The sequence below is a fragment of the Taudactylus pleione genome, unplaced genomic scaffold (genome assembly GCF_031769625.1).
Source record: "Taudactylus pleione unplaced genomic scaffold, aTauple2 ptg000296l, whole genome shotgun sequence".
Classification (NCBI taxonomy): domain Eukaryota; kingdom Metazoa; phylum Chordata; class Amphibia; order Anura; family Myobatrachidae; genus Taudactylus; species Taudactylus pleione.
The window spans coordinates 10545598-10617686 of NW_028284698.1; the positions used below are offsets into that span (position 1 = coordinate 10545598).

General features: G+C 44.9%; 1 protein-coding gene across 1 annotated transcript; it reads left to right on the forward strand.

Annotated features, from left to right (window-relative positions):
• Nucleotides 1-9463: 9463 nt before the first annotated feature.
• Nucleotides 9464-42269, forward strand: LOC148511711 (protein kinase C delta type-like). The gene is made up of 8 exons (XM_088482917.1): nt 9464-9495; nt 23249-23422; nt 28161-28252; nt 33608-33670; nt 37271-37409; nt 38784-38927; nt 39358-39486; nt 42059-42269. Exons 2-8 carry the CDS (start codon nt 23300-23302, stop codon nt 42218-42220), a joined length of 852 nt encoding a protein of 283 aa, XP_088339043.1. The 5' UTR covers nt 9464-9495; nt 23249-23299; the 3' UTR covers nt 42221-42269.
• Nucleotides 42270-72089: the final 29820 nt, after the last annotated feature.

The following is a 72089-nucleotide window of genomic DNA, read 5'->3' on the forward strand; positions in this document are numbered from 1 at the left end:
CGCTAACTTTTCACACACTACATTTTCGCAGCCTTCACATGCGAATTCCACTTATCGCATTTTGCGCAGTTGAATTCCAAAAGTGCAAAGCGTCATTCTGCCTCTACCCCCCAAAAAATCCTAATAAAAGTATTTGGGGTTCTTAAATTGTGTCAAATGGCTGTTTTATACATATAAAACTTATTTTTGTCTAATTAGTCATTAAGAGGTGTGTCCTAGTGGTCCCCATAATTTTAGCTAAAAATAGGGGTTTTGCACAACTTTTACTACTCAGGAGGTTGTGAAACACTTTTTGCTGCAAATGATATGGAGAATTCACACCTGTAATAAGTCATGGCTAATAGGATTGCGCGATAAGTACGAATCTGCATGATAAGCCGCTTTTTAGCCAAAAAGTATCTTTTTGTGGCTAATTGAATTCCTACCTAAGCTATAAGAATTACCTACTGTGCTTACCTGCTATTTAGGGGCATATTTATAATGGGTGCAGGGTGTGCGGTGTACACGGGCCTCTGGGTCCAATGGGGCCTACACTGCACACCCTGACCCTATATTATACTTACCACTCCAGAGTCCCACATCGGCGCCGGTGTCAGTGCTGCAAAAACCGCATGGAAATTGGTCAATGTGGCTATTATCCCGGCGTTTTGAGCATGTGCAATATGAAAAACACCAGGATAATGGCTGCCGCGCCATTTTCCTGGTGACCTACGCATTCGCTGTAGACTCTGGGTAGAGACTAGTGCCCAGAGTCAACCGCTACAACGCTGCGCTCAGTGCGCTGCCGTCTGCCGGAGAGAGAGGAGGGGGCCCCAGATGGGGACTGCACATGGGCCCCTCCTCTCTTGAAACGCCCCTGCTGCTATATAACATTATTTATACTGACACCTGGTTGTTTATTCTTCCAATAACTAGTTGCTATTGTTATAAATAAAAACAAATAAACATCTTTTCATATGTTCTTAATATAGTTACATTTTAATCTGAAAAGTCTACATTGATATAATTACTTTCATGCCATAAATTAGGAAACCCCCAAGTTATCCAGTGGTCATTTCACCCATGCCTCACAATGGATGTTACATGCACATAGACACATCCAGTATATACCATATACAGAACAGTGATATGGGCAGGTAACTGCCACATGTTGTTTTTGAGGCATGCGGCTGCCGCCAGGACAGCTGAGCTGTTTACTTTTAAACCAGTGGTGAAACAGTGACAGTTGGACGTCAGCTGTGGATGCAGAGATGGAGAAGGCTGCCATGAAGAGAAGAATGGTTTCCAACTCATCTGATGAGGAAGATGTGAAGGGAACCATCATGAGGAGGAATAAGAAGAGATGGAGAAAGTTATCTAGCTCAGAGGAGGAGAGGAGTGGGGCTCGAGAGGCGATGAAGAGACGGATTGTTTTCAGCTCCTCTGATGAGGAAGATGTGAAGGGATCTATCATGAGGAAGACTAAGAAGAGATGGAGAAAGTTACCATCTAGTTCAGAGGAGGAGAGGAGCGGGGCTGGAGAAGCCAGAAAGAGGAAGATGGTTTCCAGCTCATCTGATGAGGAAAAGCAGAAGGGATCCATCAAGAGAAATGATAAGAAGAGATGGAGAAAGTTACCATCTAGCTCGGACGAGAAGAGTGAGAGCGGAGCTGAGAGGAAGATGAGCAACGTACTTGACGCAGATGCAGAGAGAAGAAGTAAGGGAAACTCACACATACAAACTATTTTCATATAAACACTGTGAATGTCTTTTGGTTGCTGTACCACATTAGAGAAGTGCTGAGGCCTCTATATCATCTACTAATATTTAAAAATACATTTATTAGAATTTATTTGTAATATGCTAAATTACCTGCATCAAAATCTAAATTACTGTTATTTGCCTTGCTGGTCAATCTGAGAATGTTTATAAATCCCAGTATTTAATGATTCTGAGTTGGGAGTAAAGCAAAACAAAAAAAGCAAATATCTTTGTATCTGGAACAAACCATGTTGCAATGCAAGGGGTGCAAATACATTAGTATATTTGTATGCATGCAGGGTAAATACTGGCTTGTATTGCATGTAGCCCACAAAGCTTTATAATTACATTGCAATTTAGATTTGAGTGTGTACACGCCCATGCACATTTAAATCTATGCACATTTAAATCTGCCCAACATGCAGTGCAGCATGGTTTTACCAAGGTGCACAGTTACTTGCTTTGCTCCCAACTCAGGATCTGCTCCTGTATCTTCTCCACAAGTATCGCTAATATGTAATACAATGACTGTGCTATCTGTCTGTGCCATGGAGCTGCTCTTTTGAATAGGGATGGCCATAAACCATCGATGGTTCTCTGCCATCGATGGACTACTGGTGGCCAATGTTTTTGTTTTTTTTTAATTTTACAGAACGGAGTTCAGCCTAGTTCCCCGGCGGCCGCTAAGCGCCGCCCCCATTTTTGATTGGCCCGTGGCTCGGCATCTCCCAGCAGCAATGGCCATCAAAGGGGTGCAAACCATCAATGGTTCACTAAAGGTGTGCCATCAATGGTAACTACTGATGGGCCCTACTTTTGAAATGTAAATGAGCCCCAAAGCAGTTAGTAAGATCTACTTGTTGATGAAAACACACTGATACTTCTCAGAAAATGCATGTAGCCATAGTTATCATTGTGTCTTATAACCAATGCAGGGAAATTACACTAATGATCCTGTTTGATGTATAAATCTCATATATGTAGTATGTATATATATATATATATACATATATATATATATACTGATATATATATATATAGCTACAATCCGGCACTCGTGAGATCCGCAGATAAATACACCGGGTGCCCGCCACAGTAAGCCTCACAGCTGAGACAACCTGAACATATTCACCACACAGGCGGCACTCCAGAGAAGAAAACACACTGTAACTCTGTTTAAACTGTAACGTTTCAGCACCTGATGGCTTGACAAAAGCACTATTAAAGGTGGTGAAACGTCGCCTGTGTGGAGAATATATATATATATACATATATATATATATATATATATATATACACAGTATATCCTTTAGAATGTAAGCTCTCACGAGCAGGGCCCTCTTCCCTCACGTGCTTCTCCTCCCCCTACTTATAGTATCATTTACTCCTAACTCCCCACAACGGCATCTAACACCTGGTTGCTCATGTCCTGCTCAGGGGCTGGCTGGCGACTTTTAGCCTCGGGGGCAAATGCATGCAGACGGCCCTGGCAGAGGAGTAGCATGTAGCCAGGGTGCCCAGAGCATGTACGTGCTACGGCATCCCCCCCTCAAGTGTTCCAGGGAGGAGGCAGGTCCATATGGGATTAATGTAAAGTAAAAATAAAAGATTAGGTGCAGCCCTCTGTAGTGGTGCCCATATGCAGTGCCCCCTGTGCCCCAGGAGAGGACCCCCTTATGCAGGCCTCCAGTAGTGCCCCCAATAGTGATCCCCCCCTATGCAGTGCCCCTTATACAGTGCCCCCAGTAGTGATCCCCCCTGTGCAGTGCCCCTTGTGCCCCCAGTAGTAAGCCCCTTATATGGAGCCCCCAGTAGTGGTCCCCCCTGTGCAGTGCCCCTTGTGCCTCCAGTAGTAAGCCCCTTATATAGTGCCCCCAGTAGTGGTACCCCCTAAGCAGTGCCCCCAGTAGCAGTCCACTCCCCATGCAATGCCCCCCAATAGTGGTAACTCTTATGCAGTGCCCCTTAAATAGTGGCCCCAGTGTAGTCTCCCCCCTATGCAGTACCCACAGTATTGCCCTTTATATAGAGTCCCCAGCAGTGGTCCCCCGATGCAGTGCCCCTCAGTGGCAGTCCCCTCCCCCCTATGCAGTGCCCCTAGTAGTAGTTCCCCCCTTGTAGTGCCCCATTAGTAGTCCCCCACCCTTGTAGTGCCCCCAGTAGTGATCTCCCCCTTCTAGTGCCGCCAGTAGTAGTCCCCCACCTTGTAGTGCCCCCAGTAGTGCCCCCCCAGGTAGACACAGGTAATAAAAAAAAAAAACCTGAATCCCCGCTCCCGCCGCCACCATCCGCTCCTCCGTCTGTCCTCCCAGGCTGGCCCGCTCTGCATTATGGGAGAGACGTCATGACGTCTCTCCCATTACCCACTGCAGGAGCCGGAAGATGGAGCGGCTTCGGCAGTGGGCGCAGCAGCAGTCAGTGAGAGTCTGACAGACTCTCATTGGCTGCCGCTCAAAACAAACACACAGCTGCCGGCGCTGGCGGCTGTGTGTTTGTTAGTCACTGTGTAGCACTGATCGAACTCCATCCAGTTAGCACTACACGTGCGGTGCAGGCAGCTGTGTCACAGACTGCCTGCGGCCCACATGGCGCTGCGGCCTGGGCGGCACATGGCACCCTGCCCCCCCGGCCCTGCCCGCCACTGGTCCTGTTGCTTGTGTTATGCAGCTATGTTTATAAACCATGTCCTTGTCCTGCATTGTTTTGTATTACTATTAACTGTTTTTCTTGTGTGCTCATTTATGTATTGTGTAAGGCGCTGCGGAACCTTTGTGGCACCATATAAATAAAGGATAATAATAATATATACTGTATATATAAATCCCAGAATAAAAGGCACTCGGAGACAACAAAGAGTCATAATCCAATGTATTGAGTCAAACGTTTTCAGGGTCTTGGCCCCTGTCATACACACCTGAATCAGGGCTGGCCAATTTTTTTCTTTAGAACGGCCTCCTGGCCGCTCGCATAGCTGTGGGTGACCACCCACAGCTATAGCGAGTGGCCAGGAAGATGGTTGCGATGGTCAAGACCATCGCGACCATCGGCTTGCGATGAGACCCTTGTGGTAGGGTCTCGTTACCGCAAGCCCCAGAGAGATTTCAGCTCTTAACAGAGCCGAAATCTCTCCCACTGACATCACTCGTGATGTCAGCGGGCTCGCCCCCAAACGGAGCCGTTCACATGGGAACGCCTCCGTTTGGGAAGCCACTCCCCCGGCCTGCCCACCAAAGGGGGCGTGCTGTCACTCAACATCGACAGAACGCCCCCTTTGGTACGAGACCCAGAGCGACGGATTGCGGGTCTCGCGCATGCGCACGACTGAGCCGGCTCCATCGTGCGCATGCGCACTGGGCCATCATCGACCCGGTTGCGAGCGCTCAGCACTTGCGACCGGATCTGAATCAGGCCCTGAGACCCTGAAAACGTTAGACTCAATAAATTGGATTGTAACTCTTTGTTGTCTCCGAGTGCCATTCATTCTAGTATTTGGATTGGATTGCCGCACTGTGGTTGCTGATTTTTTGATGAGTGCCGGCAGACTGTGTTAGATATATATATTTTGTGCAAACTTTTCATCTGGAACAACATAGAATAAAAAAATCTTACCTAATATAACAGTGTAATACCCTTCCACCGTGATTGTACACTGCTTCCTCGTGTCCGGACTGCAACTGCTGACGTCATCACTCGCGCAGTGTCCCAGCGGGTCTGCCGGCAGACACCAGATCTGAGGTTGCCAGGCAACGCTGACCAAGCAGAAAACTGTGACAAAAAGCAACAAACACATGAATCATCAAGGAAACATATAAAAAAAGAGACAATTGCCAGAAATGTAAGATAAGTGCTAAATATAATGCAACCAATGAAAATAGAACTGCATCAAATAATCACAACTATGAGAATTAATGTGAAGCTATGACACATAATAACTGGACAAGGAGGGTCCATCAGTCACTAAAGCAGTAAAGAGTTATGACAATCAAGGCTCTGTAATAGAAGTAGCAGGCCACGCCGCTACAAAAAGCAATTCAATGACAGACTTTCCCTCAGACCGAAAGGTCTGACCGTATTGAGGTCATGTATCCAGCGGCTTCTGCCTGCAGTAGTCTCCTAGCGCGATCACCTCCCTTGATATCAGGAGGAATATGGTCAATCAACTTGTATTTTAGTGAAGATAAGTCATGTCCAAATTCCCTGAAATGTCTCACCATGGACTGTTCGGTGGCTCTGCCTTCTAATGCCAAGCAGATGGCACTCCTATGGAGCGCCATTCTTTCCTTGAATTGCCTAATGGTTTTGCCTATTAGTACAAACCACATAGGCATTTGATGTAATAGATCACGTACTGGCTACTACATGTCAGTCTATGACTGATCCACAATCTCTTGCCCGTATGTGGCTGGCAGAAGCTGTCCCCATCTCCAAATAACTGCACGTAGTGCAACCCAGACATTTGTAGTTGCCCAATTTCTTTCTTAAGAAATTAGTAGGTCTTTTTTTGCCCATGGAAGTCACATCCGTACGGACCACCATGTCACGAATGTTCCTACCACGTTTATGGCATGACTAAAAATAATCAATGGCCTATTGTGAGAAACAGTATAGGTGCCTACACACTTGGAGATAATTTACCCAATCAGGCCGATTCCGTGGTATACAATCGGGAAACTGGCTGCCAAATCACGACAGCCGGCTTCCCGACTGTCATATCCCGGCGAGGGTGAAATGCCGGGCGTTTAGATGTAGACGCCTGACATTTCTCCGATGCCAGGAGACCGGCGCCTGGCATCCTGATCGAAGGGATGCAGGCACCGAGAGCGGACAGCTGCGGGGGGGGGGAGGGTTAGGTTTAGGGCACCCGGGGGGGACTTTGTGTTAGGCACACCCCCGGGACGGTTAGGGTTAGGCTAGGGGGAGGGAGGATTATGCACCCCCCCGGGGGACTTAGGTTTAGGCAGCGGGAAGCAGCCGGCAGTATTTCATACAGATTCCGATGCATCGGAACGACAAATCGTGTAAAATATGCTCAAATCGTGAGTCCCCGCTCACAATCACGATGTGATGCGTGTCCCCGCTGGTCGCACATTGCATCGTCAGATTTGCCGTGCTGTAGGGCAGATCTGACACTCTGGAACACGATGCACTGAAAAAAAGAAAGGATGCACGATGTATCTTTTGTACATACACCAAATCGTATGCCAAATCGTGAGCAGGACTGCCGGGGAACTGCTAGGGGAGTTTTAAGGGAAATCGTACACATCGTCGGATCGGCATCACATCGCCAAGTGTGTAGGCACCTTATGGGTATGGCCAGTGCTGTGTGGGAGTGTCATGATGAGAGGAGGGATAATAGAGGCAGCAGGAAGCCACAAACTTATATAGTGTAAGCAACAGGGTCCCCAGCAGCACAGAGTAAATCAGGAAATGAGTGATGTGTTAGTAAACAGGTCCGAACTCTTTAACTTTATTTTTTTTTTTAAAGTTGCTCCTTGTGAGACATAAAGGCTGCTTTTAGCCATTGCTAGGTTATGTATGTTACTGCTTCGGGCCAGCACTGTCATTTTTGTTTGCGAAAGTAAAATTCCTCTATTTTATTGTTGGGAACAATCTCAGGTCGAGTGGACGTATTCCATTTCACTTGTAAATACAGGAAACGTTCTTATTTACATGTACTAAACATTAGAAATAAATTTAGATCCTCTCACATTGATTTAGTAAAGACAGTTCTCAGCATTAAGTCATTTTATATTTATTATCTTTTCATTGCGCTTTACATTTCAGAATTCGGAATGACAAGTTTATACAAAACATAGATCTAAAATCTTATTTATTTAAGTTATCACTGCAAATACAGTATACTGTATCACTCATATAGTATATGGCAGTAGTACATGTTTATAAACATACCTGATATTTACTTGATGGTTGAAGTGCCTGGCTCTGGCACAGCTCGGGCATACTTCCCTACTGTCCTACATTCGGCGGGACAGTCCCGGTTTTCAGTGACTGTCCCACAGTCCCACTCCGACTTCCTCATTACACTGTAAAACAAATTAATACTTTTAATTTGTTTCCTTTCTAAAAATAGTCATACATTAGTAATTTGAGGTCAAGAAAAACTAAAATGATTTCAGAATGTTTTTACTAGCTCTATTTTTTGAGCTACACTACTTGCACTATACTGTATGTACATTAGTAATATAGTCATAGTGAAAAGCTATTTTAAAATAATCTGATATTTTCTTGATAGAAAATTAATAACAGTTGTTTCAATTCAATCAATCACAAATAAGAACACAAAACGAAACAAACATACAGCATACGAAACAAACATACAGCATAGGAAAGTACTATCTAATATAGTGGCCTATTCATGGGGGTGCTTTCTCTTTGCTTGTCGCTTGTACTCCTCTTCTGGGGCATCTCTTGTCACTGTCCAACAATAGTGATTCACCTACCCTGATATCTTTGTTCCATTGCTGAAATGTCTTGGTGGAATCGCTCACTATGCTTGTCACTCAGTGCACCACAGTTATCTTGTGTGTGTAATCCAGTGAATCGCATATATTTGAATAGGGGAGGGGACAAATAACTGATTCATTTAACTGGGTCATTAAGCCCCGCCCCCTCTGAGCAGAACGCAGATTGCTGGTAAGATTGTTGTAGGCATTCCTGTATTTCACAAAGGGGAATCTTTAAACAATATAAAGAGTTTTGATATGTATGCATTTATTACTGTATGTGTATATTATTACTATGAGGCATATTCAATTGGATGCGAGGTTTAGCGAGGTAAAAAACCTTGCGCCCAATTTTGGAATACCGCGGGTATGCTCTCTCCCGATACCTGCAGTATCCAATTAAAGAAAAGTCATTGCTGGGTTTTCAGCTCTGAAAACTCTGTGCCGTGGTGGTCTCCATGGCTCCTGGTGGCCTCCCCTCTGTCTTCTCACTGGGGAGGGGGCTGCTGGGAGGCTCCAGGGGCTAGTGGAAGGGGCAAGGGCTGCTGGGAGATGTAGTTCTCCCAGCGCCCATTTTTGGGGGGCCACACGGACACTGGGACACACACACATATACCGGGGTCACACACACTCACTCATACACACTCACACTGACATACTCACCGCTGCTGCAGTAGTCCGGGAGCTGACGCTGGATGAAGAAGACAGCACTTCGGAAGGTGAGTAATTACTGACTAATTAAGCTAATTAGAAACTTCCAATTGCTTAATTAGTCCACAGGGGGAATCCGCTGGGGTGCCAGAGCAAGTTCCACTGATTCTTCCTAAAATTATCGATTTTAGGAAAAAATCACACTTGCTCGGGAGGTGCGAGAACTAAAATCTCCCAGCGAGTACAAATAGAAATAATCTGCACCTACTGTATTTGAATAGCAAAAAACCCGCACCTGCAGGAAAATCCTTGTAGGTGCGTTTTTTTGCTATTCTCGCACCCAATTGAATATGCCCCTATGAATAGTATTAATTAATATTATTACTGCACTTGGCACTCAGTAGGTAGTAGGATACAGGAATAGAAATCTTCATGTCACTTGGATGCCCAGGTCTTTATGTGATTTTTTGCTATAATAAACCCCTCAGTTAATGATCTATAATATATGGTAGATGTTGACATGTTCTTTTATGTCTCCATTAGGAACCAGCAGTGCTCAGTCATCCTGCCATAGAGCCTCTGAAACCATCCAGAGAGTTACATTTTACCACCAGTTAGGCCAGGGTAGTTTTGGAAAGGTAAGCAATGAAGTTCCAATAGTCACAGGGGAGTTACTGTATGTCTGAGTTTGGATGCTATTAGAAATGAGCAAAGCTGCAGCACAATTCCATTCAATCTGTCAGTTTTGATTTTGCATACACATTCCATGTAATGATATTCTACAGGTCACGCATGCGCACAAGCTCCCCGACGTCTGGCGGAAGGAGCTGGACAGGGGTGGAGGGATCCAAAAGGATCCCTCTTCGCAAACCAGACCTAATTCCTATAGGGAATTGGCGGGTTGCGATGCCGGAGCATTCGCCATCTGAAAAAAGGTGAATGATCCCGCAGTCAAGCTCCAAATATATAATATTTTCGGAGCTTGATTAATTCTGTCCCTGTACTAGTGTATGGGGACAGCGGGCCATTCCGTGAGAGGAAGGTAAGTAGGAGATATCTGCAATATCTCCTGCTTAACCTGCTTGATGAATGGCCTGATAACTTAATTTTTACAATTGCAGATAAAAATGTGCATTCTCACCTGCTTTTGTGAAAATTAAGTGATGATGACTAGGCCACTTAATATTTTCCCTGATTTTAAAGAATTGATTCACCTGATCCTAAAGAAATAAATCTTCCCTGTGACTAATAATTAGGTTTTACCGCCACTGAAGAAAAAAATGCTGCTCCCATTATATATAGTTATCTAACATCTTTATTCTTTCTTGGTCTGATCAAATTCAGGGGAGGGTGGTAATCCATAGGGGAAGGAATAAAAACACATGGGGGCAAATTCAATTAGTCACGGGTTGAGTCGCGCGATCTGTTTCCACTGGTAAAGTGGTCGCAGTTATTTAATTACAAACCCACGAGCAGCAATGAAGTTAATGCTTATTTATGTTTGCGCCCCCCAGAGGTGTGAGCAGGAATGAGCATCATTTGTGGTGTCTGGGCTGCTCTTGGTTCTGTAATTGAATAGCTCTGGGTACTATACCTGGGGAGCAGACCACTAATGGAATGAATGGTTCTACTCTATGGAGCACCCGACTACAGGGGCTTAGCTATAGTGGGTGCATGGGGTGCTAATTCTATGGGGTCTGGAGGCTTAGGGGGCCAGCCACCCCTGCACCCAGCTAATATTGGCCTCAGTGCTGAACAGTGCAGTAAGAACAGCTGACACAGTATTGAATACAGATATGGACAGTCTATAATATACTCACCATCAGGGCCGGCAACAGAAATCATGGGGCCCGGGACACACATTTTTTTAGGGGACCCCATCCCAGGATGCCTGGCAGGTACAGGCTAGCCACCTGAGAGTGTGCCTTACCTAAATGTAGTTTCTCTGGGGAACCTCTGAGCCACAGTGTCCCTCCATGCCCCACACTTACCTATTTCTATGTCTACCTGCCGCAGAATCTCTGCTTGGGTGTCTTCTCTTTGGGTCAGCTCCACTCCTCAGCTCCCCATGTGCTGGATCCTCTCTTTCCTCTCGGTGCTGGCTTCTCTCCGCCGGCTACTTGATTCTCGATGTACTTAACCTAAGCAGCATGGGGACTGGTATTAGCTCCTTTGCATAAGCATATTATATACAGTCAGGTCCATAAATATTGGGACATTGACAGAATTTTCCGATTTTGGCCTCTATTCACCACCACAATGGTTTTGAAATGAAACAAACAAGATGTGCTTTAACTGCAGACTTTCAGATTTAATTTGAGGGTAATTACATCCAAATCGGGTGAACGGTGTAGGAATTACAACAGTTTCAATATGTGCCTCCCACTTTTAAAGGGGCCAAAAGTAATGGGACTATCAACTCAAAAGCTATTTCATGGACAGGTGTGGGCTATTCCCTCATTATTTCATTATCAATTAAGCAGGTAAAAGGTCTGGAGTTGATTCTAGGTGTGACATTTGCATTTGGAATCAGTTGCTGTCAACTCTCAATATGAGATCCAAAGAGCTGTCACTATCAGTGAAGCAAGCCATCATTAGGCTGAAAAATCAAAACAAACCCATCAGAGAGATAGCAAAAACATTAGGTGTGGCCAAATCAACTGTTTGGAACATTCTTAAAAAGAAAGAACGCACCGGAGAGCTCAGCAACACCAAAAGACCCGGAAGACCACGGAAAACATCAGTGGTGGATGACCCCTTCACAACAGTTGGCCAAATAAAGAACACTCTCCACGAGGTAGATGTATATGTGTCAAAGTCAAGAATCAAGAGAAGACATCACAAGAGTGAATATAGAAGGTTCACCACAAGATGTAAACAATTGGTGAGCCACAAAAACAAGAAGACCAGATTAGAGTTTGCCAAACAACATCTAAAAAAGCCATTACAGTTCTGGAACAACATCCTATGGACAGATGAGACAAAGATCAACTTGTACCAGAGTGATGGGAAGAGAAGAGAAGGAAAGGAACTGCTCATGATCCTAAATATACCACCTCATCAGTGAAGCATGGTGGTGGTAGTGTCATGGCGTGGGCATGTATGGCTGCCAATGGAACTGGTTCCCTTGTATTTATTGATGATGTGACTGCTGACAAAAGCAGCAGAATGAATTCTGAAGTGTTTTGGGAAATATTATATGCTCATATTCAGTCAAATGCTTCAGAACTCATTGGACGGCGCTTCACAGTGCAGATGGACAATGACCCGAAGCATACTGCAAAAGCAACCAAAGAGTTTTTTAAGGCTAGAAAGTGGAATGTTATGCAATGGCCAAGTCAATCCCCTGACCTGAATCCGATTGAGCATGCATTTCACTTGATGAAGACATAACTGAAGGGAAAATGCCACAAGAACAAGCAGGAACTGAATACATTTGCAGCAGAGGCCTGGCAGAGCATCACCAGGGATGAAACCCAGCGTCTGGTGATGTCTATGCGTTCAAGCTATAATTGCCTGCAAAGGATTTGCAACAAAGTATTAAAAAGTGAAAGTTAGATTTAGGATTGTTTAGTTTGTCCCTTACTTTTGGCCCCTTAAAAAGTGGGAGGCACATATAGAAACCGTTGTAATTCCTACACCGTTCACCTGATTTGGATGTAATTACCCTCAAATTAAATCTGAAAGTCTGCAGTTAAATCACATCTTGTTTGTTTCATTTCAAAATCATTGTGGTGGCGAATAGAGACCAAAATATGAAAATTCTGTCAATGTCCCAATATTTATGGACCTGACTGTATATATATATATATATATATATATATATATTACACATAAGCTCCCCATCCCAGACTGTGCTTCCATATACTAATGTGCTCCCCCATCTAACACTATAATCTCTCATAGCTCATCCCTCAATGTGCTCCCCTATCCCCATCCCACACCGTCTTCACATCCCACACTGTGCTCTCCTATCCCACACTGTGCTCTCCTATCCCCCACCCCACACTGTGCTCTCCTATCCCCCACTGTACTCTCCCATTTCCCGCTCCAAACTGTGCTCTCCTATCCCCCACTGTGCACTCCCATTCCCCGCCCCACACAGTGCTCTCCTATCCCCCACTGTGCTCTCCCATTCCCCACCCCACACTATACTCTCCCATTCCCCAAGCCCACACTGTGCTCTCCTGAGCCCCTCTATGCTCTCCCATTCCCCGCCCCACACTGTGCTTTCCTATCCCCCACGGTGCTCTCCCACCCCACTGTGCTCTCCCTATCGGAAGTGGATAGATTCCAGTATTTGTACTTTGATGTCATCAGTTACTGTCCAACGTCATTCCTTGCTATCTACGTGGACATAGGGGGGAATATAAACCTGTGGCGAGCGAAGTGAGCCACCGTACCCGAAGTGTGGTGCTATCCCATCCTACACTGTGCTCTCCCATCCCCCCTCTCACACTGTGCTCTCCCATCCCCCCTCTCACACTGTGCTCTCCCATCCCCCCTCTCACACTGTGCTCTCCCATCCCCCACTATGCTTCCCAACCCTATCCCACGTTTTGTGTTCTCCCCTCCCCCTAGGCTGCACTTACCTGCTGGAGCTTCCTGTCTATCTTCTGCAGTGCTGAGTCCAGACTGCTGCTGCTGCTGTGTGGGACTGGAGACAGTGTAGAGGCAGAGCACTGGGGTGGGGGCTGCCTAATAACTGCTTCTTTCTCTCAGCCAGTGATCTGAGGAGACAGTTCAGCTTACATCAGACTCCTCAGATCACTGGCTGGTAGATACAAGCAGTCATTAGGCAGCAGCCCCGTCCCCAGCCCCAGCTTGGCCAGCAGTGAGTGACTCAGGCCGGGCCGGTCCTGCTGCAAATGTGTATGTAGTATGCGGCCGGCAGCAGGTAATTAGGAAGATGGCACCGTTCCCCCCCTGGCCCTGCTCAGTGCTCACCACTGGATTTGCTGCTGCACTGATCAGCACAGCCTGCACCCTGCTGATCACTGCAGCAGAACAGGCAGCGGTACACTTCGGGGCCCCCTAGGACCTCGGGGCCCTGTACACCAGTACCCCTGGACCCTCCCTGTTGCCAGGCCTACTCACCATGAGGGATACAGTCAGTATCCCGGTGGGCGCGATGCCGACACTGATATTACCACCTCCGCCTTCCTGTCATTTATCACAATCCCAGTGATGACAAGGTAAGTAGCGGGGTGGGGGGGAGGGTTAGGCACTAAGGTGGGAGGGTTAGGGTGCGGGGAGGAAGGGATTAGGTTCAGTTACTAGGGGGGGAGGTTAGGGTTAGGCACCAAAGAGGGAGGGTTAGGGTAGCGAGTGTCTGTATGCTAGCCCTGTCTGGATGCCGGTGTCAGGATTCTGACAGCCGGGATCCCGACTGACGGCATCCCATGCCGATTCCCACCATGATACTAGTATAATCAATACTTTATATTGTATACATTAGCTCATATAAGATATGAAGAACACTAAGCAAGGCGCTAATCCATCAATAGAATAATTACATACTTTATAGCTGCAAACACCTGTGAGCCTGTGAGCTCACAAAAAGGCTAGAAACTTGTTACTACAAAATATATAGAAATTATGTTACGCTAATTACATCCCATTAATTAAACCATACATACACTGGGCATAGCAAAAATATATAGAGATCAAGATGCCAATTAAAAAAAATAAATCATTTATATCAAATAAAATAAATCACAATAAATGACTACAAATAAAAGACACTGTATATAATACTCACTAAATCATACCATACACCATGGTGGATCATACTTTGCCGATATATGAAAAGTGATTAAATGCCACTATATTTAATAGCTTGTCTTAAATGTCCACAAAGGAACCATCAACAAATTTATTGAAGCAGTCGGTCCAATAAATATCTCACCAGAACAGATCCTAAAAGGTGAGTATATTATGTTCCCTCACTTTCAGACCTCCAGGTCTATAGCGGTGTTAGCCATATCACTCTGCGGCATTGCCATGGATATACACCCAGCATCAATGTTATTGTTCACGCTTGGCTGAAATAGGAGCTCTGAGGGCAGTAACTGTAACAGCCCCACAAATCGCTATAAGGAGCGCATCCAGCGTTTCTGGCAAACCACCGCTTTGATGCAATTATTTGCCCCGGCAGCAATATAAGAATCGGCTATTGATGATCGCTCCTCAGGTAAGTATCCGAGAATTTGGCGTTTCACTTCTGTATTGGAGGCTTTATCAAAGAGCATATTTGTAGTAATTTATTGTGATTTATTTTAATTGATATAAATGATTTGTTAATTATTTTAATTGGTACTACAATGAGGCATACAACTGCCTCTGAGAGGGGTGGCAGTCGGGAAGCCGACAGTCCAAATGCCGACCGTTGGCATCCCGACTGTCTAATCCCGACAGGGGTCTAATGACAAGCGCAGAAATCCCGACGCCTGTCAATTTACCTACGCCGGGAGCCCGACGCCCAGCATGCCGATCGAAGGTAAGCTGGACAGCAGGCACGGACAGCCACGGGGGGAGAGGGTTAGGTTAGCGGCTCCCGGGAGGATTTAGGGTTAGGCACCCCCCTGGGAGGATTAGGCTAGGGGAAGGGGGAGTTAGGGTCAGGCACCGCCAGGGGGAGGTTAGGGTTAGACACCCCCCTAGAAGACTTAGGTTTAGGCTGCAGGGAAGGAAGGGTTAGATTTAGGCATTTATAGGGGGGGTTAGGGTTAGGCACCCCTAAGGGAGGGTTAGCTTGGCAAATAGAGAAAATACTTATCTGTCGGGATCTTCACTGCCGGTCTTCTGCTGTTGGGATTAGAACCGCCAGATATGCGTCCAACGGTATTCCATACCGATTAGTCTGAGAGATGTAAGACCAAAGGCTGTCAATTTAAGCCTAAGGGACATTAAACCACGAGTGTTTTGAGTGTTGACAGTTTAATAACGTGTTGGATATTGCTCCTTTAAGTTTAGCTGGTCTTATGCAGCCAATGAATGTTTCATGGGGAGTGGGCTAAGAGTATATAATGGGGTGATGTATGTAAATCTGCCACTTTGTTAGTTATTTTTCCAGGACAGGGAAGTATAATGTGATGTATAAATCTCCTTTGCTTTTCTTTCTCCTGTTCTCTCCCCTCCTGCTATTCTTTTATTCTCTTCCCCTATACTTTCATTCTATTCCCTTATTCTTTCATGCTTTCCCTCAATCTTCTATCCCACTGTTGACTCCTTCCTGGTCTCTCTCTCTCTCCTTCCCAATGTCCCCCATCGCTTCTCTGTGTCACTGCCCGCTGTATGTGGGGCTAACACAGCGGCCTCCCGTGCTGCCCATCACTCTCCTTCCTCTCCCCTGCAGGCCGCCGCTCTTATCGCGGAAAGGGCCTGAGGCAAGTAGGGCAGGGCCGCAGCTATGGCCGCGGCTGTCAGCCTTGCCCTTTTATATTTGCTGTACGGAGGCGGCCGGCGGTATCCGCCGCCTCCAATCGTGCCTCCACGTGGTGCTCGGCGTGGCCGTGCGCCTTAGCACAGCTGAGGCCGGAAGCTGTGCAGTGCCCGACTGTGCAGTGAGACGGAGCGCGGCTCAGCATGTTGCCGCTGGCTCCGTCTCTATAGTTTTTAACCAGCGGCAGGTAGTGGTGGCTGCCCCGCTGATTGATTCAATGAGCAGCCTGCGGGCCTGCGATTAGGGCCGCGATGGGGGCGTGGCTTTGCCCCGAGTGCGGCCGCCATTTTAATACTGGGGGGCTGCTGCTGCCTGCTCTAGGTGTGGCAGGATGCCCTCCCAGGTAACCAGTGTGCCCTATTAGTGCCCCATATAGTAAGGGGCCATACAAATTAGGATCCCCTTAGTAGTGTTACCTATTAACTAACTGGCAAAACTTCAGTCCCTGTTGATCTTTTAACATATGTCACTAGGAGATCTGGAAAACATGCAATGAATATAGTGGTGCAGCATGTAGTAAATAAATTGCAAAGCCAGTAATGAATAATGTGGTGCGCCGACTAGGAGATCTGAAAAACATGTAATGAATGTAGTGATGCAGCAAGTAGTAAATAACTTGGAAAGACAGTAATGAATATAGTTGTGCACCGACAGGGTGATCTGGAAAACATTAACTGTCCGGGGTGCAATGATATAGCCCATCTATAGGATTAATTATTAATACTGAATAATCAATAATCAATAATAATCAATAATCAAGTACAAAAAGAGACCAATCTGTACGTCTATGTCCAGGGCAGTGCACGGTTTCTTTTTCTGCCCTCCACCAGATTCCCCAACTTGCTCAGTTGATCGGTAATGGAGCCCGCATATAAAATAAAAGGATTCAGCTCAGACCGGATGGCTCTACTTTTACATATAATTACTGTGTCTGCTTGTACTGGTTGTATAGGCCAGAATTATTTAATTCCGTACATTCATATGTCTGTTATAGCTGGTTTTCAGTGCTGATTATGCCCGCTTACTGGTAACATGTGAAAAATCAGGCATTTGAAAGTCCATCTGTAGAAATTCCGCGTTTGCTTCTGAGCCCTGTCCCCTTTACAGACAAGGGCTGTTAGGTTTGTCCAAGCGGGAGGCACAGGCAGGCCCCTCCTGTGTGTGTATATATATATATATATATATATATATTGCAGAGGTCACGTGTATGACCAGTAGCGGTGGGCTCTCCACTACCGCAGTACGCAATTACGCCAGCAGTTATTTAGTCTCCTAGGCATAGAGCTAGGCAGTCCTGGCTCCGCTGACCAGGAGAGCTAACTGGTCGGCTGCCCAACACTGCTTCAGTTGTTACCAGAGTTGGGACCATGGCGCCCGGGAAAAGTGTAGTGCCCCACCACTCCCTGCACACACACTCCCTGTACCTAACTGAGCTAGTGTGGTATGGCAGCCTGCGGGGGAATACTGGAGTGTGGAGATGAAACAGCAAACAGTGGCAGTTTTTTTCTGCTGGGCATTGAGGTTCTATTGGTGTAATAGAACGCTTTAGTGATGCACTATCTGACATTAATGGGTAGCTGCTTTGACACTGCCTTATTTATTTATAGCACCTAGGATCTGACTTTTATCTACTTTGAATCATTGTTATCAGTCAATAGAGGAGATTGTATGATATATTCTGAGCACTTAACTTAAATTTACAGAATACATGTTCTACAGTGAGATCCCACAGGGTGCACAGATTATTACTACAATTACTGCCCCAAGCAGCTGTCACTGGAGTGGAAACTCCTATAGGAAGCTCCATTCTCAGCTATGCTCCTACTTCGCAAATATACATTGCACCTATATTAATGTGAGTACTACTAATTATGTTCTGTCTACCACCATTATTTCAGGTCTCCTAAAATATCTGTAACTTATTTAGGGTATAGTGCAAACTAGCCAAGATAAAACAGGCGGCCGTCATACTAGGTAGCGCCCCATGCATTCCGGAACCCTGGGTGGCGCCCTCTGTCCATTTCATGCTCCTCTGTACCCATCTTTGCCACTCCCCTGGTTTGTTACACCCACGCCGGATGGATTGTCTCCCGTGGCTGCGGCGCACCCCTGCACGCCCTCTGACCCAGCTGCTACTATTGCTACCCTCCATACGCTGTCATCTCGGGCCAGCGTTTTTTGACCCTTTGCTAGCATCCCAGTCTTCCACGCCTGGGTCATCAATTGATCAGTCATCAGCAGTTGCTGCTTCCCCATTGCTTCCTCATGTTCAGATGCAGCTGGGCCCATTTCTTGGCCAGCGCTTGTTGCACCGGGGGGTTGGGGCTTGGGCGCCGGGTGAGGCGGCCTAATGCTCCCATTATAATTGGCAGGCGGGTTATTTCATTATATTTACAGGGTGCTAACCGAAACCCGCCCTCAGTTATATCCCCATAGGGAAGTGGCTGAGTACTCCTGCAGTAACACTCAGCTCCAATTTTACTGACACTGCTGTTGCGATTGTTTTTTTTTTGGCTTACCTCAAAGGTTCGTGGTGTGCTTCACCTTGGCCGTTCACGTGGGTTGCGTAGGGCTTCAGTAAGAGTATGCTGTTGCTTTGGCTGTGCCCCATTGTGGTTGCTTTAGAACTCTTGGGGGACCACTTGGGTAATGTGAGTATGATCTTGTTGCAACAACCTAGGCGTGGTGCATGCGCTTGACCTCGGCGTTCATCCTCTCTTCCGGTTGTTCGTTTGCTAGAATTAATTGTTCTGGTTGCCTTCTGCGTAATGTCCATTTTGTTGCCAGTATTGTGCCTGGTATACAGTTTGGGATTGCGTGTACCCTGTTGCAGTTAAAGTATTTAGCCCCTCAGGCCGTTTTGGCCGGTGACCCGTGTCCTCCTTATGTTTGGCAGTTCAGCATGCCGGCATTTTAGGAATTAGCTTGGAGGGCCATTGCGCTGTTAGTAGGTGGGTTGGCTGGAATGGGAGCGTTTTTTTCTGTTTTTCGGTGGCTCAGGCATGTAAGAGCTTGCAGAGTCATGCTGAAATTTATTTGCAAGGGCGCTCGCTCACTGTAGTATGGCTTAATTTGAAGGCGTGTCTTTTTTCTCTGCGTTGTATGACGGGCCTGGCCCCTTCAGGTCCTTAATAATTTTGGGGGCCTGCAGGGGTTGGTCCAGGTCGACCCCTAAAACGAATGACTGCAGGTGTTCCATTGATCTGTCCATGTTGATTGCTTTCCTTGCTGGCTGCGGTCCCTTCAGTTTGTTTTATTTTCAGCTTTGTATGCTTGCTGTTTTAATTAGTTTTTTTGCCATGACGCTTCATGTAGCGTTTCTGTGGGCTGCAAATTAGTTGCCCCCTTTAAAAGGGCTGACCCACCACTCACTATTGGGGATGTAATTTATATGCCTGGAAGAAATGCTAGGCCTTATACAGCGCTCCACTGTGGACCAGGCTGGTAGAAGGCGCTGGCTTCACTTCAACCATATCCCATTCCTGCAGTATGTCCGGTGGCGCTGGTGCGCGCTTTTGAGCAGATGCATTACGATGGGATGGGGCATGGTTGATGCACAAGGATGTATCCCGGTTACGAAATACCAGTTTTATCATGTTTTGCAGCGTTGTTTGGCTTTTTTCAGAGCTCAAGCCGGGCAAGTTCGGTACTCACTCATTTGGAATAAGTGCTGCTTCATCTGCGGCTTCTGCTGGCTTATCCCATGGGGATATCCAATCCCTTGGTCGGTGTCGTTCTGCTGCATTCCGTCATTCTATTCATCCGGGTTTAGCTATTTTGCTCCAACGTAGCTCACCGGAGGCCTAACGACTCGCCGATCTACTGCTGGAGTCTATGAGGAATTTTTTATTTCCTCCCGGGGGCCCAATTGGCTTCTGAATTATATGATATGGCGTGATGGTTAGTTTACTCCGTTTTTTTTTTTAGTTTTTTTGCCTCAAGTCTGGTTAGCTACGTTGTTCCCCTCCCCCTTCCCCCATCTTTATTATGTTTCCATGTCTTGTCGGTATGGTGTGTCTATGGTTCGACTGCTTTCTTTGTGTTTTTTCTTTCTGTATTCTAAGGTGCTGCATCTGTCCTGGAATAACCATATCCACTCAGGTTATGCTATGTGTACATATGAACGCCATTCAAAGCAGTGTTATAATTATGTTTGAAATAATACTGACAGAATGGCATTTGGTTTAAATAACTATTGTAATAGATTTAATGAATGATAATATATAGATATCCAGGATACTACCATATATTTCAGAAAAATATTGGAAACACCGATTTTGGGCCAAGACACTAGTTTAATTACACGTTTTTCTTACCTATATAACACTTTCATTTCTTTTACTATTTCACGGACTTATATTTTCTATACATATTTTCAAGACACACAGAAACAAGCAGTCTAGCGCTGAAATTAATATATAATGAAACACACAGTTGTTTTATAAAAAGAGCACAAGACTGCAGCTTCAAATATCACGACAGGCTGTACTCTACCTGTCAATATGATCAACAACTAATACTAATAGAACAATGAAGCGCAATCAAATATTTATTGATAATCATATAAAATTGTATGATAAAAATATCACAATGGGAAAAAAATGCCTCCCCTAGACAAATGATAACTTTGAATCAAAAGATGGATATTGGTTAGACAAAAAAATAAATGTTTTAAAAATATGACAACTGAACTTATTTAATATATAAAATTCAGACTCAAGAAAGATCAAATATTGAATACAAAAAATCCAGAATTATTGAGGTAAGATATTTGATAATATCTGTAGATGCGGATAATGAATAGACCAGAATATCCGAAGTATAAACAGCTTAGTTAGTTTGTTGCAATGAACTGTAAGATAGCGAATATCTCTGAATTGTTTCAATGTAGCTAGCTCTTATTTGCGCTATCTTTGCTTCAGTCCCATAATAAGTCAATACATATATATTATAAACATAATCCCCCAGGAGGGTAGGATACTGCACAATCAGTCCATATAGAAAAGGTATACTGTTTACCAAGACGTGGTGCACTCACGTTTGAAACGAATACCGGGTTTTCCTCTTTGTGTTATCCAGAGGTATGTATACTTGTATTTTTTGCAGCAGCAATAGCCGATGAAAGTGTCAGGTGGACTGAACCTGCATAAAGTGCCGGGTCTATCTCCTCTATCCTCCGGAGGCCTGCACACCTGTAGTTTCCACGGCGGCAATGTATCAGACACCTGTATGTCTGTATTCTTCGCAGCGGCAATGTGCAATACGGAAGTCGGGTTGAATGAGCCGGCACAACAACGGACAGTGTGATCACACGGGCAGTATATAGCTTACTGCCGTCTATTCTTCTACGTGTTTCTCCGCCTGTATAGAGATCAGAGGCTTCATCAGGAAGTGAATAGACTAATCAAAGTTATAATTAACTCTGTGCATCAATTGCAGACAATTTTTCCTCTCTACCCTTCATTGGGAATGATTTAAGTCAGCAAATTGCATTGTATTTGCGCTCTATTGTCATTAGATCCATTTGATAGATAACAGATGCCCTGCCTTACTGCCAGTTGTGTGTTCTTTCATTGTCCGCAGGAGTGTGTGGAGGAATGTTGGTTCTGGTCTGGTTGGATGTGGCTAGGAGGAAGGTAAAATACTGTACTGGTGAGATACATGTTGGAGAATGATGGTGGTGTAGTGGAGAATGCTGGTGGTATGGTGGAAAATGGTGGTGGTGTAGTGGAGAATGGTGGTGGTATAGTGGAGAATGATGGTGGTGTAGTGGAGAATGATGGTGGTGTAGTGGAGAATGGTGGTGGTATGGTGGAGAATGGTGGTGGTATAGTGGGGAATGGTGGTGGTATAGTGGAGCTTGTGTTTATTCAATTTCGCTATGCACACTTGTTTCGTGTGGATGGTGTGCATTTTAGTCCTGCAGGATTGCCTGATTTTCTGCTGATTGAGGGTGTCTTGTTACAGGGTTGAGTTATGGTGGCGGCGCATCGGTTTAGGCCTCGCTTGGCGGTAAAGAACGACACTTGGAGTGTCTCATTGAAGTGGAGTAAGGCGACAGCCAATTGTCCTGGACGGGAAATGGCTATATCACCTGGACCGGTGGTTGAAGTTAAAGGAGAGTTGATCACCAATGCTTGGCTTGTGTGTGTGTGTATGGAGCCGTTTGGTTGTTATTGTTCTGTGCGTTCTTTTGTGCCGTCACCATTATTAGTATTAACTTATAGTCTAAAAATTTAATGACTTGTCAAAAATACATTTGACAAAATATTTAAATGCCAATACTGTTGTCTGCGTCTTTATTTTAGAAGTTGTTACATTGTATTTAAGAAGGTATTATATGGTAACACGATAATACACGTTAGTGAGTTTAGTGTCTCTGTAGAAGTATTGGGAGTCCCTTCAAACTGTTGCTATGGACCCCTCAAAACTGTGACCCTACATAAAATGAATTATGCTCCAGTGAGCATGGATAGTTAATAGTTGGATAGCCAATCAGGAGCTGTCTCTTACACTGTCAGCCAATCACACATTAGACCAGCTGCATATCCCAAATATTTCAAGTCTCTTTCTGCAAAGTGGAAAAATAGGTGCAATTCTTTGTCTAATGCACACTTAGCAAATGCTCCTCTCATCAGTATCTGCAAACTTTTACCTCCAACAATTAAGGTGCTGAGAGGGGGAGGAGGGTGGTGTATACTTTAAGGTTCCTGTCTCGGGCCCACTTGGAGACCTTAAACTGGTGATCAGACCCTTATCCTCCCATCCATGGTCCCAGATAAATTGGATTATGGGTGAGGGAAGGTGACTGCAGAACAAAAGCTTCTTATTGGTCTTTTCTTATTCAGTAATCCAGCAGGTAATACACAATCACTGTGATATAACAATGCATTTACCTTTATATTCCAGTGCTGCTTATGAGGCTGACTCTGTAATATTTCCTCTAGGTCCTGCTGGCTGCAGATTCCTATGGCAGTCACCATTTGGCTGTTAAAGTCATGAGCAAGAGAGAGCTGCTAGCGGAGGGCGAGGAGGATATGGTGTTTGTGGAGAGGAGGATATTAGAACTTGCATCGGGAAGCGCCTTCCTTATCCATGGGTACTTTGCTTTCCAGACCAAGGTACTGCTGTCATTATCTCTGTATTGCACAATATATACACATATACCATATATCCTCAATTTCCTCTGCTGTGACTTTCCTAGAAAGCAAATCTCATCTAATCATTTCCAGAAATCCCGGAATTCTGTATCTACAACACTTGGTGATATAGAGGTTAATGAAAATAGACAACAGAATTGAATGTTGTACCTAAGTATATGTAGCATCAGACTCAGTGGCGGATCTAGACTTTACTTCTAGGAGGAACTATTTAAGAGATTATACTGACTCCTCCCCTCTCTATTAATTACTCCTCCTACTTACAGTTCTACCACTTCCATTTGTAACAAGTTTTAAAAAAAACAAACATAGGCTGCGCTGTACTAAGCATCGTTTATGGGATGAGGTACATCCCTCATGTCTTTGAGTACATACCATGTTTCATTTCCGCTGTATGTACCAAGAATATCACAAAGGATAGCTCTCCTGATAAGAGCTGTCTTTTGCGATGGCTCCAGACAGAGGAACTTCCGGGTTTAACGCCCTCCGGGCCACGGAGGGTGATGGGAGGGATCCGCTCCCAAGGGGAAGCTTCCCAATAAGAAGCCCGTAGGCTTATATTGGGTAATGCCACCCTTGTAATATGCTCCACACGCCCACCACCCCCAATAATATGCTCCAGACCTCCCAATAATATGCTCCAGACCCCCTCCCCACAAAATGATATATTACTATGCTCCAGACCCCGCCCACCTCCCCACACACATGTGCACTGCACCACATGGTGTGTATGTGTGTCCCCGGGCCCCCATAAAAATATGCTTCACTCACACAGTCAGAGTGACAGTCTGCAAAAAAGGGACAGGACCTGCCCTCTACACTCCATCCATGATCCGGCCACATTACCCCTGCGCTGCTCTGCTGCTGAAGATGGCGCCAGTAGACGGACCCTTCAGTGTCCTCAGATTCCTACTATTCATGTCAGAAATCTCTGAGCTCATGCGCAAAGGAGTTGCCGAGAGGAGAAGGCCCACAGAGAGAGACACTACACTGGCAGCCCAGCAGCAGCAGTGTCACCATTAGCAGCAAATCTGAGTCAGTCTGTCTGTCATTGCCGGCGCTGCAGGCCTGCCCAGCTGCACTGTCTGACACTGGCAGTGTAAATAAGTGGTCGGGGCTTCAGGCTGTGTGATCACCCTTATCCCTTTCCCCCTCCCTGTATCCCCCACTGGTCAGACTAAGGGCCTGATTCAGAGCCACTCGTAAGCGGCCGCTCGTTCGCTCCGAGCGATGTTCGCCCAACTGCGCATGCGTACGGATCGTTATACGCATGCGCAAACCAGTCAGTGCTGCCGAAATTCATGTGCTCACAAAATAGCGAATTCCTGATAATTTGAGTGACAGAATGAAGCGTATGTGGGTGGTAACAGGGGAAGGTGCTTGAAAACGGGGAGTGGAGATCCGATCGCAGGCATGCTTAAAGGTCAAAACGGGCGTTTTATGGGTGTGCATAATTAAAACAGCAGCGTCATTGACCACGTCACTGGGTTATTTTATAGCCAGAACTGCTCGCAAAATTGTGGTAGCAAAAACCAACCACAAGAATAGCGAGCAGCTCATACCCTGATCGATGTACTTGATTAATCTAATAAATAGCGGACATGACGTAGGATGCGAGCTGCCAGGGGGCGTAGTTTCCCAAAAAACGACCGCAAGTTTTGTTCGCTCGTTCAGACCTAGAGGCGTGAACAGACCGCAAACAGCGAACGGTTCATTTGAATAGCCACCCCTATTTTCTTGACGAGCGAGTGCAAATAGCGACCGGCTCTGAATCAGGCCCTAAGAGGTCTATTTACTAAGCAGTGTTAGGAGACGATGAGAAAGTGATAAGGTGCCAGCCAATCAGCTCCCAACTGTCATTTTTCAAACACAGCCTGTGAGATGACAGTTGGCAGCTGATTGGCTGGTACCTTATCACTTTCTTATCACTTTTCACTGTCTCCTAACACTGCTTAGTAAATAGACCCCTCAGTGCTGCAGTTTTATATTCATGTACACAGCTATTTTGTATCTCCTGCCACATTTACTCTAGTGCTGGGACCTGGCTGTTTACTTGGTTTAAATATTTAGTTTGGATGTATTATTTATTATACCACCATCACTGCTATAACAGATTCCTCCCCCACTGCAAAAACATGCTGTATATCTTCCCCATCCTTCCCAACTTGCCTACTTTTAAGTTGTCCTCTACGGGGAGAAGCCAGAAAAGAGATGAAGGTGGGCAATGAGGGGGGTGGGGCTGGACTACTAGGGCACATTTGAATAGGGGGCAGGGCCAAATGATGTAATTATCATAGAATTGTGACTTTAATGGTGGGTACACACTACACGATATGCTCCCTGAGCGATATCGTGTAGTGTTGTCCCCGGCAGGCTGTGCTCAATGTCGTTCATGACATTGAGCACAGCTGCTGAACGATATCATTAACGATATCGTTCAGCGCCGGGCTCTCTCCCCCATTCCCTGACATGCAGCAACCTGACGAGATCGTCAGGTTGGCCTGCATGTCAGCCCAATGAACGATAATGACGAACGACCCGCGGGAACGCGCGTCGTCATTATCGTTCATCTTTTTGAGGTTAAAAATGGACGATAAAGTGGACGACTGAATGATAACGATATCGTTATCGTTCAGTCGTCCACTTTATCGCCCAGTGTGTATGCACCTTAAGCCCCATCCCTCCTGACAGACTGTGAATTCCCGGTAAGGTTCCTACCATTCTGCCCACTAGTGCCTACTCTTCCGAGGGTGCGGGTGAACTGCCTGAAAATTCGGGAGCCTCCCACAGGTTCCCGGAAGAGTAAGCAAGTCCCAGGTATGCAGTAACATATTCCCCTACATATCACTTCACTGTCCTCCCATGCAGAGGTGCAGCGTGTGGCCAGGGCGACCGGAGCATGAGCGTGCCCAGCCCCCCCCCCCCAAAAAAAAGTGTGTGCTATATTATATATATATATATATATATACACATGGCAGGGTCACATACATTCATTCATACATACACACATACATGCACATATAGGCAGTATCACACATACATACATACAGACATACAGGCAGGGTCACACATACATGCACACTATACAGGCAGGGTCACATACATACATACACACACACATACAGGCAGGGTCACATGCATGCATACATACATACAGGCAGGATCATACATGCATACATACACATACAGGCAGGGTCACACATACACACACATACAGTACATGCAGGCAGGGACACATACATACATAAATACAGGCATGAAGGGTTATACATACATACAGGCAGGGTCACATACATACATACATACACATACAGGCAGGATCACACATATATACATACACACAGGCAGGGTCACACATACAGTACATATATACACACATACAGGCAGGGTCACACATACAGTACATACATACACACATACAGGCAGGGTCACATACATACATTCATACACACATAGAGACAGGATCACACATGCATACATACACATACAGGCAGGGTCACACATACACACACATATAGTACATGCAGGCAGGGACACACACATACATAAATACAGGCATGAAGGGTTACATATACATACAGGCAGGGAGGGTGATAGACATAACTGGGGTACCTCTCTCACCTTAATGTGGACCCTGCAGCTTCTTCCTCATCGACATTCTGCTGTAGCCCTGCCCTCTGATGAGGTCAGATGAACATGTGCTGAGCTTCACCAATCAGGGCTCAGTACAAGCTCCTCTGACCATGGAGTCTCTCACTAGAGCAGCAGAAAGGCAGGACAGGACGCTGCTGTTACTCTGTATCACAGCACCTGGCAGGCTGTCACCTACTTGACAGCTGCTTCCGGAGTCCGACTTCAGGGCACCCTCTGGCAACTAAGGCGCCTGGAGCTCCGAAACCGCCCTCCCTATGCCCCTGCTCCCATGCAGTAAAACTCTTGTGAGACCATGCTCTACTATAGGACTGTAATGGTCTGGTGGCATATCACAGTGTAGCTCATTCATTCTTGCTGTTTGACTGACATTACTTATAAGAGGCCCCATTGCAGCTATGTAGGTGATTGCAGAAAGCCAAACTCAGACTCAGGACAATGCAAGAAAGGACAATTACAGGGAGACAGCGGTAATTCTGTACCAGGTATCCGTGCATCTGTCCTGCTTCCTGCAGGAAGAAAAGAGCGGCTTTGCCTGTGTTATGTGGCCCATAGATAGAGACAGGGTCGGACTAGCCCACAGGGGTACAGGGGAAATCTCCGGTGGGCCCCACTGCCTGAGGGCCCCCCTCCCCTTCTAATGTCAAGTTTCAGACAGTACACTTGAATTATACATTGTTACTATATTACAGGGTCAGTTACCTGGTAGAGCAGGACCATGGATGAACAGACCATGCACTGTAGTATCCATGTTATCTGCAGGCTATCTCCTCTATAATGGGTGGCCAAGCATCCATTTTGGCTGGCCACAACCCTTAAGTATGGGCCCCTACCGCTGCCTTCCCCCAGTGGGCCCTTCATGCCACAGTCTGACACAGGATAAGGGATCAATGCCTTAGATAACAGCTTCTAATGCTAATGTAGTTATGCAGCCCTTCTGCAATTATTAATTCATTGAGATGTTTTGCTTTAGATCCCATTTGTTCCCTCCTGGCTTCCCCGACATGTGTAATGATACTACTGCTTCTACTGCTTCTTCCATAAACAGGAGCATGTGCTTCTTGGCATGGAGTACGCATGTGGTGGGGATTTCCATCAGCTCCTCACAAGGGAAGGCCGCCTTGACATCCCCAGTGCAAGGTGAGGATATAGAATAATATCTTTTAAACACAATTAGATAGAGGATGGACTTAATGAACGTTTTCTTCTGATGTATAGAAATTGATAACACAGCGGCCTATTCATCATCGGAGGCCGTATGGGCCCCGATGATTAAGGAATGGTCTCTCTGCGAGGGATACTTAACTATCCAACTCGCAGCAGGGGGAAACTTGGCACAGGAGCAATTCATCATTGCTCCGCTGCGGGGACAGCTGCTCCAAAAAGCAGCTGTCCCCTCGGTTAGTATCACAGCTACAGAAGTAGCTGCATTATGTACCTCTTCTCCGAGATCACGCATGCGCAAAGCCACCAGGGAGGTAGTGAGGAGGTGGTGGAGGATCCACTCGGATCCCTCTTCGCATCCCCAGAACTTCTTCCCATAGGAAGGAGCGGGGATCCAAGAACAAGCACCATCTGAAGATGGCGCTTGTTCTCGGAAGCAAACTCTGAAAACTTTCAGTTTTTGGAGTTTGGTGAATATCAGGTGGTCCTACCGGACCCCTGATGAATGGCCCGGTAACCTAAACTAGCGTTTCCACATGGTTACCGGGCCATTTATCGTTTGATGAATAGGCCCCACAGTGTTTAAAAGCATACATCTTTGTTATATCTTAGAATTGGGATATCAGTAATATTAGCAGGGAAAAACAGTTGTGACATAATTGTAAAGCTGTTTTATCAAAGTGTGCAAACATGTCACTGATCACAGCTAAGTCTTTCACACTGGAGTGTTGCGTACCCGGATAATATGGTGGTCGACATATCGTATACGTGGTACACATCAGATCGATGTCATGAAGGATGGAATGATTCCTTGTTCCGCTCTCCATTACCTTGCACGGAGCCGCATGCGATATCGTCCAGTTGGCCGTGCAGTACGGCCGACCATAAGATATCATCGACCATAAGATATCATTGACCAGAGAGAACCAGAGAGAATTTCTCTCTCGCTCCGGGGCTTGTGCACGTGCAGCGTGCGCACTGCCCGGCCATCAACCCGCTTGTGAGCGCTTGCGAGTGGGTCTGAATCAGGCCCTCTCTTCTCCTCCTCCCTCTCTCTCCCTCCTCCCTCTATATCTTACTTCCCTCTCATTCTCACCTCCCTCCCTCTATTCACAATGCTGGAGGGGGTGAGAGGCTGAGTCCGTGGCAGCCAGTGAGAGCTGTGAGGGGAGGACAGGTAGGACCTTGCTCCAGTTCCCACTGCATTTGCATAAAATTGTCAATGTTTCTTATAAATGTTTGATACGTGACTGCAATATAGTGCAACATCAGACATGTTCATGTGCTAATATTAACAAACATTGTTAAAAATATAAGATTGCACTGAGATCCTTGAAATTTTGTGTTCACAATCTTAAAACATTGAGGTTTTTGGAGATTTTAAAACATTATTTTTGGGGAAATCTGCTTTTTAATGTTTGCATCTGTGACCATGAAAATGATAATATGCTCTGAGCAAAATGTTTTTGTTTTTTTTAAATATCTTGATCCTAGCCTGAGAAAATGTAGGGCCTGACTGTGAGTCACACGCACTGCCGATTTCTTTGTGCTGCGCATGAATCTATGTCGCACTGCGCCTGTGTCCAGATAGCGTGCGCACAGGGTCAGAGCTGCAATTGAGGCGCATGGGAGACACAGTCTCAGAAAAGGAAGCAGTCGGGAAGCAGGTGGACGCAATGCCGACCGCCGGCTTCCCTACTGCTTAATCCCGGCAATGGTTACATGACAGGCATCGAAATCTCGACATCTGTCATTTTACCTATGCCGGGAGACCGACGCCCGGCATCCATTCGATCGGGCTATGGCCGCGGACAGCCGCTGGGGGGAGGAGGGTTAGGTTTAGGGCTCCCGGGGGGGACTTAGGGTTAGGCACCCCCCCGGGAGGTTAGGGTTAGGCTAGGGGAAGGGGAGGTTATGGTTAGGCAGGAAGGCAAAGGAGGGTTAGGGGGGGAATTAGATTAGTTATACTTACCTCTCTAGACGATCGGGATTTCCTCCTCTGTCGGCCTGCTGCTGTCGGCCGGCGGTAAATCATACTGATTCCCTCAGAAATGTGCTGACAATGTAGTGGGTGTTCCTGGGCAGTGACAGGGAGGTGGCTTAGAGCATACACAGAGATGGCCCTTCTCATGGGCGTGTCATGGGTGTATTATGGATGTGCCATGGGCATGTCATGATGTGTTGTGGGTGTGTCATGATGTGTTGTGGGTGTGTTATGGGAGTGTTTTGGGTGTACCATGGGCGTGTCATTGAAAATGTGTATACAGACTCTCAACCACTTATACAAGGAGAATTATGCCAGGCGCTGGTGTATCACACAGGAAAACACTTGGATAGTATAAATATATTTTTTATTACATTAATAATAATTACATTTATACATTTAGAAAAACTCCCGGGAATAATATCAAAATAAGTATTCAGACAGGCTGTCGATGGGCCTTAAAAGTCATAAATTGCCAGCTCAGCCGCTGATATAGGAGGCCGTACTCAGATGGGGAAACTGCATCTGCCATAGGGCTGGTGCCAGTGTCAGTGGTACGACCAATTTGTATTTCAGCATCTATGGGCGCTGACAGTGGGTGTCTTAGTCCTTGCACATTCGTAGGCACAAGAGTACACCAGGGAGGACTTTGCAGCATCATTGGCATAAAGTCACCGATGGGCGACCACCAAAAGATGCACACACGGACAGGGGGCGACTGCCGGGACTGGAGCACCGGGCCCGGACAGAGAGGGGGCCCGCCCGCCCGCAAGCCCAGTCCCACCCTTCCCCCCGCCAATCCTTTGCCGCAGCTAAACGATTTATTTATTTTTCTTCTGTGAGACGGAGATTCTTGTCTCCGTTTCACTGGGGTTCCGAACAGGCTGCCTGTCTGTGGACGGAGTTACCGCACATGCGCGGCTGCTCCTCGTAGCCACAGCCATGATATCGCAAGAATGTGTGAGCTGATGCTACGGCACTTAGCTCCTTCTCCTACTTGCTCGGTTGTTTGTTCTCAGTGTTCGGTGGTCACTGTACTCCTCCTCCAGCTGCAGGTACGGCTCCTTACACTTTACATTGTTGGATTGGGCTGTGTATTTTCACATGTTGGCGGGAATCATCAACAACAATATATATATATAAATATATATATATATATATATATTTAGTGTGTGTGTGCGTATCTATATATAGTATAGTATATATCTGACAATATCTAGGTAGTATTTATAAATATATATATATATATATATATATATATACTGTAGATGCACATTATATATATATACATACATACATACAGTATATCTCCAGGTAATACCATCTCTACACCTGGTGCCCTATTGTATATACAAATATCAATACAGTATTGGATATATGGCGACACTCACAGGTACAGTACTATCATGTAAGACTTCAACTGACAAACAGTGTCTGTGTCCACCATTTCAGTCTATCCAGTTTTTTTTTTAAGAACACTCTTGTTAAAAGTCCACATGGACTGAAACTTTGGGCACAGACACTGTTTGTCATTTGAAGTCTCGCAAGAAAGTGCCCATGAGTGACGCCATATGTCCAATACTGTATACATATATATATATGCATACACACAGATATATACACACGTACTGCCAAGTTATTGCTTATAAATACGCATATATAAAAATGTGTATATATACAGTGTGTATGTGTATATATATATATATATATATATATATATATGTAGCAAACCCCCTCTTGCAAATTCTGCATTTGCCCCTGCAATCCCACTGCCCGTCCACTTCGCCACCTACCCACATCCTCACCCGTGACACCGCGCCTCTGAAATGGAGGAGCATGTCGCATGAGTAGGTCTCAGAGCACCAAGAACAAGGTAAGTGTGGGGGCGGACTGGGGCTGGAGAGACAGAAGGTTGGCTGGCTGGAGACACAGAAAAAGGGGGTCTAGCTGGAGACAGAGAAGGGGGGCTGGCTGGAGAGACACAGAAGGGGGTTGGCTGGGGAGACAGAAGGGGGGCTCACTGGAACTTCAAAGACACTGCATGGCAGGAGTTGCAGAAACATGTGGGGGGCCCTGCTTATTTTATCAGTCCCGGGCCCCACAATTTCTGGTGGCAGCCCTGCACACGGATGTGGCTGGGTCCCACTCAGAATCATATGTTCACCAATGCCAATATTAGCCTCATTATTACATTGTCAAACACTTCTAAAGCAGAAGCTACAAGAGATGTATATTTGGGACACACTCTTATAGTAATAAATGTGTGCTGAGAATAAAAGTAAGCAGTAAGGTAAGTTGCATTGGTCACTTGATGAGGAATGTCCCTATAGTAATGTATACATATATTACTCACCACATGTGTTTGGAGGAGATTCTGCTCTCACTGCTGTTGCCAGATCTCAGGCTGGGCTCCATTAGGCAGGTCAGAGAGAACAGCGGGGCGAGTCAGCTTTATATTAGGAAAGGAGACAGCTGTCAGATGCAGGGAGAAGGACACATGGGTATAACCCCATCCAATTAGGATTGAGCTGGGTGGAGCTTATCACATAGAAAGGTGCTATTTGCCTTTGGGCGTGCAAGTTGGTCAATCTTATGAACACTGGAGCTCATTCAGACCCGCTCGCTGGATGCGTTCTTTCACTCCCAGTGTATGCAAATTCGGCTAAGTGACGGCACGGCAGGTGATCGCACGGCAAGGCATAAGCACGCCCTCTATGTCTTGGCATGCGATCACTTCGTGTATGCAGACGTCCCCACCATCTTGTCTTAAGACGCCCCTAATGCCATCCCATCTCCAGGAAGTGTATGCAAGCATCGGTACATTGGGTACCATCGAAAGCGAACGCAGCGCTTGAGGTAGTCTATACCCTACCTCAAACACTGCGATCACTTGAGTGTAAAAAACAGCCAGATGATCTGTACAATGACGCTTCCTTTTAACTATGCACGCCTCTGAAACTGCGTTATTTCAGTCAGGCACGCCTGCGTTCACATCTACACTCCCCCGTTTCTAGTGGCCAGCCCCTGTTACCACCCACAAACGGCCTCTCCTGTCACTCACTCTGCTGGGCTGTCTATGTTCGGCAAGCGCACCCTTCCCGATCTTTTGCAGTGGTTTGCACACACGCACTGCGATGCATACGCTTTCGCTCACAATGCGAACCATCGGCAGCTACAAGCGAACACTTCTTAGTGACCAGGTCTGAATCAAGACCACAGTTAGATTAGTGATAGGTATCACCAAAGAGAAATTATATAAAACAAATATCAGAGACATTGTCAGAAAATGTGTTGCCAATATGTAACCATCCTAACAATGACACATTGATTTATTCTCTTTCTACCAGGTTCTATGGAGCGGAGATTGTATGTGGGGTACAATACCTCCATTCCAAGGGCATTGTCCATCGGTAATTATATAGCTACAACATAACAATAGTATAATGATGTTATATAAGTATGGATTGTATTATGCAGAATATTTACATGTTATGCATTTATTCATTGCCGATATTTCCACCTACATCTTACACACTGCTTCTTACACAGTAATGCTCACTCTGTAGTCCCAGAACACATATAGGATCTCTCTGCACAAGTCATTTGTTCTGTTACTGGGATTTGTGGGTGAGGAGAGTTTTAAAAAATTTGTACTCACATTATTCAGAGGTTCTATCCAGAAGCTTCTCAGCTGCCTGATATGGGGATGTTTTACTTGTGGCCCATACTTGCCTACTCTCCCTCATTGTCGGGGGGACTCCCTGAAATAGTAGGAATCTCCCTGTCTCCCCGAAGAGTCTAGAAATCTCCCTAATTGCACCTTACCCCCATTATGAAGTTGTTATATTAAAATAAAAACAGAGATATATACATTCAAATGTGATCTTTAGTATTATTTCCCTGCATTGGTTATATAAGACACAATGATCCCTATAGCTACATGGATTTTCTGAAAAGTATCAGTGTGTTTTCATCAACAAGTATGGCTCCGTCGTGCGCATGCGCAAGACTCGGCTAGCGACGGGTGCTCCGTCGCTCCGGGTCTCGCACCAAAGGGGGAGAGCTGTCGATGGTGATTGACAGCTCGCCCCGTTTGGTAGGCGGGCAGGGGGGGGTGGATGGCCAAACGGAGGCGTTCCCGAAAGAACGCCTGCCATTTGGGGTCGGCCCCACTGACATCACCAGTGATGTCAGTGGGAGAGCTTCTGGCTCTTTTAGAGCCAGCAGCTCTCTGGGGCTTGCAGCCACGAGAGCCTACCACAAGGGTCTCGTCGCAAGCCTGATGGTCTTGACCATCACGACCATCAACCTGGCCACTCGCAATAGCTGTGGGTGGTCACCCACAGCTATGCGAGCGGCCAGGAGGCCAAACAAACAAACAAAAAAATGCTCTGATTCAGAGCGAGTGCTCGTTCAGAGCGTCCGTCTCTGAATCAGGCCCAGTATACACTGAGTTATTTCCCTGTGTGAAAGGGTCAACCTGGGACTTAATTCCCGAGTCTACGACCCTCCAAAAAACCAGGGTCGGAGACCCTTTCACACAGGGAAAAATCCCGGGTTGTTTAGGAAATTACCGGGTAAAAGTGAATTACACAGGGTTTTAATTTTCAGTGTGTAAGTGGTATAAGATAGGCCGGCCCAAAGGCAAAAGATGTACAAGAGTGACATGCCAGCCACTGTTCTATTATCACAGCACATTTATGTAACTTATCTCACATACTGTGTATGCATAATTTATCATTAATGGTAATGGTGTTTTATACAAATGGGACCTGGGCCCATAGATCTGTTAATGAAGAAAAGAGAAAATGTGACCAAGTGGAGGGGAAAATAAATTCTGTGAATTAGGCTTGTGGCACGGCAGAGGCATTATACTAAATTTACTTTCAGTGCAAAACAGATATTTTTTTTTCCGCCTTTGCTTGCAGCAATAATTGGAATCCTTTGTGGAGAATATTAATCGCACACAGGTTTTTAACCCCTTTACTGCTGATCCAGTTTTGGCACTTTTGTAATGGTCACATTCCAGCATCTAACATCAGTCATTATTTATGGTGTACACACAAATCATACCTAGTTTTTTCTGAAGACTCTGACTTTCCTGGTAATAGCATTAGTTTGCTTATTTCTCCTACCAAGGCAAAAGCCAATCTACCAACAATGGCATAAAATGTTTTTTTTATTGTAATTGCAAAACAGTGTGAACCAAAATAAAATGTATGCATTATTTTGTAACCATTAATCCACCTTTCCAGACCAGCATCATAATGCATTCTACACAGGTTTCCAAAACAGAAGCTGCACAGAAAGTGATAATGCATTTTCTCTATTACGTGTATGAATGAAACACATAAAGGGCCTGATTCTATGTCACAAGCAGCTCTGTATGCGGCCACATTCCAATGCACATATTTTGGTAACAGGATGTTATTGCGAGTAAGCGCACGTCATCCTGTGTGCACATTGCGCCACCCATTGATTTTCCATACGCAGTCACAGCCGTCATCTCTGGTATTGGCACTTACACTATCCCATGCTGGGTGCAGGAGATCCATCTGCAGGACTCAGAACAGGATGGTACCTCTGGCTACATGCCCATGGCATTCTATCTCTCCTATTATTCTCCGTATATCCCCCCATTCCACATACAGAGAGAAACAGCAGAGGTCTGTCTGACTAAGAATTATAGGCAAATATGGTAGCGTACATAATACATATGCGGTTTGCTATAATTCACTAGATGCAGCCATGTACAGAGCAGCGGGCAACACAATTCAGGCCCAAATGTGCAGGAATAATATGGCAGCTCAACAAGGTATAGCACTCTGATACATAGACAATCTATCGCATCAAATGAGGGGACCGTTGTATTAATTGATTCCAGCATGTGGGAGATCTGGGGTTTAGAAGCACACCAGCCCTGACTTATTACACTTCTATAGCATAGGGTGCTATTGTCAGGTGATCACAAGTAAAAAACTACACATTTTTGAAAGAGGGGAAATTCCTCCTTTACATGAGGTTACCCCAAGAAAATTCCTCTTTTACATGAGGTTGCCAAGGGGGGCATGACAGAGGAGAGGAGACTGCAGCTGGGCTGCTGACAGATAAGAGAGAGGGGGGCAGCATCAGACCCGGTACCCTCCAACAAGCCCAGGTAATTAATACCCGCCCCCCCTCTCAGCGCCACTGGATGGGGGAAATTAATTGTGTTAAGTACCCTTCCCTATCTGCCAGGTCTACTAGTATTTCTGCAGTGCAGTTTGATATTGCCTGGTGATCACCAGATAATAACCACAAAGAGGCCACATTATTTGAAAGAGGGGACTCCCCTCTTTCAAATAAAGATGCCCCTGAGTTTATTCAAGCCAGGATGGGATATATATTCCCCTATCCCTGGACTTTATAATAATCTCTGGAGCTCAGATGTGTTCTCTGGTGATCACCGATATTCACCACAGAATAACTTCTCTGGAATCAAATCATTTGAAAGGGGAGATTCTCTTCTTTCATATGAGGGTCCCTCTTAATCTGTGGATGCCAGGATAGAGCAGATAGAGCACTCAGAATGCTCGTTCCCCTATTTTTTAGCTTTTAAAAAGTTCTTCAATGTTTAATCTAGAAGAGTAATGATGATTAATGACATCACAGGGCCGACAAGATGACATCATCAAGCCCCACTCCCTTCCAGGTCCAAGCAACATCAACTATAAGAGGGGAATGTTAGGTAACTTCCCCATCCCAATTTGAACCTCTACATTGCTTAAGACGGGTCCTACTCGACCTTAGCTGCAAAATGGTTAAAAGAATTCTGCTGAACCCATATAAATGTACATAAAATAGTGGGATCATATAGACACTAATTTCATAATGACAATATAAGGAGTTGGCACTCTAGTCAATGCTCCTAAACCTACATCCAAAACTACTAATATTTAGAATGTACACATCATTTAATGTATCAAAATAATATTTGCATAATGCATACAAAGAGTTTTTTTTCTTCACAGAGACCTCAAGCCTGAAAACATTCTAGTTGCTGAAACGGGTCATCTGAAGATTGCAGACTTCGGTCTTGCAATTGAAAACATGCTGGGAGACAGAACAGCCAATGGATACGCAGGAACACCTGGCTACATCGCTCCTGAGGTGAGGTGCACAGGATTTCCTACTGTTACTCATGTAACTGCTCCCATTTCATAGAGAAGCCTGGTGTAAGGCAATATGGTTACAAAAGGCACACTGTAAGAACACCTGTACATTACCTGCACAGCTTGTGACTACGGAGAATCGGTATGATATCCCGGCTGCCGCATGGCCGGGAGTTCGAATCCCGGCAGCGGCAGGCTGACAAAACAGCAAAGCCCGGCAGCGGAAGCCCGACAGCGCTGGAAATCCCGATTGTGGTAAGGTAAGTATGAACTAATCTAACCTAACCCCCTAACCCTAACCCTCCATAGGGGTGCCTAACCCTAACCTCTCCCCTGTGCCTAACCCTAACCCCCCCCTTCCCCGCTGCCTAAACCTAAGTCCCCCAGGGGGGGTGCCCGACCCTAACACTCCCTCCCCCTAGCCTAACCCTACCGGGGGGGTGCCTAACCCTAAGTCCCCCCCCGGTGCCCTAAACCTAACCCTTCCACCCCCCCGCGATCAGGGCATTGGGGAAATGAGCGGCATCTAGATATAGACGCCGGTCATTTATCCCACGGCGGGATAAAGCAGTCGTGGAGCTGGCTGCCGGGATTCCAGCAGCCGGCTTCCCGATTGCATACCGACTACCGTAATGTACCATGATGCCTGTGCAGTGGCAAATAATCGCTTCACTTATGGAAACATTGGCATTGGGTACATCTCTGTATCAGGCCCATTAGCCATTGTCAGAGATCTCTTAGTGAGACGTCAGGCTCTCATATGTGATTACGTTGTTACAGTTGTATCTGCAAGATCACTGGTGACCCAACACTGCAGAGAGCTATTCCCCACACCCCCTGGTGGTCGCTCTGCTTTAGCTGTACCAAGTCCTGGCTATAGCACTGGTTACACATTATGAGGGGATAACAAGGGGTTCTTAGTTATTTATTTGGATCTTTATAATGACGGCCATCATCGTCACGTGATTTATAATGTTGTCTTGAGATGTTACTATGTAAATAGTAAGAAAAGGTGAGTAAGGTAGGAGACTAGATAGTAACTATTATTATATTCCTGATATCCCAGGTCAGGGAAATATCCATGATATATAAATAATGAAATAAAGATCGGAGTAATAGTAATGCCTGTATAGTATACATGCAGCCTTCCCCATACAACCCAGCACATGCCAATATCATTACAAGCTTGCACAGTCACTCATCAGTGTTCTGAATTGGAGCATTACATTGTATTGTTATTCTACCTCCATGTATTCTATCCCCACATAAACACTTATTATATAGAGTGATGGACTGGGGCAGTGAGATAAAAGAATGTACATTAGAAAGGGACTGGTGACAGCCATAATAACTATTATCTCTCTTCTGGTAGATGCGGTCTGGCAAGAACTACAACGCTGGTGCTGACTGGTATTCGTTTGGTGTCATCCTAACCCAAATGATCACCAGCAGACTTACCTTCCAACGTAAGCTATTTAAAGCACCAGGCGCAGCAGCCAGAGACATCATTGTAAAGGTAACCAGATATTACGTTTAGAAGTATTTCTGTCATTTATACAATTCTAATGGCTATAGATAACGTTATATAACATTATATACAGCATGAGGGAAATCCTAGATGTTTAATTTAACATACCATTTATCACTGTGATACAGATGGCGGTAACCATCAGGATGCTGGCTCAGTGCGTCTCAGACCCATGCACACATTTATAACATCCGGCACTTTTGTCTGATGTATGAAATGCATCCTCCTCTGTATCAGGCCCAATGTGAGACATGCTACAGTCCCCAGATAGAATCTCAGTGTTATCATACTGTGGCCATGGACAGATCACTTTATATTCCTCTGTGCCAGGCAGCAGAAATGTGTATAACATGATTGTGCTGAGCACTTCTGCTGTATTAATTAAAGTCACTAAATTAAATACAAATCACTTTTTCAGCTGCGCGATAAAGATCCGACCAGACGCCTCGGAGTGCATGGAAAGATCCGCCACCATCCATTTTTCCAGCATGTTGACTGGGTCTCAATTGAAGCTCTTGAAGTTGCACCCCCGTACATACCCGCTCCAGTAAGTATAACACAGAACTTGTATGAGCTCCTGGGCAGCCTGTAACTAAATGCAGATCAGCAGATGATGTATAAGTGTCAGTCACATAGATATAAGGAGATGTGCACCTGTCACTTCTACCAGCTCTCTCTAATACACTCACACATGTACATTGTAATCAGAAGTCAATTAACCTATCAATGTGTTTTTGGAGTCTGGAAGGAAACCCACACCAACATGGGGAAAACATACAAACTCCATGCATATAGGGCCTTGGCTGAAAATTTAGCTCATGACCCCAGTGCCAAGAGGCTGCAATGTGACTAATGTGCCACCTGGCTACTTTTACATAATTATAAATGGAAATGTTTAAATAAGATATTCTTGTGATCAGGACTATACAGTAATTACTGACAAGACACATTTATAAGGGTTTTCTTTCTACAAGTGGACATACAGTATATAAGAAATGATTTTTATTACTTTGATAATACTTTCCTATAGCTGAATTCACATCTGTGACCAATTTCAGGTGTGATTCCCCTGACCCTCATAATAAGTTTATAAGAACACACAGGGCTCTATTTAAAAAGGAACGTGAAAAGCGGCATAACAGCATCACCTCTTTTCTCTTGTCTATTATCTCCATATTTATATTTTTGGGCTCTGGGACAGACCTTGGGGATCATTCAGACCCGCTTGCGAGCAGCAGTACGCTCGCAAGCGGGTTGATGTTCCCCACTGCGCATGCGTACGACGGAGTGAGCTCCATCGTGCGCATGCGCGAGACCCGGGGAGCGACGGGCTTTCCATCACTCCGGGCCTCGCACCAAAGGGGGCGTGCTGTCGATGTTGATTGACAGCACGCCCCCTTTGGTGGGCGTGCCGGGGGCGTGCTTGCCAGACAGAGGCGTTCCCATGGGAATGCCTACCGTCTGAAGCCGGCCCCACTGACATCACTAATGATGTCAGTGGGAGTGATTTTGGCTCTGATAGAGCCAAAATCACTCCAGGGCTTGTGGCAGGGAGACCCTACTGCAGGGTCTCCGTCACAAGTCCGATGGTCGCGATGGTCAAGACCATCGCGACCATCTTTTTGGCCGCTCACATATGCTGTAGGTGGTCACCCACAGCTATACGAGCAGCCAGGAGGCCGCTCCATTTTCATGGAGGAGGGCCCTGATTCAGAGCGAGCGCTCTGGTCAGAGCGTCCGGCTCTGAATCAGGCCCCTAGTCGGGAGATAACAGAGTCCACTGCCATCTTTTACCCTTCTGCCCCAAAGTAGCCTGGGGTGCAATGCAGTATGGGAGAGCAGGAAGAGATTGGTCTGTTCCTGCTTATCTCCCCTGAGGGTACACATAATGCCATCCTTACATAGTGTTTTATTATAGTGAGAAGCTTTGCTTCTATAATTTCTTAAACAGAGTTTTGTGTGCAGTCCCTATTGAAACCATTGGGGTCTGCAGCATTGTTATTAGAAAAATACTGCTGGACAAAAGCCTTTATTTCATTTACTTAATAAACCCCACAGTGCCTTGTGCCTAGGCGGTGTCACTCTTTCCTAATGAATTGGCCGACTTCATTCTCATAAATGCTGGTCCAGGTCACAAAGAGATTTCCTCCTCTGTATCATTGGCAAAACATAACACAGACGCTGCACTGAGTAAAATCAGCTGTGAGCAACCAGTGCACCAACATTTCCATCAAGGCAAGATGTCGGCATCTGTGGAAGACCACAAGTTAGCACAAGCAGAATAAGGGAGCTCATTAGGGAGCAGGGACTAGGTATACTGGCACTCCTATATTTCCAGACCAGTAAGGTCTGAGATTTACATTCTCAGAGTGATATTTTGGAAAGGAGATAAGGGTGGACATGGTGCATTTCCTTTTGTGCAAAGGGAACATTTCCACTATTAATGGGGCTCTTCTTAGCCTTCATATTGCACTTTGGGGGAGAAAGGCGGGGCTTAACAATGGGGGCGGGGCTTAGCGCCAAGGGGGGGGTAGCAGCGGCGGCCGGTTGGTGCATGCGCGGGGCACTGGTCACTTTAATTTTTTTGCGAAAAAACAGTGGCTGGTGTACGGACGGGATTCGCAGGGACAGAGCTTTCTCACAAACTCTGTCCCTGCAAGGGATTTGTAGTAAATCCCTGAGATATTGCCTGGGTCTGATTCAGAGCCGGACACTCTTTAAGAGCGTTCGCTCTGAATCAGGGCGTTTTTTTTTTTGACCATCATGACCATCGGGGCTTGCGACAAGACCCTTGTGGTAGGGTCTCATCCGTCGCAAGCGCAGTACCCCACCATCGACCCGCTTGCGAGCGCTATGCATCGGGCCCTCAGTCAGTAATATCACACTACAATTTGTATTACCAATGCGGATTGCAGTAAATAGAGCCCTTTATGTTTATGTTAATGAATGGGGGGAAATAAAGTGGTCATCACTGATCATCAGTTACTCCCATACGTTACCAGATTTTCAATCCAACCAATCAACTAGTTGGATGGTTGGACAGAAAATCTTTACGTGTGTATGCAGCTTTACACATTGAAATGAAAGATGCAATAATCACTTATTTCTTCTTTCTGTAGCCAGCCATTCCTCACTCTGGATGCAGAAAGAACCACCTGGAAAGTCTGGAAGCAGCAGAGGCCAGCAAACAGCCAATAACATCTAAGGACCAGGCAGTATTTCATGGGTTCTCATTTACCAACTCCACCTGGAGAACCCTGCCAAAGCCACCCTGCCTATAAGTACACAGAGCTCAGGCAGCAGCACTGCTGGTTACACCAATGGAGGTCTCTGCATGTATGTACATAATATATTTATGTGTTATTATTTGTAAACAAGGATAAAGAGAGAAAAAAGGGAGCTAGAGCTAGTAACAATGATGTACAGTAAGGAGCAGTAATAATCAATATTCATGGTGAAAGGTGTACAATAGGCTTCTCACAAGACTAAATGGAGAAACAATAGCAGTCTTGAGATTATTAACTAAACTGATATACAGCTTGAGTTACGCATAAGAGATATAATAAAATGGGGGAAATGGAGGATAGGGGATGAGGAGAGGAGAAGAGGCCTGTCAGGGACATTAGCAGAGGATGGACACCTCAGAAGAAGCAAGAGAACCATGCAAAATCAGTTGTTTCACGGGACCTTATGGTGCGTGATCCAGGGGGAACAAATGCTGGAGAATTTATTAGAGCATTTATGAAAGACGCTAGTAATGTACTCTAGCTGGTATGTACCCAAAATGGAAGTGATCAGTGCAGTGGGTGATTGGGTTATTGTATGTCATGTAGAGTGTAACAGCCAGGGCTGCATGTAAATGGTTGTAGAGTGTATCACCAGAGATAGAATAGGGACAGGATAAGTAATAAGGTGTGTTCTGTCCACAGATCATTTGGTAACATCAGTGAGAGCCAGCTAGTGGAACACCATCATACACATGAAGAGAAGGAGCAAGGATTCCACCGAGGTCATCAGATGAACTCGTTACTTGGTGAGTATTGTTTGGTAAGGGACATGAATGGTGCTGCTCTCGCAGAAATGCCCTTTCTTTTTCTTTTACAGAAATCCAAGGCCGGTGTACAAGGCAGGGATCCTCTTCTCCCGCATCAGTGCTGCGTCCATCAGTGAGGCCTGAGTTACATTCTCCGAATACAACTGGATTACATCATGGTGAGTCAGGAATTTGAGGTGTCTCTCTCTTACTATCTAGCTCTACACACCCTTACTTATTGGCATAGTGGGCAGGATCATCTATAATATATTAGGACCAGGGAGTGCCCAACATCTCCCGTACCAGCCCTAGCCCTGTTTCTATTCAATCACTAGCCATTCTCTGCTCACCACACTTTTCTATCATATGTCACCCTTTGCCTACCAGCTTCTATCTCACATTTCATGTCCTCTCTACCAGCTTTTTGTTCATATTCCATCTGGTCACCAACTTTTCCCTCACATGCCCCCATGCTCACCAGATTTCTATCACATGCCACACACTCCCTACCAGCTGTACTCTCACATGCTCCCACAGCCACCATGTCTTATCGCCCATGACACCCTCTGCCCACCAGTGTTTATCCCATATGCCAACCCTTGCCTTCCAAATTTTCTCACCCCTGGCATACTTTGCCCAACAGAAGTTCTCACACAATGTACATTACACAGACCACAAATTGGCCCTCATTCAGAGGCGGTCGCAAGAAGCGATCGCTCTCTCTGAATGAGGGCGGCCGCTTCATTTTTGAAGTGCAGCCTCCTGGTCGTTAGTTAAGCTGTGGGTTACCACCCACAGCTTAATGACCGACCAGGTTGATGGTCATGATGGTGATCACCATCGCGACCATCGGGGCTTGCGACGAGACCGTAAGGTTGGGTTTCGGCAACCGCAAGCCCCAGGGAGCTTTCTGCTCTGATGGAGCAGGAAGCTCCCCATTGACATCACTGATGATGTCAGTGTGGCCGCCCACAAAATGGTAGGCGTTCCTTAAGGAACGCCTCCGTTTTGGAAACCACCCCCCCTGACCCGCCTACAAAAAGGGGTGAGCTGTCGATCAATATCTACAGCCACCCCTTTTGTAGCGAGCTCCGGATCAAGAGAGTTTCTCTCTCGCTCCGGGGCTTGCGCACGCGCAGTGCGGCCGCTGCGCGTGCGCAGGACTACCCATCGACCCGGTTGCGCGCACATTGGTGCTTGCGACTGGGTCTGAATGAGACCCATTGTCCTGACACTTTGCCAGCCTGATATGTACAGTACTGATACAATTGCATTATACATACCACACTTTATGCTGACAAGATTCCAGCCTCATATATGTATAGTACATACTGTACAGTTAGCATATTATATGGATCACACTCTGCCCTGATTCTATACCAGCCTCATTTATGTACAGTACCTAATACCCAGCACATTATAGGGACCACACTCTGCCCTGATTCCATGCCAGACTTATATACCAATACCAAGGCTATAACAGGTATCATACTCTGTCAGCTTCATAGATGTTCAGTCTAATATCCAGCCCGTTACAGGGGCCACATTGCAAGCCTCATATGCACACTGCCAGCCTAATATACAGATCTTCTCACACATGCCACCCTTGCCCAACCAGCTTTTTCTCATAAATGACACTCCTGCACAAGAGCTTTTCCCACACAAGACCCTCTTTTCTGCTGGGCACTATTTCTTTACTGTTATTTTGCTTCTAAAATGGTGACTGGCCACACAAATACTCTGCGGTTGGAGGCTTTATCATAAAAAACAAGGTAACTAAAGCAAAACAAATGACTTGATAAATATGTATATTTCTATCACATACCACAATTATTCTTTGGAAGGTTTATGATTATGATTAGATGCCTTTTCCTCTAATTATACTGCAGGCTCTATGAGGACCCCTTGTGGGCTGGGTGTTGGACAGTCATGAAATAATATAAATATGACAATGTGCTATAACAACAGATATTACCGTTCATCAGTCTAGTGGATAGATGTATGATAGAAAATGACTACTTGGTTGCTATGGACTACATCATATGATTTATCTTAGTAATCAGCCCCCATGCCTTAATAATTAATAAGACTTAAGTATAAAATAAAAGCTCATTTACTAACTGCAACATATGATGACATTCAGTGTGTTCTGTTTATTTAAATGTGTGTATTAGGACATGTACAGGGGAAGCCCATGTTATACCTTTGGTAACTGTCCACAAAATGGAGATAAATCTATTTTGGATGGATTGTGGTGCACGTGGAAATGTAGATGACAGGGATGCCGACATTCTGGCTGCCCCTTCCGGGAGGGAACAGCCAGATTGGCATAGCAGGGGAGCGTGGCCGGCATAGGGTGGCATGGCTGGACAGCTTACCCGGCATTTGCGGGCGGAGCGGGGGCATGGCCATGTTTCCTTTTGGCCCCACCCACTCTATACAATGCCTCCTATTATTGCACCATCACCCTATTCATTAGTCTCCCATATTATGCTTTCTCCTAAAACAAGCATCACCAGTCATATATTAATAATGACTGGGAGGGTACTGGGAGGGATGTGGACTGTTTTTACTGCATGTGTCCCTTTTATATGTCAGTGCTTTTATTACAAAGCATATATATCTGCACCTAGTCAGGCATTCATATGAAAGATGTCTGGGTGATACAAAAGCCATCCTACTGATAGTATAGAGGCCCTGATTCAGAGCCGGACACTCTTTCAGAGCGCTCGCTCTCAATTAGGGCGTTTTTTTGTTTTGGCCTCCTGGCCGCTCGCATAGCTGTGGGTGACCACCCACAGTTTTTGCGAGCGGCCAGGTAATGGTCGTGACCATCGGGGCTTGCGACAAAACCCTTGTGGTGGGGTTTCGTTCCCGCAAGCCCCAGTGAGCTTCCAGCTCTAAATAGAGCCAGAAGCTCACCACTGACATAACTGGTGATGTCAGTGGTGCCTCCCACAAATGGCAGGCGTTCCTTCGGGAACTCCTCCATTTGTGTAGCTACCCGCCTCCAAAGCGGGGTGAGCTGTCAATCACAATCGACAGCCGCCCCGTTTTGGTGCGAGACCCGTAGTTACGGAGCACCCATCGCTGGCTGGGTCTCGCACATGCGCACGCCAGAGGCGGCGTATGCGCAGGGGGAAAACATCGACTTGCTTGCGAGCGGGTCTGAATCAGCCCCAGAGTTAGACCAACTCCTAATTACAGACACCTTCTGAGATCCTTTAGCAGAGAAGAGCCTCTGCGACCACACACTAACCAGAGAATGCCCCTATAAATGCCCAATCTCCTTCCCTTCAGTCTCAGTTACATATCATATCCTGCAAGTGCAGCCCCCAATATTTAGCTACAAACACTGATTATCCCAACTTCTCCCACCGAGATGTTGCACCACCCCATAGATGTACAGGTCCAGGTGCTTACTGTATTAGTGTGCACATTAGTGCAAGAAGAGATGTCACAAGGCAGCATATGCTCTGCAGGGGAGTAATGTTACACTCTGGTATATAACCAGGCTATATTACTGTACGCTGTCAGCTGTTGGTGAGTAACAGGGAATAAACAAAGGGTACAAATGTAAATAAAGATGTATATGTGCACATGTGTAATAGGTATACTGATCTGATATTCATTTGTAATTATACAGCACATCGAAGACAACGTAGTTATCAAGTCTGTAGAAGATCGAAGATTGTAATCAACAATAGAATGCTAAGAATTTTTATATTTTCTGAATTATATTTGTTATATTTTATGAAAAATTTTCTTTTTTCTATATAGATTGTTATTTATATGTTTTACCTTATTTACTTTTATACTTATTTATTTACATTTATATTTCAATATTTATAGCACTTTAGTATATATTTAATAGATAAGAGATAATAACATCAGTGGTGTGTGCTGGCCGGCTGGAAGGGGTGGTTTGGAGGCCGGATATAAATAAAATAAATTGATATAAAAGTGAATGGATTGTAATACAAGGATGGTTCAATAAGTACGGTAACATAACCTCTCACATGTGTAATATTCTCTATTTCATTCTAATTTCCCACCAGGCCAGAGCAGGTAGACCACTGCTTCCCCTCACGGCCGTTACACTGTGCTTCATATAAGTCATTATATACTGTATTTATAAACTCTTTAAGCTGCACCCTGTGTACTCCTCCTTGTATCTCTCACCCTTTCCTGAGATTCAACAGTCGCATAATATCTTGTGGCCCTAGGATAACCATGTAAGCCTCTACTATCTTGAGTTAAGTCCAGGCGGCCACCTAAGTACCGGTGAACGTGTCGAGTTCTAAGGGAACAGCGGGTGGCTGTTATTGGTGAAGACCTCATCTGTGTGATTCTAGAGGTCTTACACGGTGAGTCCTAGGAGACCGTAACAGTTATACTGTCCCAACATCAGTTGTAAGATGGCAGGCTGGCAGAAATATGGTCAAACATTGAGGTGCGTAGTGTAATCAGATTTGTGTCTAAAGGGCATATCAGCAGCTGAAATTCATCGCCAACTTGTTGAGGTGTACGTTGAGAATGTCATGTCACAAAAAGAGGTTTGGGTTTGGTACCATGTATGAGTTGAATACATTTACAGAATGAGAGGTCTTGCTACCCTATTTATTGAACCACCCTCGTACATAAAACAAATTGATATAAAATTGTAAAAGCAAACACTTTTATATGTATTAACTTTTATACTTATTTATTTACTTTTATACTTTTTACTTTTATATGTATTAGCTATTATACTTATTTATTTACTTTTATATTATAATATGTATAGAATTTTACTATGTATTAGCAATGAGATATTAACATCAGAGGTGTGTGCTGGCCGGCTAGAAGAGGTGGTTTGGAGGCCGGATATATATAAAATAAATTGATATAAAAGTGAATGGATTGTAATACGAGGATGGTTCAATAAGTACGGTAACATAACCTCTCACGTGTGTAATATTCTCTATTTCATTCTAATTTCCCACCATGCTAGAGCAGGTAGACCACTGCTTCCCCTCATGGCCATTACACTGAGGCTCATATCAGTCATACTGTCCCAACATCAGTAACATGGCGGGATTGGCAGAAACATGGTCAAACATTGAGGTGCGTAGTGTGATCATTTCTGCATCTAAAGGGCACATCAGCAGCTGAAATTCCTCACCAACATGTCGAGGTGTACAGTGATAATGTCATGTCACGAAAACAGGTTTGGGTTTGGTGCACTGTCTTTGATAATAGCAGGACAGATGTTTAAGATGAGCAGTGATCTGGACGGCCAAGCATGTCTACCACAGATGACAAATTTTGCCACTTTGAATATCTGATTCAGGAGGACAGACGCATTCGAGTTAGTGATATTGCTGATGAACTGAACATCTTAGTGGACACAGGAGCTCATTCAGACCCTGTCGCTAAGCTGCGCTCTAATGCAGCTAAAATGGGTTGGGTATGCAAATTATGCGATCACACTGTCTGGTGTAAGGACGCCCTCTATGTCTTAGAGAGCGATGGCAGAGCGAACGCACGCCGGTATAAAGACACTAACTTTTCTCACTTAACACACGTCATCTCCAGGAAGTGTATGATTAATTGGAACCATCGAGAGCCATCGGAGCTGCACACAGCGCTTGAGGTAGACCTTATCCCACCGCAAGCACTGCGATCACTGCAGGCTGAAATACAACCAAGTGACGTGTACAATGATGCAACTTTGCTAATTATGCATACCCATAAGACGTCGTTTTGACGCCCAGACACGCCTGTGTTCGCACCACCACTCCCCCATTTACAAGCACCTTCCCCTGTTACCTCCAACAAACGGCACTATCTGTCACTCAAAATAGTGTCCTATCTGTGTACTACAAGCGCACGATTCCCAGACACAGTGACTGGTTCGCGCATACGTACATTGACACATATGCATGCGCAAATGTGCGATAATCGTCCATAGAGTGTGTCCGCAGCTTAGCAACCGGGTCTGAATCGGGCTCACTGTGCACAACATCGTTCATCGGCAACTGGGGTACAGGAAAAAGTGTTCATGCTGGGTACTGAAGAACCGCACAGAAGTTCATAAAACCAATAAGTTGGGATTGTGTCTCATGCACATGACACAGGGCCTGATTCAGACCCGCTCGCGAGCGCTCGCAAGCGGGTTGATGGTGCCCTAGTGCGCATGTGCACGATGGAGGGAGCTCCATCGTGCGCATGCGCGAGCCACGCATAGCGACGGCCAGCCATCACTATGGGTCTCGGATCAAAGGGGGCGTACTGGCGATGGTGAGTGACAGCACGCCCCCCTTTGGCGGGCGTGCCGGGGGCATTGCTACCAGACGGAGGCGTTCCCATGGGAACGCCTACCATCTGGGGCCGGCGCCACTGACATCACTAGTGATGTCAGTGGGAGTGCTTTTGGCTCTGATAGAGCCAAAAGCACTCCTGGGCTTGCGGCAGCGAGACCCTACCGCAGGGTTTCGTCGCAAGCCCGATGGTCACGATGGTCTTGACCATCGCGACCATCTTTTTGGCCGCTCGCATAAGCTGTGGGTGGTCACCCACAGCTATGCGAGCGGCCAGGAGGCCGCTCCAATTTTAGGTAGGAGGGCCCTGATTCAGAGCGAGCGCTCTTGTCAGAGCGTCCGGCTCTGAATCAGGCCCACTGTACCATGAAGAGGGAGTGCAGTTCCTGCAATTTACACAATGAGAGGTCTTGTTACCTGATTTATTGGGCCACCCCTTGTACATAAAATAAATTGATATAAAATTTAATGGATTGTAATAAAATATGAAGAATTGTAAAAACAAACACAATAAATGTTTTCCAGAACATTTCCTGCTGAGTGATGCATTATTTAGATACTTGGTGTACGGAAAATACCTGGAAGCTTTCTAAAATTCATTATAATAAGCGTAGTTACATGTGGGGCTGTTCTATAGGAATCTGTGGTTACCAAGCTGTCTAACAGAATATAAAGTCACTAATGTGTATTATCGTGTTACCATCTTAAATACAATGTAACTTAACTTCTAAAATAAAGACACAGACAACAGTGTTGGCGTTTAAATATGTTGTCAAATTAAATTTGAACAAGTCATTAAATTGTTAGACTATAAGTTAATACTAATAATGGTGATAGCACAAAAAGAACGCACAGGACAATAACAACAAAACTGTTCAAACAAACACACACACAAGCCAAGCATTTGTGATCAACTCTTCTTTAACTTCAACCACCGGTCCAGGTGATATGGCCATTTCCCGTCCAGGACAATTGGCTGTCGCCTTACTCCACTTCAATGAGAGCGCACCCACTAAGCCTAAGTATTAACATAAACCAAGTGTCATTCTTTTCCGCCATGCAAGGCCTAAACCGATGCACCGCCACCATAACTCAACCCTGTAACAATAAACACCTCAACCAGCAGAAAATGAGCCAATCCTGCAGGACTAAAAATGTACACCAGCTCCACGAAACAAATGTGCATCGCTGAATGAATAAACACCTGCTCCACTACACCACCACCATTCTCCACTCCACCACCACCATTCTCCACTACACCACCACCATTCTCCACTACACCACCACCATTCTCCTCTACACCACCACCATTCTCCAACATGTACCTCGCCACTGCAGTATTTTCCTTCCTCCTAGCCACATCCAACCAGGCACCAGAACCAGCACACCACCAAACACTCCTGTGGACAATTAAATACCACAACAACTGGCAGGAAGGCAGAGCTTCTGCTATCAAGTGGCTCTAATGACAATAGAGCACAAATCCAATGAAATTCGCTGACATAAATCATTCCCAATGATGGGTAGAGAGGGAAAGAGTTGTCTGCAATGGATGCACAGAATTAAAATAGAACTTTTATTAGTCTTTAAGATATGTAAATCAATTATATAGTCTAAAATATTCAATGAAAGAAATTAAAGTGTTATATAGGTAAGAAAAATGTAATTAAAATAGATTCTTGGTACCAATACAGGTGTGTTTTTAATATTTTTCTGAAATATATGGTAGTATCCTGGATATCTACTGTATATATTACCATTTATTTAATCTATTGCAATAAATAATTATTTAAACCAAATGCCACTCTCTCCGTATTATTTCAAACATTACTTATAGCACTGCATTGAATGGAGTACATATACAGTATGTCCACATATCACAACATAAGTAGATATGTTCATTCACGCACAGATGCAGCACCTTATAATACGGAAAGAAAAAAAACAAATCAAGCAGTTGAACCACAGGTACACCATACCGACAAGACATGGAACCGTAACAAAGAGGGGAGAAGGGGGAGGGGAACAACGTAGCTAACCAGACTTGAGGCAAAAAACATTAAAAAAAAATCAGAGTACACTAACCATCACGCCATATCATATAATTCAGAAGCCAATTGGTCCCCCGAGGGAAAATAAAGAAAATTCCTCCTAAACTCCTGCAGTAGGTCGGCGAGTAGTCAGGCCTCCGGTAACCTACGTTTGAGCTAAAATAGCTAAACCTGGACGAATATAACGCCGGAACGCAGTAGAATACCACGACCAAGGGATTGAATATCCCCGTTGGATAAGCCAGCAGAAGCCGCAGATAAAGCAGCTTCTCTTCTAAATGAGTGATTACCGAACTTGCCCAGCTCGAGCTCTGAAAAAGCCAAACAATGCTGCAAAAAAACATGACAAAAATGGTATTTCGTACACGGGATACATCCTTGTGCATCAACCATGCCCCATCCAATCGTCATGCATCTGCTCAAAGGCGCGCGCCAGCACCATCGCACATACTGCAGGAATGGGATATGGTTGAAGTGAAAGCCAGTGCCCTCTACCAGCCTGGTCTGTACTGGAGCACTGTATAAGGCCTAGCATCGCTTCCGGGCATACAAATTACGTCCGCAATAGTGAGTGGTGGGTCAGCCCTCTTAAAGGCGACAACTGATTCGCGGATCCAAAATGCTACAAGAAGCGTCATGGCAAAAACCTAATTGAAACAGCAAGCATTCAAAGCTGAAAATAAAAACAAACTGAAGGGACCGCAGCCACCAAGTAAAGCAACATGGACATAACAATGGAACACCTGCAGTAAATTGCTTTATGGGTCGACCTGGACCAACCCCTGCAGGCCCCTGAAATTATGAAGGACCTGAAGGGGCCGGGCCTGTCATACAACGCAGAGAAAATAGACACACCTGCTAAAATATGCCCTACCACAGCGAGCGAGCGCCCTTGCGAATACAGATCCAAAATAAATGTCAGCATGACTCTCTGCAAGCTCTTACGTGCCTGAGCCACTGAAATCGGAAAAAACGCTCCCATTCCAGCCCACCCACCTACTAACAGCGCAAAGTCCTGGGGGGCATTGGCCCTCGAAAGACAATTCCTAAATGGCGGCCTGATAATCTGCCAAACATAAGGACACGGGTCACCTGCCAGAGAGGTAATTCCCCAATTTTTACTGTAAACAAGAGGCAGTGGCCCTTGGATTTTATATTGTGTACGCATATATGCTCATATTATAACCTATCTGGCGTGTCGTGTATTGCGCTTATGAATAAGTTTACATATTGCACTATGGAAGTTGCACCAGTTCATTAATTTTTTATTGTTCAATAAATTGATTACTTTAATGCACTATGTCTACATGATAATTATGTTTTACATGTAAATAAGAGTATCGTTGACTGGGACAAACTGACATATACGGGACCCCATTATCAGCATAATTGGGGAGTATTCCATAATTCTTATTTTGGCACCGTGCGCGCTTAAAATGTCACAGTAATATTTTCGCTACATATATTTTGAGTATCTTGGGGTGATACTTTTTTTTTTTTTTTTGACATTTTATCTGCAGCCATATCCAAGTGCCATAGGCGCCCAGGATCTCTGCCAATCATATTTTTTGTTCCCACCTGCCAGAGCAGCCTGAGGGGCTAATTCTTAGAATGGCAACAGTGCATGCGCAATCCAATCTATCCCAGGCACAGGCCTGGACACAAATTGGACATTAAGCAGCAGGCAACACAGAACAATTCATGCTAGCAAACAAACAACTGGAAGAGAGGACGACCTCTGAGGTCAAGCGCCTACAACGCGCCCAGGTTGTCGCAACAAAATCATACTCACGTTACCCAAGCGGTCCCCCAAGAGTTCTAGAGCAACCACAATGGGGAACAGCTCAAGCAACAGCATGTTCTTAGTGAACCCCTACACAACCCACGTGAATGGCCAAAGTATAGTGCACCACGAACTGTTGAGGTAAGCTCAAAAAGCCAGTCGCGACAGCAGCGTCAGTAAAATTGGAGCTGAGTGTTACTGCAGGAGTACTCAGCCACTTCCCTATGGGGATACAGCCATAGCCAGCGCCACATACGACGAGACGTATAGATGATGCCGTCTTACAGAAATCTGCCACCGACAGCTGGATGGCTGGGGTCGGTACCAGATTCGACACTGAAGCAAGCCTTGTCATGGTGAAAAGGCTTGCCCGAGATGACAGCTGGGGGAGAGGGGGGGTATCACAGCCACGGGAGACAATGCAAAGTAGGAGCATAGCTGAGAATGGAGCTTTCCCATAGGTGTTCCCACTCCAGTGACAGCAGCTTGGGGCAGTAATTGCAGCAATAAGCCATGCTCCCTGTGGAATTTCAATGTAGCACATGTATTCACTGTAGCCCATGTATTCTGTCAATGCTCAGAATATATAACACAATCTCCTCTATTGACTGATAACAGTGATTCAAAGGAGATAAAAGCTAGATTATAGGTGCCATACATAAATAAAGCAGTGACAAAGCAGCTACCCCTTTATTGTCAGATAGTGCATCACTAAAGTATGCTATTCCCCCAATGGGACCTCAGTTCCCAGCATAAAACTGCCACTGTTTGTTTTTCTCTTCACCTCAGTAGTCCCCTGCAGGCTGGCCAAACCCCACTGGCACAGCTCAGTAGGGAGTGTTGTGGGTGTGCCTGCCTGCATCTCCTGCTTCGGCAATCCTAACAGCCCTTGTTCGTAAAGGGACAGGGCTCAGTGGCAAAAGCAGAATTTCTGCAGAGGGGTTTCCAAATGCTTGAATTCAACTAACAGGAAGAGGGCATAATCAGCACTTAAACCAGCTATCAATACATCATACAAATGTACTGAATGAAATCATTTTGGTATATACAGGAGCAGCAAACACAGTAAGCAATTATATGCAGAAGTAAAGCCATCCTGTCTGAGCTGAATCTTTTATTTCATATGCGGGCTCCATTACAGATCATTTGAGCAAGTTGGGGAATTTGGGGAATGGCAGAAAAAGAAACCGTGCACTGTCCTGGACATAGATGTACAGATTGGTCTCCTTATGTACTGGATAGTGTATTATTCTGTATTAATAATTGATCCTATAGATGGTCTATATCAGTGCACCCTAACAGTGCATGTTTTTCAGATCTCCTAGTCGGTGCACAACAATATTCATTACTGGCTTTCCATTTTTTTTTTTTACCACTGGCTGACACATTTTAAAAGATCAACAGAAACTGTATTGCTAGTTATTTCATTTGTGACCTGAGGGGATCCTAAAAAACATGCTACTTTAGTATTATAGGCTATTTCTATTGTGGTCATCAATGTGTGGGCTTGGGGGGAGGGAGGCAACCATAAACCCCTCCTGCCTCCGGGGCTGGCCCTGCAGCCACAAAGATGACATTGACCAGGGGCATTAAGGACTGAGGGGGAGCGCCATTCCTACGCACTGGCATACCTTGCACAAAGCTGCAGCAGCAGCCCGAGGGAATAGAACCATCATTGGGGTAACTACCTCTGCAGCCCCTTATAACATAGGGCATTGTGGAGTCAGGGTCCAGGGTCAGGGGAGGCTGAACACCCGCAGTAGGGTGCATTAGCAGCCCCTCAAGCACAAAATAGCGGCCGTGACTAGCAGCATAGCCATGCCCCCTGAGTGGGTCCGGATTGCAGGCGCGGCCTGCACGCGACCGGACCTTTACCTCTGCAGCACAGAGGCAGAAGCAGGTGCTGCCTGCCTCAACATAACTGGTTCAGTATGGCCATCGGCCTTAGCTGCCACAGCAGTCCGCCCCGCATAGTATCCCCTACGCCACGGCCGCTGCCAGGCTCCTAGGCGTAGGGGATAGTATGTGGTGCGGCGGCACTGCTGGCCACTCCCGACATGGACGCATTCAAAGCAGAGCCGCCGGCCAAAGCCTCAGCCACGGCTCTGCCTTACAGCGCATACGTGGCGACCGCCTCAGACACGCTGATGGTTGAGGTGCAGCGGCCACGGCAGGGAACAGTACTGGGAGCCTGCTGCCACAGGGATCAGGCTCCCAGGGCGCATATAGTGGTAGGGAGGGAAGATGAGTGGGCACATGAACAGGAAGGGACATGCTCAAAAAGGGGGTGGAGCAGGTTAAAGTAAGAAAACAAGGAGAAAAGAAAACAGATTGAATGAAGATGAAGGAAAGAGAGAAAGGGGGAGAGCCGTGGAGCAGTAAGAAAGAAAGATAAAGTAAGGAAGCTGCAAATATTATAATAACAACTGCATGTACTTCTCTGTCCTGAAAAACTGGCACAAAGAGACAGATCTACATACACTCCATTACATACCCCTAGACCACTCCCCATGAACATTCATTGGCTACATAAGAGCAGCTAAACTTAAAGGGCCAATAGCCAACACGTTATTAAACTGGCAACACTGAAAACACTTGTGGTTTAATGTCCCTCATGCTTAATGTCAGCCTTCGGGCTTACTTATCTACACATATTCACTACTGAATACATATAAAATGGCAGGGAAATAAAACAGGTCAACCCACAGGAGACATTTATATATCTCATTATTTCAGTTATTATGTTGCGCTGCCATAGCCCCTTCCGATAAACAAGTGTTATTACCTAGTAAACCCTGACACAGCTAGAACTCATAGGGCCATGTTGGAAGTTGGTCTTGATTTTGTTAGTGGGACTGATGCACAGATATGTGATAATGATGCCAATAGCTGCTTCTGATTGGCTGCTTCTGATTGACCTCTCCAGGTGACTGATCATCACTCTTCATTCATTAATATTGCAGCTATATTATATCAAATCACAGCCATGTTTTCAGATTTCCTGGCACACTCCTGGTGCAGAATACTGCTGTTGTTTATCAGTTGGATGTACTGTATGTGAGATATGGGTGATTTTTTCAAACATGTTTTTTTGAAACTGACTTATTGGGGTGCAGTGGCGTAACTAGGGTATTTGGAGCCCAGGCCAAATTTTAAAATGGAGCCCAACCCCATGTGCGCGCACTGCAGGTGAAAAATGGGCATGGTCACAAGGGGCATGGCCACTGGAAAATGGTGCGTGTCAATATGACACACACCTTTCTTGTCACTGGGAACATTTCTTTCCATATGCACCTTAATGCAGTGCCCCTTATACAGTGGTCCCCCTTATGCAGGCCCCCAGTAGTACCCCTTATATAGTGCCCCCAGTATACAATGCCCCCAGTAGTGGTCCCTCTTATGCATGCCCCCAGTAGTGCCCCTTATACAGTACTCCCAGTAGTGGTCCCCCTTATGCAGCCCCCGATTAGTTACCCCTATACAGGCCCCCAGTAATGGTCCCTCATATGCAGTGCCCCTTACACAGTGCCCCCTGTAGTGGTCCCCCTTATGCAGCCCCCCATTAGTTTGACTTATACAGTGCCCCCAATAGTGATCCCCCATATGCAGGCCCCCAGTAGTGATCCCCCATATGCAGTACCCTTTATACAGTGCCCCTAGGAGTGATCCCCCCTTATGCAGGCCCCCAGTAGTGCCCCTTATACAGTGCCCCTTATACAGTGCCCCCAGAAGTTGTCCCCATTATGCAGGCCCCCAGTTGTTATCCCCCCTATGCAGTAGCAGGAGATGAACATGGTAACATGTAATCTACAAGCAAATCAAAATGAGAATAAAGATGTGCATCGGACAATTTTTTTTTTTAAATTGTCAAAAGAAGCTAAAATCAAAAGTCCAAATTTGAACCTTTTTTTGTTCCTAGAGTATTATTAACCTCAATAACATTCATTTCACTCATTTCCTGTCAATTTTGATCACCTCACAGCTCACAATATTGTTTTCATCCACTTTAGGCCAAAAAGTTGCACTGAGCTAGCTGGCTAACTAAGCTAAGCGATAGCAGTGGGAGGCACAAACACGTGTCCAACTTCCAACATCGCACATCAGGAAACAAATGTTTTCATTAATCAAGAGGCCTGAGGGAGATGGAGTATGTATGTAGTTGATGGCAGGAAAAGGAAGGGTTGTTTCGTAGGAAATGTAATTTCATTTTTTTATTTTGAAGTAAATTTATGAGGGAGGAGTGGAGAGCTTGGGTGAACATTATGTTCCATGTTTTGCCCACAAAATCAACTTGGTGGTTCAGAATTTTTTTTAAATTAAAGGGGCATGCAGGAGATGCTGTCTGTGGCCATAAAATTTTCTGGACAGTTTCGGCATTCAGCAACCACGTCAAAGAGTTCAGTGGCTGTGGCAATTCAACTTCCAACATCAGGAAACAAATGTTTTTAATAATCAAGAGGCCTGAGGGAGATGGAGTATGTATGTAGTTGAAGGTAGGGAAAGGAATGGTTGATTCATAGTAATTTAATTTAAGATTTGGATTCCAAAACAAATTTATGAGGGAGGGGAGGCATTTACAAAGAATATATCAGTTGCATAAGTCCTTGTATTAGTGGAGCTTTTCGGTGGTTCCTATTTTTTTTTAAATCAAAGGGGCATGCAGGAGATGCTGTCTGTGTCCATTAAAAAATTTCTTGACATTTTTGGCATTCATCAGATGCATTTAGAAGATTACAGTGGCTGTGGCAGTTCAACTTCCAACATGGCACATCTAGGAAACAAAGTGACAGTAACTTTTCATGAATGAAGAACTAGATCAGTGGCCTGAGGGAGGTAGAGTATGTATGTAGTGGGAGGCAGGGAAAGGAATGATTTATTTATTGGTAAATTTAAATATATTTATTTATTCCAAAGAAAATGTATGAGGGAGGAGGGGAATCTGATGGGATCCAAGCCCCAGATGGGGTTTTCTCACCAGACTTGGATTCAAAATCAAGGCAAAGCATCTTCATCCTGGCATTGGATTTCACAGGTTTTGAATTTTATATTAGTCCCTCTTGCAGTGATTCAGGTTTAATTTCACACATTACCATCGGAAGGAGAGCTCACACCAGACTGCCAGGGCAGAAATTAATAATTACAACTGGGTGAACATGTCCCATGTTTTGCCCACCCATTAATCTTGTTGGTTCAGAATTGTTTTAAAAATTAAAGGGGCGACTTCCGGTGGGCGGGGCATCAAGTATGGCCGCTTTTTAACTCAGCTCCTTGCAACGAGCAGTGAATCCTGAGCCATCCTGCAGATCTTTTAAACATATAGACCTGTCAAGATTATTAAATTACTCCTCTCTGCTTGGGGTTTCCGCAGATTCCCTTATTAAGTAGGAGCACTCTTTCTTTCCCCGGAAGTCTGGCCAAAAATTTGATGGCCTGCATGACCGCCTGACAGTTTGTTGGGCGTGAAACTATCCTGACAGCCGACAGCTTTCCCTGTATTTATCTACCACACCTGTTCCTGAGGAACCACTCACCTGTTGTTAATCAGCAGATCTGGACGTCTGGCCTCGGTTCGGGGTGGTGGTGCTGAGTGACTTCGGCATGGACAGGGCCTCGTGGTGTGGTGGTGCGTTGGGGACTTCCGCTTCAGTGGAGACCCGGTCCAGTGTGCAACTACGGTGTACAACTACGGTTGTGAAGAACTACCCCCACGCCCCTCACTAACTCACCTGCTTTGACTGTCCTGTCTCTGGCCAGCACAGCTCTTACAGAGCTGACAAGACTCTGTGGAGCAACAGCGCATCGGAGACCCCTGTTTCAGTGGCGGCCCAGACTACTGCTGACTCCGGTGTACAGCTCCGGTTGTAGAAAACTACTGTCACATCCATCGCTGACCAGCCCGCTTTGGCTGCCTTATTTTCAACCTGCGCAGCCCTTGCAAAGGAAGTGGGGCCCTGCGGTGCATCAGCGCGCTGAAGAGATCTGTGTCAGGGGGAACCTTGCCTGCTGCCGACTCTGGTGTATAACATAGGCTGTCACACACTAACCTCTGGTTAACAGAAGCACATCAGCCAATTCAACTGCTGCGGATGCCCTGCCCAGTCAGTCTGCTGATTACCCATCAGATCCCGGGTGATGCTGGTCCGCTCCATGCCTGAAGTTGCAGCCGACATACTGGTCCTCTCATCTGATCCTGCTGCGTGTGACTCTGTGTGTATAGCTGGGGGCTGGTTCCTTCTCTGAAGCTCAGAAGCAGGCACTCTAGGTCCTGGATCTAGCCTGCTGCTGTAACATGCCGGCTGCCTATTACAATGGGAAAAAATATCTACCTGTGTGCTGAATACTGGTGGACCTGCTGTTTCTGCTGTGCTGGAGAGGCTCTGACACCGATTGGTAAAGTACGCGGTTTAGTGTCCCTGACAGCCCTCTCAATCCTTTCCTGTGACAATTATTGTTGGGGATTTACAATACTGGATGGTGCTTCATACTCCTGGTATTGTCGGGCTTTGAAAGTGGCCGTCCGACGTCCTCATTGGTCCTGACTCCTGTAAGCGCCTGCCCAGAGATACCCCTGCTGTCCCCTTTGCTTGATATTCAGGACTGAATGCCTGTTGATTTTCTTTGCTCCTGAAGAGTCTTACTGGTATCAAAGCATTTTCTTAACTTCTCTTTTTATCAATACCCCCTAATACTCTCTTCCTTGCTTGGTCCCCTATCCTCCTTGTGTGTTACCCATTACCCTCCTACACCTTTCACCCACCCCAAGTCTTCTACCCAATATATATCTGATACATGTTTCAATTTACTCTAATGCTTGTTTGAATGAAACTAAAAAAACCTGAGCATCTAATAATAAGTGAACGCTTACACTTAGTATAATTTGTATAATCTTTTATACAACACTCCCACTTAGGATAAAATTGGTTACTGAAAGAAACCTTTTTACTAGAGTAATTTGCTATTGAGAACTGATAGGGAAAATATACTCTCATTAGCAATCCTTTTGGGTTTGTTGTTGTCCTCAACGATAATACTCAGAGGTAACTTGAATTAATTATTGTCCCTAATGCTAGTAGATTGATTAAAATATAATATTATGCTGTTTTTATTAGGGGTATCGTAATAATCTTAACTTGTAACCCACATATTTTGTACTCTATATACTTTTAAACCTGGTGTATTGTTGGTGACCTTATAGTTTAGCTTAGTATTTTTCTCTGTGTTGGCCAGCTGGCCAACAGGGTATGATAGATATTTTCCTAAAGCCTCTTCATCCTCAAATACACCTCACACAGTTACCATGGGAAAATCAAACAAATCTTCAAACAAGAATACTCCTTCCCCATCTTCTCTCGAGCCCCAGGATGTCGTGGACCCCCCTGACCCTTCAGACTCCGGCACCATTCCTGTCTCCTCTTTACCCATGCTTGAAATGGCTGAGACCATTTCCAAAGTACTAATGCCCCAGTTTGATAAAAGGTTGGAGAGCACTGAAATGAAGATAGGGGCAGCTCTATCTAGAATTGATGCACACTCTGCTCGCTTAACCACATTGGAGACTAGGGTTAGTGACACAGAAGACAGAGTCCAAACAATTCAAAATGATACATCTTCCCATTCCTCCACTATTCAATATCTGAAGGAGAAAATAGACGATTTGGAAAATCATCACCGTAGAAATAATCTGCGGTTTATCGGCATCCCAGAGTCTTACAAGGGTCCACAGCTTCTCGACTTATTGGCCAAGGATTTACCCCTAGCCTTAGACATAGCGCATACACTGGGTACCCCTCAGATCGAGAGAGCCCATCGTCTAGGCCCAGAACGACAGGGAGATAATGACAGACCCCGTCCGGTTATAGCAAAATTTCTAGACTATTGGGTTAAGGAACAAATTTTAATTGCTTACCATAAGTCCAATTCTTTAATGGTACACTCCCACAAAATATTGATTTTCCAAGATTTTTCTGTGTTGGTAGCCCAAAAACGCAAAGCTTTTTCTGAAATCTGTAATTACCTTCACTCTCATAATCGTAGATTTGCTCTGCTATACCCGGCAAAACTAAGAGTATTTGAAGAGGGTCGTCCACTTTTTTTTGATGACCCTGCACAGGTGAAACACCATCTTTTCCCACTTTATTCACCTCCTCGGTCACCCTCGTCATCTTGAATATCGCAGGAACCCTCCAACTAGGTTTCGATTCACAAAATGATAAAATGTAGCATTTAACTTAAATATGACTATTTATATCTGAGTTAAACTGGGATAATCTTGTTTCTAGCTATTTTGATCTGGGAGCTAAATATACGCTGGAGTGAGCACTCCATACTAACACAATTATTCTTTTTATTTTTTCAATTTTATTTAATATTAAGTTGGTTGAGGTGGACATACTCCATATAGTTTTTCTCAATATAGAGTTATGGTTTTTTTTTTTTCTCAGTAATAGAATTTGGGTTATATTGTAATATTTAGCTATATTCACAATACCCCTATTTCGTAGAGTATTCAAATGTTATTGCATTGGTTTTTTTGGTTGTTTTTTTGGCTATGTGCCACCTATCCCAGGCGACACCCGCCTTTTTTATTTGTTGGAAGGAAAATTTAAAATTGGAGTTTTGTGAAGCGGAGCGCTATATATTATTGTTACTGTATAATTTTACTGTTTTCTCTTTTTTCTAATTCATATATCACCATTTGTTATGTTATGTGTCTGGCGCTCACCTGTGGGCTTACGGCTCAACAATTTTCTAAATGGCACTGAGGGATAGCACACTCACATCAGTAATTAATCCGTCCTTTTCCCATAGCCCAATTAGGCTAAACTTGGTCTCGTCGGGTGTCTAAACTCGCCTATAAAACGTAGACGGGTGACTACTCATCTCAAAAGGCTACATCCTGATATTATGTTTTTACAGGAGACTCATTGGCGCGTAGGAGACGAAGCCACTCTTCGGGCCCCTTGGCTAGATTCGTGCATCGCAGCTTCATTCCGCACAAAATCTAGGGGGGGTCGCCATTCTGTTCAAACGGGGTCTACAATTTACTATTCTAAATCAAATTGTGGATAAACATGGTAGATTTATTGTCCTTGATGTGGAAATTTTACACTCGCGCTTCACACTAGTTAACATCTACGCCCCAAACGCGGACTCCTCATCTTTCTTTTCTCAATTAACCAAATTACTCCACCAAAGAGATAATTACCCCTTAATCATAGGGGGAGACTTCAACACAGTGTTAGATGCCCAAATTGACAAAGCTCCCCCACCAGCCAGACCGACTTCTAGCGTATGGCAGGCACTCCCATTTTTATTGACCACATTACATCTTTCAGATCCCTGGCAGCTACTAAACCCAACTGACCGTTCCTACACACATCTCTCGGCAGCACATGGATCTTTGTCGCGCATATCTGATATTTTAATGTCCCATCTCCATAGCATTCGAATGCATAATATCACAATCTCCGACCATGCGCCTCTCACTATGACACTTACATTCCCCTCAGACCCTTATCGTAATAATATATGGTGATTTCCCACGCACCTGGCTTCCTCAGCTGATTTTCGATCCTTCCTTAAGTGAAAATGGTCGGACTTTGCCGACGATAATCTACAACACTGGGACAATCCTGGTATTATGTGGGAAACCTCAAAGGTAGTATTATGAGGCCATATCATTAGTTATATGGCAAAGCGTAAATGCGAAGTGTCAGTCACCTGCGCCTCATTACGTGCCGCGGTTGCCCAAACCTTTACGGCCTATACAATAGACCAATCAACTGATAAACTGCAACAATACAAATTAGCCCACCAATTATTAGAGGACTTCCTTCTTTCACAGGCGAAACATAGTTTAGAAGTCTCTAAACATAAATATTACCATTGGGGGAATAAGACAGGTCGTCTTTTAGCAAATATAGCCAAATCCCAGAAACCTAGGAATCACATCACAGCAGTACTTCACCCTACCACTAGATCTACAATTACTGATTCAAAAGATATCTTGTCACTTTTCACTAATTATTACACTACCCTATATTCCCCCAGCCAGTCGACGTGGAACGACAAAGGCTACTACTGGATGAAGCCGTCTTCCTACACTTATGCAAGACCAATGTGATATTCTAGACTCAGATATTACCGATCAGGAACTTCGAGATACCATAAAAGCCTTGTCTGCTCATAAAGCACCTGGACCAGATGGTTACTCTGGTGACTATTATAAAATCCTTCAAGAGGACATTTCTCCACTTCTCTTAGACCTATTTCGACATACCCATCACCAAACTCCTTGACTTCCCTATTTTAACTCCTTACACTCAATCCTACCCAAGCCAGAGAAAGATCCTCTTTTACTTGGTTCATATCGCCCCATAATGCTACTGAATTTGAACTTCTCGCCAAAATTATGGCTACGCGTCTGCAACAAATTTTACCGTCACTTTTAACTGACCATCAATTAGGGTTTGTGTCCGGTAGGCACTCGGTTAAGGGTATTTTCACCGCATTGGCTGCTATAATTGCTTCTAGTGGAGACTCTCAAGTTCAGAATATGCTCCTTAGTCTCGACACACACAAGGCGTTCGATACGATTCTCTGGCCGCATTAATTTGAAATTTTGACCCGTAGGGGATTTGCTCCATATTTCATTAAATTATTAAGTTTTTTCTATCACTCCCCCTCTACATCATTGCTGATTAACGGGTTACATGGTACTTCTATGGTACTGGGATGAGGAACATGCCAGGGATTCCCTCTTTCCCCCCTTCTCTTCAACCTTGCCATAGATCTTCTCCTTTGCATTCTAAAGCAGTGGTCTGAATTCCAAGGAGTCCGGGTTGGTACACGTAGCGTTAAATTGATGGTATATGCAGATGATAGTCTTCTATACATCACAGACCCTCACCACACTCTACCTTTGATTATGCGCAAATTTGAGCAGTATGGCAATGTCTCTGGCTTGAGAATAAATGAGGATAAGTCACGTGCAATGTTTCTTCATCCCACCATTTCTACTCCCTCGTGGGGCTAGGCATTTTCCTTCTCCTGGGCCTCCTCACATTTAAATTATCTGGGCATTATTTTGCCTAAAAACCCTGCTCAACTATATGATAAAAATGTGTCATGGCTGATTCAGAGTATTACTGAGGAGCTCAGGGGTTGGGGACATCTGACCCTCTCATACTTAGAAAGAGCTGCTCTCATCGAAATGATGACCTTCCCTCGGCTTTTATATATGCTACAGACATTACCCATTTGGCTTAACATAAAAGATATTCAATTAATTAACAAGCTCTTCAGGTCATTCATATGGCAGGGTGGTAGGGCCCGTATTAGTCTCCGAAAATTATGTCAACCCAAATCTCATGGTGGAATAAACTTTCCCAATATTCTGGTATACAATCATTCTTCTTTGTTGAGGTTTTTGGCTGATTGGCTAAACAATCTATGCCAACACACCCCTTGAATCACAATTCCTTCTCACAATGTCCTTAAAATATTTTTTACATATTCACGACCAGGAGGTTCCACCAGAGGTTCGTGATAACCCTTTATTGATGACTACTAGATGCCTTTGGCATATACTATGACATAAGCTCAACCTAAATGCTTATAAATCAATCCACCTACCCATTGTTGCGCAATCTAGAGTTTCAAGAGGGTGAGGCAGCTTACCCTTTTACAATATGGAGAGTGGGGGGTGTTCATACTATAAATCAGCTATTGGATTTAGAATTGAGACGATCCCTGACATTCCGCGAGGCAACCGACAAATTTGAGACCCTGTGGGCTTATCCTTTGACTTATTTCCAAGCACAGCATTATATAGCCTCCGTGATAAGGATGTTTTCCATGGCTGATTGGCAAAACCCGCTAGAACATTGTCTTTCAAGTTCAACACCTATTCATAAGGCCATATCTATCTACTATAAACTTCTCAGTGAAGATTTAGATCACAACTCAGTTAGTCAGGGAATGCGCCAATGGCTAACACAATTCCCATCACTCACTATTACAGACTTAATACGTGGATTGACGAGATCATGATCATTACTGACTGCCAGTACATATAATGAACTCTTTTTGAATGTGTATCATAGGACCTATTTGTCCCCTCACAGGTGATATAGAATGGGTCTGTTAGATTCTCACATATGCCCTAGATGTGCGGGTGAGGAGGCGGACCTCTATCACTGCCTTTGGGAATGTCCAGTTGTCCAGGGTTTTTGGAGACGAGTAAAACAGGATGCAGAGACTCATTTAGTCAATTACGTGCCTTTTACCCCTGGCATATTTCCAAGGGGACAAAGACTAACTCAGGGTAGTAAAAAATTATTACTCGCAATAAGTGCAGCCGCAAAGAAGGCCATATTGCAAGAATGGATACACCCAACCCCAATTAATTTTCCTTTATATAAGGAAAAGTTGAAATTTATTTTTCGGATGGATTGGGTGTTCGATCAAGGAAAAGAAAGCTGCCTCTTTTTTCGATACATGGGAGAGTCTTATAGCTACCCTGCCTGTCTCATCACAATCCCAGATCCATCATAGTATGCGATTGACTCAGTGGTATGAGACTCGGGTTCTTACGGGAGACCCTCCTATAATGTTGCCTAATGGGTGAGCGTCAGACAATATTTTATTTGTGTAATATATTTAATTGTTGAACAAGTGTTTATAACTCTGATAACATTTTGAAATCAATATGATTATGGTAATATTGATTTTTTTTTTCTTGGTTATAAGCCGTGATAGAAAAATGTATTGTATTAATATTTTTATGTATGATAACTGTTACGAATATGATTGGTAATGATGATGTGATGAATTTTATGTATGGTGCTTTTGCTTCCACAAATAAATAAAATTACAAAAAAAAATAAAAAATGAAAAGGGCATGTAGAAGATGCTGGCTGTGCCATAAAAATTGCTGAACATTTTTTATCATTCACGCATGTAGAAGATTTCAGTGGCTGTGGCAGTTCAACTTCCAACATGGAACATCTAGGAAACAAGAGTGGCACTGAAGTGGCAGACAGAATAGCAGTTTAATAAACTATATACAAATGTTTGTTGTCTTCGTAAAAAGACAGCAATGAAGAAAGAAAGAAAGAAAGAAAGAAAGAAAGAAAGAAAGAAAGAAAGAAAGAAAACACAGTTTAGGCATGCAATAAAGAGGACAATAAGGCAGAGGTTCCCAAACACGATCCTCAAGGCTCACCAACAGTTTAGGTTTTAGAGATATCCTTGGTTAAGCACAGGTGTTAAATCAATTTGACTAATTAAGTCACCTGTGCTTAGCCATGGATACAGTATCTCTAAAACCTGAACTGTTGAGGAGCCATGAAGACTGCGTTTGGGAATCTCTGCAATAAGGTATTTCCTTGTAATTTATTGTTTGGCACTAAAGGTCTCTGTGGCAACTGGATGCAAAGGCATGCTGATGCTTGTAGCTCTACAAGTGCAAGTATTTTTTGACAGCTATAGGAAAGCTTGGAACTTGTAGTGTCACATACAAAAATAATTTTTTTAAACATTTACTATTACATACCTCCCAACTCCCCCGCATTCAGCGGGACAGTGCCGTTTTTCTGGGACTGTCCCGCTGTCCCACCTGCGGGCCACAGTGTCCTGTGGTGGGGGGGAAGTTGGGAAGAGCACATAGTTGGGAAGAGTGGGTGTGCAGAAGGTGAACAAATGCGCACAGCATGTGTAAGGAGAGCCTGGGGGCTGCCCAGCATCTCGGAGAGTGCTGGGCATGCCCCCTATAGTGACATAAACGGGGGTTGCCACGAGGATCTGCCCCATTTTCAAGAGGCACGCCCCTTTCTGTGAAGCCCTGCCCCCTTTTTGAGCAAGAAGTGTCCCTCTTCATGGACCATAAAAGTTGGGAGGTATGCTATTATAACCCCAACAGTGGTGCAAAGAGAGGTCTTCTCAAGTTTTTTCAATACCTTTGCACACTATAGCAGAGCAACACCACACTGCAGGTTTCCCAGGGTATGATCAGCCTGTGATAGTCTGAGATACGTAGCTTGCTGTGGATTTTGCAGAGGGACCTCATTGTACAGCCTTCACCTCCTGGTTTTAGCTCTAACCAAATCAGGCTACACATGGATTTATAATTTAGTTAGTTTCTCTTTTTTCCCCTCACATTTAAAATACCAGTCAGTCATCATTATCAGGTTAAATTCAAAATAACCAGGTAGGAGCGCAATACTGCATACCACATTTACATGTACATTAGGGCTGCAAAGTTGCACTCAGTTTTAAATGGGGCTTGGTGTTTTGCCTGAAAAGAAAATATACTGCATATATAATTATATTTGTACCCCAGGGGTGCCATCTGCTGGTATGTTGTAGCTATTATTTGCAAAAATAGTAATTCATGAAACATTTCACATACATTTCCATATTGAGTTACTAGGAGAAATGCAATTATTTATACATTTTTTTATCAAGGAGTAGAACATAGTGCAAACTGTTCTCATGAATGAATACAGTGCAGCTTGGGTAATTCATGGGAGTAGTCTGTGTAAGGATTACTGGAAGTAACAGGAGATTTTATAGGAAAAATCTGGTGCGGAAATTAAATGTTTAATGTGGTATCTAAATTGTCAACATGGGGGCGTGGCCTGGCAGGCATCGGGAGAGGACGTGCGCCTTCTGAGCTCCCAGTTGGCATCTATTAAATTATCCTCTGTGGTCCTTTCTGCACCCCAACTGTGCCTCCCACCCACTCTGCTGCTGACACCTTGCCTTTCCACGTCAGGGTTACAGTCCGCGGAGCATGGGGGATGCTTTACCGCATTCCTGTGGGTTGCACCTTACCGCCCTTCTGAAGCCGGGGACTCAATTTGACGGGCCTGGTTATGTCTCACTGATCTCCCTTTCTTTTCTGTACTCTAACTAAGGGAGCTCATGATAAATTAAGCTAGTTTTTCTCTTATATATTTTATTTTTTTGCTCCATATATTCCTCTTTCTTTTCTTGTTTTTTGCTCATACAGGTATTATAGTTCAATTTACTCTATATTTCAGAGTTATATAGTACTGTTTATTATCACTTATATTGTTACTATACTGTGCTTTTTTGATATGCTACTTTTCTATTTTTTTTCTCTTCTTTTTAAATAATATTTGAAGAATGGCGTGGTTACTACCCCTTGTGCCCCCTACCGCTTAATTTTTCCCATGACACAGGTAACCTGGTGGTTCCCTTTTTGTCCGGTAACTGTATTTCATTCTTTACAATGCTGTTTTGTCATATTACGGTAATGTTTCTATTTTTGTCTTCCCCCCCTTTCCTCTTGTTCTCCCTCTTCCCTTCTTCTTTTCATTTCTTTCTGCACTTTCTGTTCTCATTTTTCTTTATTGTTCCTGCAGTTTTGGTGTAATTTGCTCTATTGCTCTGTCTATTCCCCATACTTATGGCCACTTCACTCCGTATAGTGTCTATCAGAGCTAGAGGTTTGAACGTCCCTGAGAAAAGTGCTCAGGCTCTCCATTCTTTTCATGCTGATGGGGCGGACATTGTTCTAGTTCAATAGACCCATTTTCCTCACTCTGGCCCTGCACCACGGTTGAGTAACTGATTTGACCTCTCCATTTATTATTGTAATTGTTCCCTATTGAAATCCAAGGGTGTTGCTATCTTATTTGTTAAACGTCTATCTGTTTTGAACCCTGAAATCCATAGCCTGGAGGAGGGGAGATGTCTGCTTATTAAATGCTCCATTTTTAACCATCTTTTTACAATTGTTAATATATATGCCCCAAATAAAGGTCAACTAATTTTTATACTCTGTATGGAAGCTCTGGCAAGGTCAATCAGGTTGAACCCAGATATAACAGGTTTTCTGCTCAATAGTGACAAATACAAACTAGCTCTTTTTGCTGATGACTTATTGGCCATGATTACAAATCATATTGTCTCATTACCAAACCTAGTGGAAGAATTTAAGATTTTTGGAGACCTCTCTAATTTTAAGGTCAACTACTCTACTGGTGCCTACACACTTGGCGATGTGCTTACGATCTGACGATGTGTCCAATTTCCCCTTGAACTCTCCCGAGGAGCTCCCCGGCAGTTGTGGGCATGATTTGGTGTTAAAAACTGTCCAGAAGTCTTATAGAAAGCATGTCTGGGCATAGGTAGATCCACAGATAGACTGAGTCATTCAGCGCTACTGCCAGGTGATTCTGGGAGCTCCAGTCAATTAGATTTACATCTGAAAGGACAAATGTAGTCATTGGATAACACAATATACCCCCAGGTGCCATACAAAACTAACAAGTCACGGGGCATGGCCTGACTGCAGAACAGGAAAGACGTGCTTCCTGAGGGCTCCAGCTATATAGCCCAGAAAAAGCTCCATTTTTGTCACCAGACAGGGACATTGGCGACTTAATAATATAGTTGCCAGTTCACTGTCCCCCACAGACCCTCCCATAGGGTGGTCGGAGGCCCCGCTGGCCTAGAATCGGCTCCCAAAGATTTGAGGCCTAGTCTGCACCAAAAGCCGCTGCCTCGATTTTGGCCGTCACCTGCCACCGCCTCAGCATTGCCGCGGACGTCAGCTGGCTACTTGAGGTGCTCCCTGCCGCATGACCCACAGCCCATAAGAGCTTTTAAACGCTTACCCCTACTCACCGCATCCTCTCTGTGGGTCCGGCGGTGTCTGCCGGCGGGATCGCTATTACAGTGCCGGTGCGCACCTCTGAGCACCCACAGTCACTGTTTTCACCTCCAATCACTGGGGCCGTGGACTACATTAAATCAGCATAACCCTTCATAGGTGAAGGGATATCCGCACCCTCGCTGTCACACTGCATTGACTGTGACTGACTGTCGCAAGTGAGGACAAATAGAGGAAGATATACAGAAAGTGTAGTGCCAGTCTGCCTTATAAAAGTTATTTTCCTCCTACTGATCAGCTCACTGCTACTTCTGACACCCTATACTTCTATACCCAACTGTCTATATCTAAAAGTGTATTGTTGGGAATATATATGTTTTTCTTTTTTTACAGTATATTCCCCATCATTACTGTGAGTGTATATTGATATTATAACATTTCTGGGCTTGGAGCTCTCCCATGTGGCCACGTTTGTAACTCCACACTTTCCTATTTAGAAAAGTCACTTTTATCTCACAGCAGGTGTTTTTAATATTTTATATTGCCTAATATTACTATTCAATCTCCCACATATTTATGTGGGGATAAATGTTGGTTTATATGGGCTGACACATATGCTGCGGGATGGCCATGATCCCCTGACTCACCCGTATACTATGGGGAGGGGAGGCTAGCACCCCGGGAATGTATCTCCTGAGGCTATACATGTATTAATATTTTTGACCACATATCTGCTGTGTTTGCTCCTTTTCCTTTCTCTATGTGTGTGTGTTTCTTTTTGTTTCTCTTATCTTTATTTCTCTGATGGGATAAACTAAGCAGACAGTTGCGGACACCTAGTGCTAAGAAGACCATAGATACGTCATCACAACCCAATCTCTTTCGCTACCTCACTCCTGACGGTGGTGCTTTTGGAGATAATGCACGTTCTGATTCTAACTCGTCTACATCATCTGATAATACTGGACTTATGGCGTCACCAACTCATACTAGTTCAGGAAATATGGCAGACACCACTATGGCTGACGTCCTGGCGCACCTATGCTCTCTTTCTACAAAACAGGACTTTCTAGACCTCGATAGGAAAATTGGGGCCACAGTCAAAGCAGATATTGCTACCCTGACATGGAGACGCACATGGAAGAAGTTAGTTCTTTCCAACAAAAACTCTGGGACGTTGTCTCTACGCATGCACAAAAGATGAGAATGATGCAGCGGAGATTATACAACCTCAATAATAGAGGTCGTCGCAACAATTAACGTATCCGGGGAATACAGGAAGACGTTCAAGGTCCAGGTATCATTGATGCACTTACCAAAATGTTTAATGAACTTACAGATGCAGAATCGGATAACACAATTCTCTTTGATTGTGCTCACCGGGCCCTTTGTCCAAAGTGTCTCCAATCTGAGGCTCCCAGAGACATTATTTGTCATCTCCACTACCATCATATTAAAGAAGAGATCCTCAGCAAAGCACGCAAACTAGATGGTATTGAATTCAACGGCAATAAAATTAATATTTTCCCTGACCTCTCTTGGAACACCCTCTAACAGAGATGCCTCCTTAAGCCTCTCACTGGCATTCTCAAACAGAAAGGTGTCCGTTTCCGTTGGGGATTTCCTTTGAATATCCAAGTAATGCATGACGGTCGCCAACTCATCTTACAGACACCGGAGGACCTGGATAAGTTCTGTGACGCACTCTCTATTTCTATACCACCTCTTAAAGATTGGATCCAATTGTTCTCACGTCTAGATCCGCCTGATCCACTGGCCGCAAGAGCTCCTTGGACATCAGTACAGGGGCAGAGACGTAGTTCAACCTCTCCACGAGTTGAACGGATGGCTTCTGGCACTTGATCAACTAAGATGTTTTGACGTGACTATTTGTGTCTTTTACGAGCTTGGACATAGACTTTGTCTGGAAGCGTATCCTTTTCATATCGTTGGTGGTTAGCTCGTTTACTGATCATTTGCTGCTCATAGATTTCCATAATTGTTCTTCTTCTTGTTTTTGTCTACCGATTCTTTGCTACACATTTGTCATTCACACAAAAAAAGGAAATAAAAATATTTTTTATGTCCTACACACACAGCAGATTTTGTAAGTTTTTGTAAGTTTTTTTTTTACAAATTTTTCAAAATTGTTTTGTAGATAAGCCTCTTACATTTATGATAACGATGTAAATGGTATTATTGTTCTTATTAACTAGATGATTTTTTGATATTGCCATTTGCTGGATATATGTTAGTTCTTTAACCTCGGGGGGGGGTTGAGCTGCCTGCTCAAACAACGGTGATCTTTTCATATGGATATATTTTTCTGTATATTCTAT

Excerpts from the sequence above, each read along its gene's own strand:
- LOC148511711 (XM_088482917.1), top strand. The coding sequence starts at position 23,300 with ATGAGCAAGAGAGAGCTGCTAGCGGAGGGCGAGGAGGATATGGTGTTT. Across the intron at positions 28,253-33,607 it reads CTTGACATCCCCAGTGCAAG|GTTCTATGGAGCGGAGATTG; the intron begins GTGAGGATATAG and ends TCTTTCTACCAG. Across the intron at positions 38,928-39,357 it reads CCAGAGACATCATTGTAAAG|CTGCGCGATAAAGATCCGAC; the intron begins GTAACCAGATAT and ends TCACTTTTTCAG.